The sequence below is a fragment of the Rhipicephalus microplus genome, unplaced genomic scaffold, assembly GCF_043290135.1.
Source record: "Rhipicephalus microplus isolate Deutch F79 unplaced genomic scaffold, USDA_Rmic scaffold_16, whole genome shotgun sequence".
NCBI lineage: Eukaryota > Metazoa > Arthropoda > Arachnida > Ixodida > Ixodidae > Rhipicephalus > Rhipicephalus microplus.
The window spans coordinates 1,092,538-1,164,626 of record NW_027464589.1 but is presented as its reverse complement, the minus strand read 5'-3'; positions in this window follow the sequence as shown (position 1 = coordinate 1,164,626).

Here is a 72,089-nt window from a genome sequence, read left to right as displayed (position 1 = left end):
TACTCATGTCTTGCAAACAAAGGGGGTTGAATTTTTTATTTTGAGTATCCAGGTAATGCTTGAAATGGTTGATGAGAGTGTTTTCGTGGCACCAGAATTCTCGTCTTTGATACTTGGCTCTGTATATCACTCAGAACGTGGACAAGGGGAAATAATTTTTCACACTCTTTTCTGTGTGCTTCTATCTGAACGATTAAAACGGCTTGTTTTATGCTTGCATGTACAGCATCATGCCGATTGGACAGCTATTTGCAACTGTACTCAAGTTTTGGAAATAAAAGGGGCTCAATTTTTTTTATTTTGAGGTGTCAGGTATTGCTTGAAAAGGTTGATGAGAGTGTTTTTGTGGCACAAGAGTTTTTGTGTGTGATACTTGGCTGTGTTTATCACTCGGAAGGTGGACAAGAGGAAATAGTTTGCCACACTTTGTTTTGTGTGCTTCTATCTCAATCTTGCCAAACGGCTTGTTGTAGGCTTGCATGTACAGCATCATGCCGATTGGACAGCTATTAGCAATGGTACCCATGTCCTGCAAACAAAATTGGCAAAATTTTTGTTTTGAGTTTCCGGGTATTGCTTGAAATGGTTTATTAGAGTGTTTTTGTGGCACAAGAAAGCTTGTCTGTAATACTTGGCTGAGTTTATCACTCAGAAGGTCGACAAGAGGAAATAGTTCTCCACGTTTTGTTTTGTGCGCTTTCATCTGAACCTTTAAAGACATCTTGTTGTATGCTTGCATGTACAGCATCATGCCGATTGGACAGCTATTTGCAACTGTACTCAAGTGTTGCAAAAAAGGGGCTCAATTTTTTGTTTTGAGTATCCAGGTATTGCTTGAAATGGTAGATAAGAGTGTTTTTGGGGCACAAGAATGCTTGTCTGTAATACTTGGCTGTGTTTATCAGTCAGAAGGTGGACAAGAGGAAATAGATCTTCACGCTTTGTTTTGTGTGCTTCCATCTTAACCTTCCAAAACATCATCTTGTATGCTTGCATGTACAGCATCATGATCATTTGACAACTATTTGCAATGGTACTCATGTCTTGCAAAAAAATGGGCTCAATTTTTTTATTTTGAGTATCCAGGTACTGCTTGAAATGGTTGATGAGAGTTTTATTGTGGCACGAGAATTCTTCTTTGTGATACTTGGCTGTGTTTATTACTCAGAAGGTGGACAAGAGGAAATAGTTTTCCACACTTTCTTTTGTGTGCTTCTATCTCAAGCTTTCAAAACGGCTTGTTGTATGCTTGCATGTACAGCATCATGCCGATTGGACAGCTATTTGCAACGGTACTCAAGTCTTGCAAATAAAAGGGGCTCAAAGTTTTATTTTGAGTTTCCAGGTGTTGCTTGAAACCGTTAATGAGAGTGCTTTTGTGGCACAAAAATGCTTGTCTGTGGTACTTGGCTGTGTTTATCACTCAGAAGGTGGACAAGAGGAAATAGTTTTCCACACATTCTTTCGTGTGCTTCTATCTCAAGCTTTCAAAACGGCTTGTTGTATGCTTGCATGTACAACATCATGCCGATTGGACAGCTATTTGCAACGGTACTCAAGTCTTGCAAATAAAAGGGGCTCAAAGTTTTATTTTGAGTTTCCAGGTGTTGCTTGAAACGGTTAATGAGAGTGCTTTTGTGGCACAAAAATGCTTGTCTGTGGTACTTGGCTGTGTTTATCACTCAGAAGGTGGACAAGAGGAAATAGTTTTCCACAGATTCTTTCGTGTGCTTCTATCTCAAGCTTTCAAAACGGCTTGTTGTATGCTTGCATGTACAACATCATGCCGATTGGACAGCTATTAGCAATGGTACTAATGTCTTATAAACAAAAGGGACTGAATTTTTTATTTTCAGTTTTCATGTATTGCTTCAAATGGCTGATGAGAGTGTTATTGTGGCACGAGAATTCTTGTATGTTATACTTGGCTGCGTTTATCACTCAGAAGGTGGAAAAAAGGAAATAATTTTCCACAACCTTTTTTGTGTGCTTCTATCTGAACCATTAAAACGGCTTGTTTATGCTTGCATGTACAGCATCATGCCGATTGGACAGCTATTTTCAATTGTACTCAAGTGTTGCAAATTAAAGAGGCTCAATTTTTATTGTTTTGAGTTTCCAGGTATTGCTTGAAATGGTTGATGAGAGTGTTCTTGTGGCTCAAGAATTCTCGTGGGTGATACTTGGCTGTGTTTATCACTCAGAAGGTAAACAAGAGGAAATAGTTCTCCACGCTTTGTTTTGTGCGCTTCCATCAGAACCTATAAAAACGGCTTGTTGTATGTATGCTTGCATGTACAGCATCATGCCGATTGGACAGCTATTTGCAACGGTGCTCATGTCTTGATAACCAAATAGGCTCAATTTTTTATTTTGAGTATCCAGGTATTGCTTGAACTGGTTGATGACAGTGTTATTGTAGCACGAGAATTCTTGTCTTTGATACTTGGCATTGTTTATCAATCAGAAGGTGTACAAGAGGAACTAATTCTCCACACTTTGATTTGTGCGCTTCCATCTGAACCTTTAAAAACGTCTTGTTGTATGCTTGCATTTACAGCATCATGCCCATTGGACAGCTATTAGCAATGGTACTCATGTCTTGCAAACAAAAGAGGCTCAATTTTTTTATTTTGAGTATCCAGGTATTGCTTGAAATGGTTGATGAGAGTGTTATTGTGGCACGAGGATACTTGTCTGTGATACTTGGCTGTGTTTACCACTCAGAAGGTGGACAAGAGGAAATTATTTGACACACTATGTTTTGTGTGCTTCTATCTGAACCTTTAAAAGCGGCTTGTTGTATGTTTCGATGCACAGCATCACGCCAATTGGACAGCTATTTGCAACGGTACTCAAGTCTTGCAAATAAAAGCGGCTCAATTTTTTATTTTCAGTTTCGAGGTATTGTTTAAAAAGGTTCATGAGAGTGTTTTTGTGGCACAAGAATGCTTGTCTGTGATACTTGGCTGTGTTTATCACTCGGAAGGTGGACAAGAGGAACTAATTCTTCGCGCTTTTATTTGTGCACTTCCATCTGAACCTTTCAAAAGGTCTTGTTGTATGCTTGCATGTACAGCATCATGCCGATTGGACATTTTTAGCAATGGTACTCATGTCTTGCAAACAAAAGAGGCACAATTTTTTATTTTGAGTATCCAGGTATTGCTTGAAATGGTTGATGAGAGTGTTATTGTGGCACGAGAATTCTGGTCTGTGATACTTGGCTGTGTTTATCACTCAGAAGGTGGACAAGAGGAAATAGTTCTCCACGCTTTGTTTTGGGCGCTTCCATCTGAACCTTTCAAAACGGCTTGTTGTATGCTTGCATGTACAGCATCATGCCGATTGGACAGCTATTAGCAATGGTACTAATGTCTTGCAAACAAAAGGGCGGAAGTTTTTATTTTCAGTTTCCATGTAGTGCTTGAATTGGTTCATGAGAGTGTTTTTCTGGCTCAAAATTGCTTGTCTGTGATTCTTGGCTTTGTTTATCACTGAGGAGGTGTACAGCAGGAAATAATTCTCCACACTTTGATTTGTGTGCTTCCGTCTGAACCTTTCAAAACGTCTTGTTGTTTGCTTGCATGTACAGCATCATGCCCATTGGACAGCTATTTTAAACGGTACTCATGTCTCGCAACAAAATATGCAGAATTTTTAATTTTGAGTTTCCGGGTATTGCTCTAAATGGTTGATGAGAGTAGTTTTGTGGCACCAAAAATCTTGTCTGTGATTCTTGGCTATGTTTATCACTCAAACGGTGGACAAGAGAAAATAATTTGCCACACTTTGTTTTCTGTGCTTCTATCTGAACCTTTAAAAACGGTTTGTTGTATGCTTCGATGTACAGCATCATGCCGATTGGACAGCTATTTGCAACGGTACTCAAGTCTTGCAAATAAAAGGGGCTCAATTTTTTATTTTCAGTTTCCCGGTATTTCTTGAACAGGTTGATGAGAGTGTTTTTGTGGCAAAAGAATTCTTGTCTGTGATACTTGGCTGTGTTTATCACTCAGAAGGTGGACAAGAGGAAATAGTTCTCCACGCTTTGTTTTGGGCGCTTCCATCTGAACCTTTCAAAACGGCTTGTTGTATGCTTGCATGTACAGCATCACGCCGATTGGACAGCTATTAGCAATGGTACTAATGTCTTGCAAATAAAAGGGCTGAAGTTTTTATTTTCAGTTTCAATGTATTGCTTGAATTGGTTCATGAGTGTTTTTCTGGCTCAAAATTGCTTGTCTGTTATTCTTGGCTTTGTTTATCACTGAGAAGGTGGACAGCAGGAAATAATTCTCCACACTTTGATTTGTGCGCTTCCATCTGAACCTTTCAAAACGTCTTGTTGTTTGCTTGCATGTACAGCATCATGCCCATTGGACAGCTATTTGAAACGGTACTCATGTCTCGCAACAAAATATGCAGAATTTTTTATTTTGAGTTTCCAGGTATTGCTATAAATGGTTGATGAGAGTAGTTTTGTGGCACCAAAAATCTTGTCTGTGATTCTTGGCTATGTTAATCACTCAAAAGGTGGACAAGAGAAAATAATTTGCCACACTTTGTTTTGTGTGCTTCTATCTGAACCTTTAAAAACAGTTTGTTGTATGCTTCGATGTACAGCATCAGGCCGATTGTACAGCTATTTGCAACGGTACTCAAGTCTTTCAAATAAAACGGGCTCAATTTTTTATTTTGTGTTTCCAGGTTTTGCTTGAAATGGCTGTTGAGAGTGTTTTTATGGCACCAAAATTCTTGTCTGTGATTTTCGGCTGTGTTTATCACTCAGAAGGTGGACAAGAGAAAATATTTTCCACACTTTGTTTTGTGTGCTTCTACCTGAACCTTTAAAAACGGCTTGTTTTACGCTTGCATGTACAGCATCATGCCGATTGGACAGCTATTTGCAACGGTACTCAAGTCTTCCAAATAAAAGGGGCTCAATTTTTTATTTTGAGTTTCCCGGTATTTCTTGAACTGGTTGATGAGAGTGTTTTTGTGGCAAAAGAATTCTTGTCTGTGATACTTGGCTGTGTTTATCACTCAGAAGGTAAACAAGAGGATATAGTTCTCCACGCTTTGTTTTGTGCGCTTCCATCAGAACCTATAAAAACGGCTTGTTGTATGTATGCTTGCATGTACAGCATCATGCCGATTGGACAGCTATTTGCAACGGTGCTCATGTCTTGATACCCAAATGGGCTCAATTTTTTTATTTTGAGTATCCAGGTATTGCTTGAACTGGTTGATGACAGTGTTATTGTAGCACGAGAATTCTTTTCTTTGATACTTAGCTTTGTTTATCAATCAGAAGGTGTACAAGAGGAAGTAATTCTCCACACTTTGATTTGTGCGCTTCCATCTGAACCTTTAAAAACGTCTTGTTGTATGCTTGCATTTACAGCATCATGCCCATTGGACAGCTATTAGCAATGGTACTCATGTCTTGCAAACAAAAGAGGCTCAATTTTTTTTATTTTGAGTATCCAGGTATGACTTGAAATGGTTGATGAGAGTGTTATTGTGGCACGAGGATACTTGTCTGTGATACTTGGCTGTGTTTACCACTCTGAAGGTGGACAAGAGGAAATTATTTGACACACTATGTTTTGTGTGCTTCTATCTGAACCTTTAAAAGCGGCTTGTTGTATGTTTCGATGCACAGCATCACGCCAATTGGACAGCTATTTGCAACGGTACTCAAGTCTTGCAAATAAAAGGGGCTCAATTTTTTATTTTGAGTTTCGAGGTATTGTTTAAAATGGTTCATGAGAGTGTTTTTGTGGCACAAGAATGCTTGTCTGTGATACTTGGCTGTGTTTATCACTCAGAAGGTGGACAAGAGGAAATAGTTCTCCACGCTTTGTTTTGGGCGCTTCCATCTGAACCTTTCAAAACGGCTTGTTGTATGCTTGCATGTACAGCATCATACCGATTGGACAGCTATTAGCAAAGGTACTAATGTCTTGCAAACAAAAGGGCTGAAGTTTTTATTTTCAGTTTCCATGTATTGCTTGAAATGGTTCATGAGAGTGTTTTTCTGGCTCAAAATTGCTTGTCTGTGATTCTTGGCTTTGTTTATCACTGAGAAGGTGGACAGCAGGAAATAATTCTCCACACTTTGATTTGTGCGCTTCCATCTGAACCTTTCAAAACGTCTTGTTGTTTGCTTGCATGTACAGCATCATGCCCATTGGACAGCTATTTGAAACGGTACTCATGTCTCGCAACAAAATATGCAGAATTTTTAATTTTGAGTTTCCGGGTATTGCTTGAAATGGTTGATGAGAGTAGTTTTGTGGCACCAATAATCTTGTCTGTGATTCTTGGCTGTGTTTCTCACTCGGAAGGTGGACAAGAGAAAATATTTTCCACACTTTGTTATGTGTGCTTTTATCTGAACCTTAAAAAACGGCTTGTTGTACGTTTGCATGTACAACATCATGCCGATTGGACAGCAATTTGTAACAGTACTCATGCCTTGCAAATAAAAGGGGCTCAATTTTTCATTTTGACTTTACATGTATTGCTTGAAATGGTTCATGAGAGAGTTTTTGTGGCTCAAAAAGGCTTGTCTGTGGTACTTGGCTGTGTTTATCACTCATAAGGTGGACAACAGGAAATAGTTCTTCACGCTTTGTTTTGTGCCCTTCCACCGCAAGCTTAGAAAACGTCTTGTTGTATGCTTGCATGTACAGCATCCTGCCCATTGGACAGCTATTTCCAATGGTACTCATGTCTTGCGAACGAATGGGGCTCAATTTTTTTTATTTTTAATTTCCAGGTATTGCTTGAAATGGATAATGAGAGTCTTTTTTATGGCCCAAGAATTTTTTTCTGTGATACTTGGCTGTTCTTATCACTCTGAAGGTCAGCAAGAGGAAATAATTTTCAACACTTTGTTTTGTGTGCTTCTATCTGAACCAATAAAATGGCTTCTTGTATGCTTGCATGTGCAGGATTATGCCGATTGGACAGCTATTTGCAACGGTACTCAAGTCTTGCAAATAAAAGGGGCTCAATTTTTCATTTTGAGTTTACATGTATTGCTTGAAACGGTTAATGAGAGTGCTTTTGTGGCACAAAAATGCTTGTCTGCGGTACTTGGCTGTGTTTATCACTCAGAAGGTGGACAAGAGGAAATAGTTTTCCACGCTTTCTTTTGTGTGCTTCTATCTGAACCTTTCAAAACATCTTGTTGTATGCTTGCATGTACAGGATCATGCCGATTGGACAGCTATTTGCAACAGTAATCAAGTCTTGCAAATAAAAGGGGCTCAAAGTTTTATGTTGAGTTTCCAGGTATTGCTTGAAATGGTTCATGAGAGTGCTTTTGTGGCACAAGAATGCTTGTCTGTGATACTTGGCTGTATTTATCACTCAGAAGGTGGACAAGAGGAAATTGTTCTCCACGCTTTGTTTTGTGCACTTCAATCTGAACCTTTCAAAACATCATCTTGTATGCTTGCATGTACAGCATCATGATCATTTGACAACTATTTGCAATGGTACTCATGTCTTGCAAACAAAAGGAGCTGAATGTTCCGTTTTGAGTTTCCTGGTATTGCTTCAAATGGCTGATGAGAGTGTTATTGTGGCACGAGAATTCTTGTATGTGATACTTGGCTGCGTTTATCACTCAGAAGGTGGACAAAAGGATATAATTTTCCACAACCTTTTTTGTGTGCTTCTATCTGAACCATTAAAACGGCTTGTTTTATGCTTGCATGTATAGCATCATGCCGATTGGACAGCTATTTGCAACTGTACTCAAGTGTTGCAAATTAAAGAGGCTCAATTTTTATTGTTTTGAGTTTCCAGGTATTGCTTGAAATGGTTGATGAGAGTGTTTTTGTGGCTCAAGAATTCTCGTGGGTGATACTTGGCTGTGTTTATCACTCAGAAGGTAAACAAGAGGAAATAGTTCTCCACGCTTTGTTTTGTGCGCTTCCATCAGAACCTATAAAAACGGCTTGTTGTATGTATGCTTGCATGTACAGCATCATGCCGATTGGACAGCTATTTGCAACGGTGCTCATGTCTTGATAACCAAATGGGCTCAATTTTTTATTTTGAGTATCCAGGTATTGCTTGAACTGGTTGATGACAGTGTTATTGTAGCACGAGAATTCTTGTCTTTGATACTTGGCTTTGTTTATCAATCAGAAGGTGTACAAGAGCAACTAATTCTCCACACTTTGATTTGTGCGCTTCCATCTGAACCTTTGAAAACGTCTTGTTGTATGCTTGCATTTACAGCATCATGCCCATTGGACAGCTATTAGCAATGGTACTCATGTCTTGCAAACAAAAGAGGCTCAATTTTTTTATTTTGAGTATCCAGGTATTGCTTGAAATGGTTGATGAGAGTGTTATTGTGGCACGAGAGTACTTGTCTGTGATACTTGGCTGTGTTTACCACTCAGAAGGTGGACAAGAGGAAATTATTTGACACACTATGTTTTGTGTGCTTCTATCTGAACCTTTAAAAGCGGCTTGTTGTATGTTTCGATGCACAGCATCACGCCAATTGGACAGCTATTTGCAATGGTACTCATGTCTTGCAAACAAAAGAGGCTCAATTTTTTATTTTGAGTATCCAGGTATTGCTTGAAATGGTTGATGAGAGTGTTATTGTGGCACGAGATTTCTGGTCTGTGATACTTGGCTGTGTTTATCACTCAGAAGGTGGACAAGAGAAAATATTTTCCACACTTTGTTATGTGTGCTTCCATCTGAAACTTTCAAAACATCTTGCTGTATGCTTGCATGTACAGTATCATGCCCATTGAAGAGCTATATGCAATGGTACTCATGTCTTGCAAACAAAAGGGGCTAAATTTTTCATTTCGAATTTCCAGGTATTGCTTGAAATGGTTGATGAGAGTGTTTTTGTGGCACAAGAATTCTTGTCTGTGATTCTTGGCTGTGTTCGTCATTCAGAAGGTGGACAAGAGGAAATAATTTGCCACACTTTGATATCTGCGCTTCCATCTGAACCATTAAAAACGGCTTGTTGTATGCTTCGGTGTACATCATCACGCCAATTGAACAGCTATTTGCAACGGTACTCAAGTCTTGCAAACAAAAGGGGCTCAAATTTTTATTTTGAGTTTCCAGGTATTGCTTGAAATGTTCGTGAGCGTGTTCTTGTGGCACAAGAATGCTTGTCTGTGATACTTGGCTGCGTTTATCACTCAAAAGGTGGACAACAGGAAATAGTTCTTCACGCTTTGTTTTGTGCGCTTCCATCTGAACATTACAAAACCTCTTGTTGTATGCTTGCATGTACAGCATCCTGCCCTTTGGACAGCTATTTACAATGGTACTCAAGTCTTGCAAACAAAACGGGCTCAGTTTTTCATTTTGAGTTTCCAGGTATTGCTTGAACTGGTTGATGAGAGTGTTTTTGTGGCAGAAGAATTCTTGTCTGTGATACTTGGCTGTGTTTATCTCTCAGAAGGTTGACAAGAGGAAATATTTTCCACACTTTGTTTTTGTGTGTTTCAACATGAACCATTAAAACGGCTTCTTGTATGCTTGCATGTACAGGATCTTGCCTATTGGACAGTTATTTGCAACAGTACTCAAGTCTTGCAAATAAAAGGGGCTGAAAGTTTCATTTTGAGGTTCCAGGTCATGTTTGAAATGGTTCATGAGAGTGTTTTTGTGGCACAAAAATGCTTGTCTGTGATACTTGGCTGTGTTTATCACTCACAAGGTGGACCAGAGGAAATTGTTCTCCACACTTTGAATTGTGTGCTTCCATCTGAACCTTTCAAAACGTCTTGTTGTATGCTTGCATGTACAGCATCATGCCCATGGGACAGCTATTTGCAATGGTACTCATGTCTTGCAAACAAAAGGGGCTCAATTTTTTGTTATGAGTTTCCATGAATTGCTTGATATGGTTCATGAGAGTGATTTTGTGTCACAAGAATGCTTGTCTGTGATACTTGGCTGTTTTTATCACTCAGAAGGTCGACAAGAGGAAATAATTTTCCACACTTTGTTTTGTGTGCTTCTATCTGAACCAATAAAACGGCTTCTTGTATGCTTGCATGTACAGGATCATGACGATTGGACCGCTATTTGCAAGGGTACTCAAGTCTTGCCAACAAAATGGGCTCTATTTTTCATTTTGAGTTTCTGGGGATTGCTTGAAATGGTTGATGAGAGTGTTTTTTGTTGCACAAAAATTCTTGTTTGTGTTCATCATTTAGAAGGTGGACAAAGGGAAATAGTTTTCCACACTTTGTTTTGTGCGCTTCCATCTGAACTTTTCAAAACGGCTTGTTGTATGCTTGCATGTACAGCATCATGCCCATTGAACAGATATTTGCAATGGTACTAATGTCTTGCAAACAAAAGGGGCTCTAGTTTTCATTTTGAGTTTCCGGGTATTGCTTGAACTGGTTGACGAGAGTGTTTATGTGGCAGAAGAATTCTTGTCAGTGATACTTGGCTGTGGTTATCTCTCAGAAGGTTGACAAGAGGAAATAATTTTCCACACTTTGTTTTGTGTGTTTCAACCTGAACCTATAAAATGGCTTCTTGTATGCTTGCATGTACAGGATCATGCCGATTGGACAGCTATTTGCAAAGGTACTCACGTCTTGCAAACAAAAGTGGCTCAATTTTTCATTTTGAGTTTCCAGGTATTGCTTGAAATGGTTCATGAGAGTGCTTTTGTGGCACAAGAATGCTTGTCTGTGATACTTGCCTGTAATTATCACTCAGAAGGTGGACAAGAGGAAATTGTTCTCCACGCTTTGTTTTGTGCGCTTCAACCTGAACCTTTCAAAACATCATCTTGTATGCTTGCATGTACAGCATTATGATCATTTGACAACTATTTGCAATGGTACTCATGTCTTGCAAACAAAAGGAGCTGAATGGTTCGTTTTGAGTTTCCTGGTATTGCTTCAAATGGCTGATGAGAGTGTTATTGTGGCACGAGAATTCTTGTATGTGATACTTGGCTGCGTTTATCACTCAGAAGGTGGACAAAAGGAAATAATTTTCCACAACCTTTTTTGTGTGCTTCTATCTGAACCATTAAAACGGCTTGTTTTATGCTTGCATGTACAGCATCATGCCGATTGGAAAGCTATTTGCAACTGTACTCAAGTGTTGCAAATTAAAGAGGCTCAATTTTTATTGTTTTGAGTTTTCAGGTATTGCTTGAAATGATTGATGAGAGTGTTTTTGTGGCTCAAGAATTCTCGTGGGTGATACTTGGCTGTGTTTATCACTCAGAAGGTAAACAAGAGGATATAGTTCTCCACGCTTTGTTTTGTGCGCTTCCATCAGAACCTATAAAAACGGCTTGTTGTATGTATGCTTGCATGTACAGCATCATGCCGATTGGACAGCTATTTGCAACGGTGCTCATGTCTTGATACCCAAATGGGCTCAATTTTTTTATTTTGAGTATCCAGGTATTGCTTGAACTGGTTGATGACAGTGTTATTGTAGCACGAGAATTCTTTTCTTTGATACTTAGCTTTGTTTATCAATCAGAAGGTGTACAAGAGGAAGTAATTCTCCACACTTTGATTTGTGCGCTTCCATCTGAACCTTTAAAAACGTCTTGTTGTATGCTTGCATTTACAGCATCATGCCCATTGGACAGCTATTAGCAATGGTACTCATGTCTTGCAAACAAAAGAGGCTCAATTTTTTTTATTTTGAGTATCCAGGTATGGCTTGAAATGGTTGATGAGAGTGTTATTGTGGCACGAGGATACTTGTCTGTGATACTTGGCTGTGTTTACCACTCAGAAGGTGGACAAGAGGAAATTATTTGACACACTATGTTTTGTGTGCTTCTATCTGAACCTTTAAAAGCGGCTTGTTGTATGTTTCGATGCACAGCATCACGCCAATTGGACAGCTATTTGCAACGGTACTCAAGTCTTGCAAATAAAAGGGGCTCAATTTTTTATTTTGAGTTTCGAGGTATTGTTTAAAATGGTTCATGAGAGTGTTTTGTGGCACAAGAATGCTTGTCTGTGATACTTGGCTGTGTTTATCACTCGGAAGGTGGACAAGAGGAACTAATTCTTCGCGCTTTGATTTGTGCACTTCCATCTGAACCTTTCAAAAGGTCTTGTTGTATGCATGCATGTACAGCATCATGCCGATTGGACAGTTTTTAGCAATGGTACTCATGTCTTGCAAACAAAAGAGGCTCAATTGTTTTATTTTGAGTATCCAGGTATTGCTTGAAATGGTTGATGAGAGTGTTATTGTGGCACGAGAATTCTGGTCTGTGATACTTGGCTGTGTTTACCACTCAGAAGGTGGACAAGAGGAAATTATTTGACACACTATGTTTTGTGTGCTTCTATCTGAACCTTTAAAAGCGGCTTGTTGTATGTTTCGATGCACAGCATCACGCCAATTGGACAGCTATTTGCAACGGTACTCAAGTCTTGCAAATAAAAGGGGCTCAATTTTTTATTTTGAGTTTCGAGGTATTGTTTAAAATGGTTCATGAGAGTGTTTTGTGGCACAAGAATGCTTGTCTGTGATACTTGGCTGTGTTTATCACTCAGAAGGTGGACAAGAGGAAATAGTTCTCCACGCTTTGTTTTGGGCGCTTCCATCTGAACCTTTCAAAACGGCTTGTTGTATGCTTGCATGTACAGCATCATGCCGATTGAACAGCTATTAGCAATGGTACTAATGTCTTGCAAACAAAAGGGCTGAACTTTTTATTTTCAGTTTCCATGTATTGCTTGAAATGGTTCATGAGAGTGTTTTTCTGGCTCAATATTGCTTGTCTGTGATTCTTGGCTTTGTTTATCACTGAGAAGGTGGACAGCAGGAAATAATTCTCCACACTTTGATTTGTGCGCTTCCATCTGAACCTTTCAAAACGTCTTGTTGTTTGCTTGCATGTACAGCATCATGCCCATTGGACAGCTATTTGAAACGGTACTCATGTCTCGCAACAAAATATGCAGAATTTTTAATTTTGAGTTTCCGGGTATTGCTTGAAATGGTTGATGAGAGTAGTTTTGTGGCACCAAAAATCTTGTCTGTGATTCTTGGCTGTGTTTGTCACTCGGAAGGTGGACAAGAGAAAATATTTTCCACACTTTGTTATGTGTGCTTCTATCTGAACCTTAAAAAACGGCTTGTTGTACGTTTGCATGTACAACATCATGCCGATTGGACAGCAATTTGTAACAGTACTCATGCCTTGCAAATAAAAGGGGCTCAATTTTTCATTTTGACTTTACATGTATTGCTTGAAATGGTTCATGAGAGTGTTTTTGTGGCTCAAAAAGGCTTGTCTGTGGTACTTGGCTGTGTTTATCACTCATAAGGTGGACAACAGGAAATAGTTCTTCACGCTTTGTTTTGTGCCCTTCCACCGCAAGCTTAGAAAACGTCTTGTTGTATGCTTGCATGTACAGCATCCTGCCCATTGGACAGCTATTTCCAATGGTACTCATGTCTTGCGAACGAATGGGGCTCAATTTTTTTTATTTTTAATTTCCAGGTATTGCTTGAAATGGATAATGAGAGTCTTTTTTATGGCCCAAGAATTTTTTTCTGTGATACTTGGCTGTTCTTATCACTCTGAAGGTCAGCAAGAGGAAATAATTTTCAACACTTTGTTTTGTGTGCTTCTATCTGAACCAATAAAATGGCTTCTTGTATGCTTGCATGTGCAGGATTATGCCGATTGGACAGCTATTTGCAACGGTACTCAAGTCTTGCAAATAAAAGGGGCTCAATTTTTCATTTTGAGTTTACATGTATTGCTTGAAACGGTTAATGAGAGTGCTTTTGTGGCACAAAAATGCTTGTCTGCGGTACTTGGCTGTGTTTATCACTCAGAAGGTGGACAAGAGGAAATAGTTTTCCACGCTTTGTTTTGTGCACTTCAATCTGAACCTTTCAAAACATCATCTTGTATGCTTGCATGTACAGCATCATGATCATTTGACAACTATTTGCAATGGTACTCATGTCTTGCAAACAAAAGGAGCTGAATGTTCCGTTTTGAGTTTCCTGGTATTGCTTCAAATGGCTGATGAGAGTGTTATTGTGGCACGAGAATTCTTGTATGTGATACTTGGCTGCGTTTATCACTCAGAAGGTGGACAAAAGGATATAATTTTCCACAACCTTTTTTGTGTGCTTCTATCTGAACCATTAAAACGGCTTGTTTTATGCTTGCATGTACAGCATCATGCCGATTGGACAGCTATTTGCAACTGTACTCAAGTGTTGCAAATTAAAGAGGCTCAATTTTTATTGTTTTGAGTTTCCAGGTATTGCTTGAAATGTTTGATGAGAGTGTTTTTGTGGCTCAAGAATTCTCGTGGGTGATACTTGGCTGTGTTTATCACTCAGAAGGTAAACAAGAGGAAATAGTTCTCCACGCTTTGTTTTGTGCGCTTCCATCAGAACCTATAAAAACGGCTTGTTGTATGTATGCTTGCATGTACAGCATCATGCCGATTGGACAGCTATTGCAACGGTGCTCATGTCTTGATAACCAAATGGGCTCAATTTATTATTTTGAGTATCCAGATATTGCTTGAACTGGTTGATGACAGTGTTATTGTAGCACGAGAATTCTTGTCTTTGATACTTGGCTTTGTTTATCAATCAGAAGGTGTACAAGAGCAACTAATTCTCCACACTTTGATTTGTGCGCTTCCATCTGAACCTTTGAAAACGTCTTGTTGTATGCTTGCATTTACAGCATCATGCCCATTGGACAGCTATTAGCAATGGTACTCATGTCTTGCAAACAAAAGAGGCTCAATTTTTTTATTTTGAGTATCCAGGTATTGCTTGAAATGGTTGATGAGAGTGTTATTGTGGCACGAGAGTACTTGTCTGTGATACTTGGCTGTGTTTACCACTCAGAAGGTGGACAAGAGGAAATTATTTGACACACTATGTTTTGTGTGCTTCTATCTGAACCTTTAAAAGCGGCTTGTTGTATGTTTCGATGCACAGCATCACGCCAATTGGACAGCTATTTGCAATGGTACTCATGTCTTGCAAACAAAAGAGGCTCAATTTTTTATTTTGAGTATCCAGGTATATCTTGAAATGGTTGATGAGAGTGTTATTGTGGCACGAGAATTCTGGTCTGTGATACTTGGCTGTGTTTATCACTCAGAAGGTGGACAAGAGGAAATAGTTCTCCACGCTTTGTTTTGGGCGCTTCCATCTTAACCTTTCAAAACGGCTTGTTGTATGCTTGCATGTACAGCATCATGCCGATTGGACAGCTATTAGCAATGGTACTAATGTCTTGCAAACAAAAGGGCTGAAGTTTTTATTTTCAGTTTCCATGTATTGCTTGAAATGGTTCATGAGAGTGTTTTTCTGGCTCAAAATTGCTTGTCTGTGATTCTTGGCTTTGTTTATCACTGAGAAGGTGGACAGCAGGAAATAATTCTCCACACTTTGATTTGTGTGCTTCCATCTGAACCTTTCAAAACGTCTTGTTGTTTGCTTGCATGTACAGCATCATGCCCATTGGACAGCTTTTTGAAACGGTGCTCATGTCTCGCAACAAAATATGCAGAATTTTTAATTTTGAGTTTCCGGGTATTGCTTGAAATGGTTGATGAGAGTAGTTTTGTGGCACCAAAAATCTTGTCTGTGATTCTTGGCTATGTTTATCACTCAAAAAGTGGACAAGAGAAAATAATTTGCCACACTTTGTTTTGTGTGCTTCTATCTGAACCTTTAAAAACGGTTTGTTGTATGCTTCGATGTACAGCATCACGCCGATTGTACGGCTATTTCCAACGGTACTCAAGTCTTGCAAATAAAAGGGGCTCAATTTTTTATTTTCAGTTTTCAGGTATTGCTTGAAATGGCTGATGAGAGTGTTTTTGTGGCACCGAAATTCTTGTCTGTGATTTTTGGCTGTGTTTATCACTCAGAAGGTGGACAAGAGAAAATATTTTCCACACTTTGTTATGTGTGCTTCCATCTGAAACTTTCAAAACATCTTGCTGTATGCTTGCATGTACAGTATCATGCCCATTGAAGAGCTATATGCAATGGTACTCATGTCTTGCAAGCAAAAGGGGCTAAATTTTTCATTTCGAATTTCCAGGTATTGCTTGAAATGGTTGATGAGAGTGTTTTTGTGGCACAAGAATTCTTGTCTGTGATTCTTGGCTGTGTTCGTCATTCAGAAGGTGGACAAGAGGAAATAATTTGCCACACTTTGATATCTGCGCTTCCATCTGAACCATTAAAAACGGCTTGTTGTATGCTTCGGTGTACATCATCACGCCAATTGAACAGCTATTTGCAACGGTACTCAAGTCTTGCAAACAAAAGGGGCTCAAATTTTTATTTTGAGTTTCCAGGTATTGCTTGAAATGTTCGTGAGCGTGTTCTTGTGGCACAAGAATGCTTGTCTGTGATACTTGGCTGCGTTTATCACTCAAAAGGTGGACAACAGGAAATAGTTCTTCACGCTTTGTTTTGTGCGCTTCCATCTGAACATTACAAAACCTCTTGTTGTATGCTTGCATGTACAGCATCCTGCCCTTTGGACAGCTATTTACAATGGTACTCAAGTCTTGCAAACAAAACGGGCTCAGTTTTTCATTTTGAGTTTCCAGGTATTGCTTGAACTGGTTGATGAGAGTGTTTTTGTGGCAGAAGAATTCTTGTCTGTGATACTTGGCTGTGTTTATCTCTCAGAAGGTTGACAAGAGGAAATATTTTCCACACTTTGTTTTTGTGTGTTTCAACATGAACCATTAAAACGGCTTCTTGTATGCTTGCATGTACAGGATCTTGCCTATTGGACAGTTATTCGCAACAGTACTCAAGTCTTGCAAATAAAAGGGGCTGAAAGTTTCATTTTGAGGTTCCAGGTCATGTTTGAAATGGTTCATGAGAGTGTTTTTGTGGCACAAAAATGCTTGTCTGTGATACTTGGCTGTGTTTATCACTCACAAGGTGGACCAGAGGAAATTGTTCTCCACACTTTGAATTGTGTGCTTCCATCTGAACCTTTCAAAACGTCTTGTTGTATGCTTGCATGTACAGCATCATGCCCATGGGACAGCTATTTGCAATGGTACTCATGTCTTGCAAACAAAAGGGGCTCAATTTTTTGTTATGAGTTTCCATGAATTGCTTGATATGGTTCATGAGAGTGATTTTGTGTCACAAGAATGCTTGTCTGTGATACTTGGCTGTTTTTATCACTCAGAAGGTCGACAAGAGGAAATAATTTTCCACACTTTGTTTTGTGTGCTTCTATCTGAACCAATAAAACGGCTTCTTGTATGCTTGCATGTACAGGATCATGACGATTGGACCGCTATTTGCAAGGGTACTCAAGTCTTGCCAACAAAATGGGCTCTATTTTTCATTTTGAGTTTCTGGGGATTGCTTGAAATGGTTGATGAGAGTGTTTTTTGTTGCACAAAAATTCTTGTTTGTGTTCATCATTTAGAAGGTGGACAAAGGGAAATAGTTTTCCACACTTTGTTTTGTGCGCTTCCATCTGAACTTTTCAAAACGGCTTGTTGTATGCTTGCATGTACAGCATCATGCCCATTGAACAGATATTTGCAATGGTACTAATGTCTTGCAAACAAAAGGGGCTCTATTTTTCATTTTGAGTTTCCGGGTATTGCTTGAACTGGTTGACGAGAGTGTTTATGTGGCAGAAGAATTCTTGTCAGTGATACTTGGCTGTGGTTATCTCTCAGAAGGTTGGCAAGAGGAAATAATTTTCCACACTTTGTTTTGTGTGTTTCAACCTGAACCTATAAAATGGCTTCTTGTATGCTTGCATGTACAGGATCATGCCGATTGGACAGCTATTTGCAAAGGTACTCACGTCTTGCAAACAAAAGTGGCTCAATTTTTCATTTTGAGTTTCCAGGTATTGCTTGAAATGGTTGATGAGAGTGTTTTTGTGGCACAAGAATTCTTGTCTGTGATACTTGGCTGTTTTTATCACCCAAAGGTTGACAAGAGGAAATAATTTTCCACAGTTCGTTTTTTGTGCTTCTATCTGAATTCTTAAAAACAGCTTGTAGTACGGATTCATGTACCGCATCATTCCAACTGAACAGCTAATGGTCGCGGTTCTTACTTCTTGCAAACAAGAGTGGCTCAAGTTGTTGTTTTGAGCTTCCACGCATTGCGTAAAATAGTTGACAAGAGTGTTTAGTGGCACAAACTTTCTTGTTCCTGATACGTGGCTGAGCTATCACAGAGAAGTTGCACACTAGCAAATAATTCTCCACGCTTTGCTTTGTGCACAAGATGTTCATGTGCTGTGACATGGGTGTCGTTACAAATGGCTGTCCAATGGTGATGATGCTGTACACGCAAGCGTGCAACAAGCCGTTTTCAAAGGTTTGCATGGAGGTGCACAAAAAAAAAGTGTGGAGAATTTTCGCTATTGTGTGCTTTCTCTGTGATAGCCCAGGCAAGTATCAGGAAGAAGAAAGCTTGTGCCACCAAACACACTGATAAACCATTTAAAGAAATGCATGGAAGCTTCAAACAACAACTTGAGCCACTCTTGTTTGCAAGACATGAGTTTTGTGACAATTAGCTGTTCAGTTCGAATGATGTGGCGCATCAATGTGCATTGTTAAAAATGTGTTATTTGAGTAATTGTGTGACACAAACTTGTGCATTTTCTGCTTGCCAATTTTGAGTTTTCATTAAAGGTCTAAAAAAAGTCATTTAAAGACATCTCTCTCATTTTATGGAGGGACGTAATTTTGCAGTGCCATGCAAGCATGGTTTAAAAAAACTGTGTACTGTAACTGCAGAGAGAATTCATTCCTCAAAGAATTCAAGAGAAGTGTCTAGTGTTAGCCTTCTTTATTTACTTTAAGGAGGTCTTACACTTATTAAACAAAACCAAGAAATACTTTCTGTCAAGCTTGAATTTCCGCAATATGATGGCAATCGAGTATTATAACTTGTGAATTCTTGTGCGTCGCTCCGACATCACTATGTTAATATTGATTAGCACTCATGAGAAACACTGGATCCTATGCCAGCTAGGAGTCATATAGAGAAGCATTCTGGGTTGTTTCTTGTTTAACTTACTATTAACAAGATTGTCAGTATCTATTACTCATTTTGTTTTGCACACCTATGCATGGGCTTCAGTAAGGGGAACAAGTGGAGTAGTTGTCCCCCTAAAGCCTCACTAGCACTTGCACCCACCCAAGCTACGGCAGTGCTTTCACCCTACACCAGCCATTTGCACCTCTCAAGAGAGAATCCTGCCGATGACCATGCACTTGTGGCACCGATAATACAGTTGTGTGTGAGAGCTGATCTCAAGGCGTGTGCTCCTGGGTCATGCGGCTTCGCTGTCTGCGTTGGAGGCGTAGCCGATAGATTGAAGACGAGGGAGTAAGCACGGAGTCTGTAGATATCAAGAGCGACTGCAGCCTCGTTTTCTTCCTCAGTCACTCAGCCCCCTCGCTTTCGTTCCTTATGGATGCAATTTGTGCGCATGCAGTGCGGTAGGCTTCGATTGTCGTAAAGTGGCTGTAGGCGTTCCGCTTAGTTCGCGGCTCCTTGAACGCACATAGTGATGTGCGTGAAGCTTGAGCACTGGCAGTTTTAGTGGAGACATGTAGCGAATAATGTTATGTTTCTACAACTGCGGAGTGCATGTGGCTGCAGTTAACAATGCTTCAACAAGAAGCTGCGCGTAGAATTTGTGTTAAGTAGTATCGTAATCTTCGTAGAATTTTTGGTTATTAAAAATGGAGCGTGACTGGGGAAAGTGCACTAGAAATTTTTGTGACTAATACGAGAGGGTCACGGGGTAAAGCATGTGCTATGACAAGAATCACTGACTTGCAGCTCTAGAAACATAAAAATTGTGATAGCCACGTAAAACTCCAGGTATTTGGATAAGTAAAGTTGCTCAGGGATGTGCAGGGCAGTCTCGTGCGTTAAGCTGTGTCACGTTTTAATTGTTATTTCTACTAGCAGCACTTTAAAGAAGCTCCACTTTATTCAAAACAGAGCTTTACGCATAATTTACAACTTAGCCAAAGATAATTCTTCTCCAAAGCTCAGCTGTTTTTACACTATTACCTACGCTAAATCCTGGCATATGCATATGCAAGATAAATAATATATTAATGCTTACAGATACAGTAAGGTCAGCTGAATACTCATCTATGTATTACTTACGGCTCGTGAAAAAATTCTAAACGACACCACACACTAATTACGGGGCCCAGACGAGAATATCTCTACCATTACCTTGTGTAATAAAAAAATAGTCAACACCTCGCTGATCTGCGCTTTATGCTTTCGTCGTTAATGTAGAATAACACAGATGAGTTTTATCTTTGATGTGTTTTTTTTCTGTTGGTCTCCTCAAAGTTGGGTGTACTGGTCGCGTTCTTTTGGCGATTATGTCTGCTTATGTACGCCAGTTAACGTATGCCGTCATGGCATGCTGCTGAACAATAATTAGCTGGGAAGCTTAGTGAAGTTCAAAAAAAGATTTTTCTTTCACATGCTCTCCGCTTTAGGTAGGTCCAGTTTGTTACTGCGTCGATGAGAATCAACGGGATTATCGCAGAATGCTTAACTGCCATTTGCATTTTTGCGCGACCGAATGTTTACGAGCCATAAGTCAACACCACCTGACAGCCGCACTACGGAAGCCAAAATACAATTTATGGTAGCGTGAAAAAAAATTTATTGAGACCAATCAAACTTACTGCATGCTTTTTTATGCGCGCAAAAAAAACGTGAGTTAATGAATTCGAAATTGTGTCAATGAGTTTTCTCTATCTAGCCAGCTTCGAGTTTTTTTTTTCATTGTAACTTCGGGAGAGTCGGTTAACGACAAGCGGCCGAAACAAGCCCATTTCGGAATAGTTCGTCGTCAATATGGCGCTTGCGGGTTGTGCGATGGCACGTCCTCCGTGTGCGACGGGGTTTGTTGCTTGTCTTGTGCTACCGCGTTTAAACGTTTCCTGTGTGCAGTCTCTATGAGCCCGTTCGATTCGCCTGCACCACGTGAACCAGTTCACGAGGTGCTGCACCTTGCCATTCGTTTCAGCGGTGTAGCAATGACAGCCTCTGAACCCTGCCATTTGTTTCGAAAGGTACAGAAGAGGTGTAGCACTGGTTCACGATTTTCTTGCACCTCCTACGCTGACGGTGCCGGCTTGGTGCAGCCGCGCGTGCAGCTGAACAGACAACGCAGCACTTAGGCGTAGGCGCCGTACCCGCCTCTACTAACGCGGTCTGCTTTGCCAAGGTGTTTGCGCCGCATAAACTGTCCACATGTGTAGTTTACCATCGTTTAGTGTTAGCAGAACGATGTAAATTAAGCGAAAAGAAATATTGATTGATATGTGGGGTTTAACGTCCCAAAACCACTATATGATTATGAGAGACGCCGTAGTGGAGGGCTCCGAAAATTTAGACCACCTGGGGTTCTCTAACGTGCACCCAAATCTGAGCACACGGGCCTACAACATTTCCGCCGCCATCGGAAATGCAGCCGCCGCAGCCGGGATTTGAACCCGCGCCCTGCGGGTCAGCAGCCGAGTACCTTAGCCACTAGACCACCGCGGCGGGGCAAGCGAAAAGAAATAAGGCCTGCACCTTGTCGGCACATCGTCATTCGTTTCGGGTGTCGTGCTGTGCCGGCACCGCTGAACTCACGCTGCACAATTTCTGAACATCAAGTGCACAGCCGTGAACCGGTTCTGACTGGTTCAGGTGAATCAAACGGACCTTATGCCTCTTCGAACTGTGCGGCAGGTGTGAAACAGATGTGGTTCAGTAAAACCATGAAGAGTCATTTGAAATGTCGGGTGCACCAAAAGTCACGTTCGTCGTTTGCGGAGGCGGTTACCGCGCCGTAGTGGACAACCTCGAAAAATGCTTCATTTCGCTGAGCGCTGCCGATATGGCGAAAAAGGCCTTTATCGGCAAAGTGAACTGGGTAAGGACATCAAGAAGAGCTACTATTACAGGGATGTCCACCTTCTTTCAGGTGAGTGTCATTTTATTTTTCATAACGTTTTCGCTGGCGTGCGTTAAGGCGAACAAAGGAAGGCGCAACGAAAACGTGTTTGAGTGCGTGTGTGTTTTATGTTTTATGTGCCACATTTTATCCGTGTATTGTGTATGATGGCATGCTCCACCTGATACCGCGCGCGCGTGTCCCATGGGATCTTTCGATCGCAATCATGACCGATCTGGATTAAAATGTATTATGTGCGGCTGCACAGTGACATAAGTTGTAGCTGGCACTGTTTATCGCGATCAAAAACCGATTCGGGTCGGCCTTGATGGCGCTGGAAATGTCTGGTGTGACACCGGTAGAGTTATTAATATATGAACAAATCGACGTCGCTATTTCTGATGGCCAACCTGCACTACAATGCATTTATTTATTGTTCGCATGTAATGGTCACACATTCTACGTTTTCATTTCTGTGTGGTTATTTATAGTAGCCTGCTCTCCAACTTTATGTGTTCTCTGATTAAACTATTTTTACTGACCTCTTGCAGATGGAGAAAAAACGACTCGCCATGCGACACAATCTGTTCTACCAGAGTCACTGTGAAAGGAACGTCAGAACTTGGAAAGTAAATGTGCTTTAATAGTAAAACTGATTTTACAACATGTACAAAATGCTAACTTCCAATGTCCCGGTTGAATTCACAAGCCACACGTTTATACAATAGTCGCTCATTCAAGTACATTTGCGCTAATTGGCTAGGCAAGGGTCACTCATTCTATGTTGCATTTTTTTTTCAAGTTCTGTTTGGTCGTGAAGTAGTAACCAGAGCGAAAATGAAGACTGCTTCATTTGAAACGTTTAGGAACATATACCAGCCACATCTGTACATATTTGCCATTTTGATTCAGACATTTGTCAGTGTGTAGCACTAACTCTATATATATTTATTCACAATACTGCAGCCTAGCAGAGCCCAAGCTGCAGTGGAAAACAAGAAAGGGAATGGTACAGAAATAATTAATAACAATACTGGCACCACACGCAAATACGTCACTTTTACCAGGATGGTTCTTACAAAGAAAAAGAACGGCACTAATAGTTAGCAACCACACTTTTGACTTAGTAATGTAAGAGTCTCAGTGATTCAGTATTTAGCACAACAAATGTCGATCAAGGGCTTCATCAGAACTGTCTGCCTTGCAACTTCCTTTACTCTTCGCCTAGAAGTTCAGTAAGCGAGTCTGCAGCAAGCAGCAGAGCGAAGAACAGGACTGGGTGGAAGCACAGGCCTCCTAGCCAGCATTTCATTTTAGCAAAATTATGGCAATCAGAGATAGCTAAGTTGAGTCTGTATGGTGTTGGGCGACTGAACTTCCTGCTGCTTCCTCTGTGGCCCCATGTTGTCTTGAAAAAAAAAGACAGCGTCTTATGACATCTCTCTTTGCTTATTATTAATTGCACTCTGTAGACATCTGAGAGTTAGACCTACAATACTGCAGTGAGGGTCATACCATGTCCCATTATTAAGTGAGGCATATACTTTCAAAGGCTCATGGGATGCACGCAGTCTGCACCAGATACCATTTCGATGGCTCTCCGTGAGGTGCATCACTCCTTGAGTATCGGCGTTTATCCGTGTCACTCGCTTTCTTCATGGTAACCCAACGCGTATGCTGCAAATTTCTAGCACACAATAGCACGGCCGCACCTACGACTGACCACAAAGGAGAAGCATGTGCTGTGATTGCCAAATAATATTTTCATTTGAAGTGGCAAACAACTGACTGTATGTGCTATCACAATTATGTGTTTTCTTTTAAGTGGCGTGGCCTTGGTTGTCACGTCTTTCAACTAAATTTACACTAGCATATTAATGCACATCACCAACTAATGTGCTTATGTTTAAGTGTTTGCTTCAGTGAGGGCGCTCAGCTGTTTTCGCATTTGCAATTGAAATACTCTGTCGCTGGCTCAAATTTTTGGATATATAGTATCTGGTATCAACGTTCACCATGTGCAATGAGTATCATATGTTACTAAAACTACGTGTTCAGCGGTGACGGCCTGGTAAAATGTTCAAATGTTCATGAATGGCATCGCCTTTTCTTTAGTAAATTCGAGCTTCTTAGGTGTTTCCGCATTGCATCGTTTTGGTGAACAAGCTGGTCTAGGCCTTGCTCACCTCACAGTCAGGCACCGTGTTTGTTAAGCCTTGTTACCTGTCCTGCTCGCATATGCACCAGATCAGGTATGAATATATTGACTACTATGAAATGAATGCTTGGAGGAACAGTTGAAATAACTAGCAACACGTTGTATATCTGTTCTATAAATAGAATAGTGGAGCGCCCTTTCTTGTCTACATAGCATTACTGATACATCAATTGTTCCAACTGGTGGTAAGTCGTCGCCTTCTTAACCACTACTAATTGTGTATACATCACTGCAATAGGTGCCGTGGATTCCACGGTGTCACCCTTGGCATGATATCGTGCGGCTGTTGGCTGCTCTGTCTTGCTATTTTCTGTATCAATCTTAGAGCTGGCTGCACGTTGCATAGCGGCCGTGCATTTTAAAGCAAATGTCGTATGCTTGTCGTAGCTGTGTAGATAGTGATTGTGGTTGTGATGATGAAAAGTACACATCCAAGCGACTTTTGTACTTCAGTCTTGGCGCCTTAGATTCTCTTTCGACGTGCCAATATGTTACTGGCACGTAGTCAACCTGCCATGAATCTTTGCTTGGAGCGCCTGTACATAAATACCGAATGTGTCAAACGAAACCATCCATGCAGAATTTTCGATAAATATTACACACCTTATTCTAGGCATCTAAAGGCTATACCACTCACCATGTTTTTTCACAAAATCCACTTCAATTTTCCATCTTTGTTCTAAGGAAATCTGAACATTTTTTCCCCTTTGGCGGTATTATCGACAGCTGCACAGCCGACTATTATTGTGCAAATGACTAGATATCAACACAATTGAAAGAAAAACCCGTCTACGTCTCCAAAAGCGCGGCCAGCGAAACAGCGTGCCACGGATATCTTGAACTAGGAGCCGATGCAGACGGAAAATCTCATGAGTCTTTATGGGCTTATGCCTCGCCTATTTTATCAAGGAAACACCACCATTTATCTCCCCAAATACAGCAGCCATGCACATTTTCTTGGAGAAGGTTCACTTGAATTTCTTTGAGCTCATCGGAATGCTTCCACTGTTTGTATTGCACCTTCATTTCTTCAGTTCTGGAGTACATCATGGTAGTGCTAGAGAAATGTCAAAATGGCACCCGTTTGTCATTTTGTTTTCATGACCAGTCGGCATTTTAGGAACTGAATTTGCACGCAGTTTGCAGCGCTGGGGTCTCTCTCTGTGTCCAACCATGGTATAGTATTTGTGCTGTATTGTGCTGACTGCAATATTTTGAGAAATGAAGTACTCAGTCCAAAAATTCTGAGCCAATAATTTTCCCCAATTATCAGAAGCGTTCTGTCAACAAAATCAGTGTTTTACACTTGCTTCATTCCCAGTCAGTCTGCATGGTAAATATTGTGCATCAAGCTTCTAATTTCCTACACAATTGCAGTGCCTTGCTGTCATGTATTGAAAGTAGTGCTATACACATTGCTCAATATTCGATGAATTTCAGCTGCACTGCACTGCTCAGCACCCCGAAATTGAATTCTAGCGCACACTTCACACTTATCCGAGGCATGCTTACATGGGTGCTTTGCGTCAAGAACTGAAAGCTGTGACCTCATAAGATAGACAGGCACACTAAAAGAAATCGTACAACACATACGCGCTGCATCATGAAATTTTAATTGCTTTTTATTCGGGGGCCATTTTGACTTTGAAAAATATAGGCATTGTATTTTATGAGCTAAAATGTATCTCTGGAGTGTCAACACACCAAAGCAAGCTTCTCAAGTTATACTCATACTGACTGTTTGTTTGTTACGTTCATGAAGCAGTTAATTTTTAATGAATTGCATACATTCATGTGGCTAAATCACTGTGTAACACAAGCCTGCAAATATGATGTGCAACTATTGCATAGCTATAAATTAAGCAGCACATGCAGCTGTTACGGTCAGCAACACAGCAGACAGTATGATATTCAAGTGAATATTCATGGCTACCTATGAAGTAATATATGACTTAGTAAGGTAGTTACTGCAACTCTAGTTTTGAGGTTCATGTTACGAGAAAGTAGAGACTTTGTAGTATGTTGTTTTTATCGAAAAATTCTCAGCAAGTGCTCCTGGAGAGTGAATGATAATTCGACAAGGTTTGAAGAGTAGGCCCTTGCTGAGTCATCAGTCAATATTTAACGTGGACGTGGAAGAATCACTGAGAATAAAAAAATGCACTTCTGTGCGTCTACTTAACCACTTTCTTAAATGCCCATGCATACACGGCTTTATGTCGCATTCACTCGGCAAATAGAAACAGTGAAAATGGTGGTAGAGGAGAAGAGGCTACTTATTTAGCACCTCTTCAAGAAAATAGAGAGGTGCTTGCTCTGTTAAGAGTGCTTACTCTGGATTTTATGGCATTTAGAGAATCTCTACTTAGTGGTAATATTTTGGCTTTATATATACACTTCCAAGAGCCCCCCCCCCCACACCTCCCAAAAAAAAGTCGCAGAAGGAAGCGATTCAAGAAAGAAAAAGAGCCCTGTAGAATGGCTCTGGCAATTAGAAGCTTCTTTGATTGAGCCTCCTCCAAAAAGAGAAGAAAATTTTTACGATGGAGCGAGTGGATTGAGCAACAATAGAGGCTTTGGAGGAAAGGAATGGCAGACTTCAGAACACCTCTCAGTCATAGGTCGGCAAACTCTCTCACAAGCCGAGTCACTCAAACTCAGATTGGGCCATAAATGATACTCTGAATGAGCCATATGTCCAAACACATTTTGCGATTGAGTGAGCTTCACATTTTCTTTGGTCGGCCTGTGCTTTCAACACACCTTTGACGATTTAAAGATAGAATTTTTGGTAAGCCCGTAGTTCGCGCTCTCTTCTATTTCATTCATCTATAGTTAACACTGGCCTATCTGCCCTATGTAGGTATGGCCGAAGCTAAAAGGAACATTTTACTTTACGCCTGTGTGGTAATTAAAAAAACTTTTGGTGTGTTTACGAAACAAATCCGAGTCCAGCTTCTTATCCCCTCTCATTGTTTTTCAGCATGACATTATATCTCGCCTGGTACATAGTCTATTGGTGGCCATAATGCATTGATGTTGTATCTAATCATCACTTTCTTTAGCCCCTGAGCTATGTTGTGAATGTAAGAACTACCCACGACACACCCGTTACATGCTACGCTTCTCGCTTATTATGTTCACAGAAGTGCAACATGAATCTCTACCAACAAGCTCAGCTGTCCGTCACTCTAAGTTGCAAATTTCTATAATGTAGCAAACATTCTTTTTTATGATTTCTTAATACCTATTATCTGTCACCCCTTAGGTTTCAGTCACATCCTCCAGGTCAGGCACCTTTGGCCCAAACACTGCAGCTGCTGTTACCACCACCACGGCCTATATTTCACTTCATTCATTGCTGCATCACAACCAGCATTACAACTTCTGAGCCGCTACTACAGTCCTTCCCAATGATGCCTCATCTTGACAGGGCTTCACATGCTTCGAAGCTATCAGGCAAGTGTGTAGTGTTAAGAAATTTAGCTTTCAATGGCATTGATGTTTTAAATGGACAGATTGATTGACAAGTCTACCAACTTCATGCTTCTTGAACAGGGTTGAAACTACGTGTGTCTGTCAGTGCAGGGGACCAAGTTTATGTGAATTTCAGAGTAGCTTATTTTTATTTTATTTTACAATACTGCAGGCCTCTTCTCGGGTCCATGCAGGAATGGGTTTAACTTGAGTACACAAAAATGTGAGGAAAACAAATAGAACTTATGTACAAAGCAAAAAAGAGCAAGAAATATGCACATTGTACAGTAAACAAGGTGTTCGTATAAGTTCTGAATTCTGTTCATGAATTTGACAGAAGAGCAGTTCACATTATCAGCGGGCAGCTTATTCCATTGCGAAATGGTGTGCAGAACTCAATATTATTTGGAAGGGTTATGTTATTAAATTTGTGTATGTAGGAAGCAGGGCAAGCAAAAATTAGAACAAAGTACTTTTTCCTTGTTTACTAGATATGAAAGCAGATTCTTTTTCCACAGTTTTCATGTACCGTGCAGTCCTGAGCAAGTGCTCCGACAATGGTGAAGGTGACGAGAATTGGAAGGGGGGGGGGGTTCTTGCTCGGTTTCGCATCAAAAATCAAGATTGTGGTGAAAAAGTTGCATGTGCTTTTAACGAAACTGATACACTTCAATAAATAAGCATAGATTCACTATGATTCTGCAACCTCGTTGCGCTTCTAAATAAATAAAGTGAAGGAAACTGCAGAAATGGCAGGAAGGCAGCGGGGGGGAAGTGCTTGCTCAGTGGTTCGTGCATATTTTAAATATCTTGAAAGAGAGAGGATGGAACTTTTTCAGGTGGGGGTGCTTGCTTGTGATATTACAGTATTATCCTCATCCTGCGTATTTTTTTAATCAACTGAAAAAAGCGACCTGAAAGCAAATGGCCACAGATGGTGTATTTGTATCTTATTTTCTTAGTAGATTGAAGAAAAGCATAAGTTTAGCATTTTTTAGGGAAAAGAAAAAGCTGTCCAACTAGTAATGTTTAAGCATTTACCGAAGTCAGACACCGTGAATTAGATAAGGTGGCATAGTAAAAAAAATAGGTCAGCACAGAAAAAAATGTGCTATTTCCATTGCATAAGTAAAACTCCATCTTCTTGAAATGTCATTTTTTGTTATGTCAGTATGATAATTTTAAAATGGCAAAAGATGTCATGCTGATTTTTTGCGCACATACTCAAGCAACACAAGGTGGTGTACTGAATTGAACTTGATCCTTTAGAATAACTTTTATTTGATCCAAAAGAAAGTGTGCAAAATGTTAAAAATCATTTACAGGAGCAAAAAATGCAATTTTGTTTATAAAATAAACCACACTTTGGTTCGGTCGATAGAACAGAAGGTTCTGAACAAATTAGTATAAACTTCTGGTTATCATTATTACATGCTCAGAAATGATTACAATAGGGTAAAAGATACGTGGAAGTCTGGGACTTGCAGGTCTTCTCTAAGCGACACAGTGCTCTGAAATAGGGCAGTGTTTACATGCACCCGCAGAGCTGTCTTATTCAATAATGGCAAAGTAGATACATGGCGCAGAAATGTTATTGTCGCTACCCCTTAATTGGAGGCAGTAACCGGGTAGACGCCAATGGCTGACTTAACAGCCTCCAAAATGCGCTGCCAAAGCTTGAACAGTTTAACATAAGGTCCTTTTAGCAGGGGTGCAACAGCTGCGTTAATTGCGCCAATTTGATGCAATTCCCAATTTTTGCACCGAGCTGCGCCAAACCCGTGAAATTGTTAAAATTGCACCACGCTGCGCCAAAATGCCCAGTCAGCCTCAATTTTAGGGGCGAAGCTCTTTATGGCGTGGCTTGTGTGTCCCTCGTAGTACGTAACCACCACTGGCACATACTCGAAATAGGTATAACATTTGACCTCCAAGGTGGTGCCGGTGAGAGATTTCTTTTGTGCGTTATTTAACAATAAAAAATAGTGCTCAATGTACATGGAAATGGCTGCTAATGGGGAATGAGAGACAGGAGCATTCGGCTTTTATTCAACGCGCACGCTGCGATCCCCATTAGCAGCCATTGGCATGTACATTGAGCTCTATCGGACAAGAAAGCGTTGCTACATTATACTCGCTGGGTGTAACCTCCTTAGTTTTAGAAAGGTTTAGCGAGCGTTGAGCCGCAGGGCCATGAATACAATGAACTAGTATATACCATGAATGAATTCGAGGTGGTTAAAGGGGAGAAGCAGATGCGAAGCGCAAGCCGTAAGAAATTAAAAGCTGAATCCTCCTGTCTCTCATTTCACATTAGCAGCCACTGGCATGTACATTGAGCACTATCTGACAGGAAAAGGTTGCTACGTTATACTCGCTGGGCGTAACCTCCTTGGTTTTAGAAAGGTTTAGCAAGCATTGAGCCGCAGTGCCATGAATACAGTGAACTAGTATATACCATGAACTCAAGGTGGTTGAAGGTGGGAAGTAGACCCGAAGCGCAAGCCGTAAGAAAGTGTGCGTGTGCCACTTCTCGTTTAGTCTTTCGAATGTCCACTGAATGGCAGTGCTTCTATATGGAGAATATATGATAAAAAGATGCGAGATGGTGGGACTGGGAGTGTTGAATAGATGGACGAACGGACACACAGACAGATGCATGGATGGATGCATGAACGAACGCAGGGACGGGCGCACGAACAGACGCATGGACGGTCACACATACAGACGCATGGACGGCCGAATGCTTCGTCCCACTCTCCATCATTATCTCCCTGGATATGCTGCCATTTTTTTTTCAGGTGTACTAATTGCGGTGAGCAATGCAGGCCATGTCGGCCCCCTGCAGCTTTGCGCCATCAGTCAAAGCGCGCAGACCCGAAATAAAGTGCCTAGAATATACCTAAAATAATCTAGCCACCCACCCTATGCTCGTGAGACGTGATCGACCAGAAAAAGTAAGAACACTGCATGCCCATCAGTCCGCTTACCACAACAGATACGTATCGGCGGGACGACAGAACTTTAAAACAAAAATTTGTTGATGTAGCCACCAACCCTTCGCGGAAAATGTAAGTTATCTTGCCAGAAACGCGGCTATGGCTTATTAAGGCTCGAACACGCTCGACGTGCTGCAAATTCCGACGTTGATTACCTCAGCACTGGCACATAACAAATTTTGGCTGGAAGCTGCGTCGTCCTTGCCACGGTCTTGGCGATAGATATCTGGTACCGTCGCCGGGGCAACGGGCGTGCGCCGTTGTTACCTTATCTGGTCAAACTCGTCTTGCAACTGAATGCAGGAACAGCATTCGTAACTACGGAAGCGAAAAAACAAGGACAGAAAAGAGCGCTTCCGTAGTTACGAAGTAACTACTTCTAGGTTGCGCTGTTTCTGCATTCAGTTATGTCCTACCAACTTGCCCAAGCTTCCATGCTTCACATCGTCTTGCAAGGTAGTCGAAGCGGCACATAGCCCCGTGGTGAAAAGGGTGGGTGGGAGGGGGGCGGTGAGTGGTTAGAAAATTTGTTGACTTTGGTTCTAAAGCTGCTTGAGTCACCTTTGCCGCATTAGACCGGTGCCCGCGAAAAAGCGGGTTGAGATTTACAAAAGGCTGTTCGCGATACTGGGACACTTCACATTTTTCTCAGTTACTCATGCGTTTGTACACCGTTCAATTCTGAGTACCAGTATAATTACTGATGTATAAATAAGCTACTGGCAATCATTTGAAGCAGTGTGTGACATTTATGCTTCTCTACAGAAATAAACTAAATTGTGCACCAATTTTCTTTGCCACCCCTACTTCTCGTTTTTACGAATCTTCCAAATTTAAAGCTCACAATATCGGCAGATTGATATCGAAATTCTCAGAGTTTGTCAATTGATTTAACAGGTGCAGTAAATGCTAATATTTACTTTATCATTGGCTCCTTAGCAAGGTGGTTCAAAATACTACCTTCATTGAAATAGTAGTGAATAGTATGCTCACATTACATAATTAGGTTTATGTTGAATTGTTTATACATGTTTTTTTCCCTAAATGTAAGCCTTCTTTTTTATAGTTCTCCAAATTCGTTATGTCATGATAAAAATGCAAATTCTTTTTTTCCATAACCAGCTCCGAATTTGGAATTTAGTGCTCCAAAAGTAGCAGTTTGCTGCTCCTAAAATTGCTCGAAATGGTGTTTCGGCTGTTGCACCTCTGTTTTAGCACACCAGCAAATGCCGGTTGGGGTCCAAAGATAAAGTCTGAGCTGAGAGTTTTGTTACAAGCACGAAGCAGTGAAGGAAATACGAGCAAATGAGAATGCTATACAAAGATTAGCACCTAACTCTTCAGATTCAATTTCACAAAACGAAACACTGCTTAAAGTCAATGTCAGTGCTGCTGAGAGTGAGTGGGTTTTCGTGCTGTCTGTAGTCTCAACGAATAGAAAGTGCTGAGAGCACACCTTGTAAACAAGCCGTGTAGTGATATTTATCCAGATAGCACGCACCAGCACTCGTAACTGCGCCATTATGTTCAATGGTAGCAGCTGTTGAAAGTGTCCATATAATTGCCATTGCAACATTTTATTCTAAATGAACGGCTAGTTAAATCACTGGACAACTCAAATGGGTTTAACAATGATGGTGAAACAATCAAGTATTGCTCATCACAAGCATGAAATTCAGGCACTCCAGAATATTCAATCCTCCAAGCAATGATTTCATCACCAGCTCGACTAGTCCCTCCATGTAGACTGCAGTATTGACCAGGGGCTCCCCTGCTGCAGTCGGTGAATACTTGTTACTCCTCAGTGTCACTGTGTGAGACTCTCTTTCGAAACACCTCCTCAGTGACTGCACAGCATCATCTATAAAGTCTTCATCATAGACTTACTGACTGAAGCCATAATAAGGTCTATTAGGAGATGTTTGGTATGCAAAACATCACACTGCATTGCTTCAGATTTTTTCTGGTCAGTGTTTTTCTCGGCAGCAATGTAAGATGATTGATGGTACTACTTAATATTGTAACACTTCTCTGGACAATCATAGAACTCTTCTATAACATAACACATTGCCTCACCAACTGAACCACTTCTGCATTTACCCTGTCTCTGCGTGCTTATATTGAGCAGCACCCTGCATAGGTTAAAAAAAATCTGCGAATCATTCACACTCACTCATGAAATATATTTTTTCTCAGGCCTTACTAGTAGACTCAGACTCGCGGTTCAATGCAAGTCTGACAAGTCTGGTGAGTCGACTTTCGAGTCCGTTAAAATATGATGATCTTTTCCACACATAGTTTCAATGCTCCTTAATAGCAATATGTTGCATAATTGGTGCTCCAGTTGATGATCTTTTCCACACATGGTTTCAATGCTCCTTAACAGCAATGTGTTGCATAATTGGTGCTCCAGTTACAACCTTTCAATCTCAGACCTTTATATAGTGACTGCAACCCAGTATGGTCTTCTCTATTCAAAGAGATGGCGCCTCAGATATTTTAAGGGAATGTCCCGGGATGAAATTCATAGGGGGGCATGTTAAGGAAACTTGACTCCACCCCCCCCCCTCCTTGTAGTTTTGGCCTCTCAGCTTCTCAGCTCTAAATATTGAGTCTGTGCACAAATGCTTGTGCATTGAGATATGTGTGAGCTGTGAAAGTTGTGAGCTCAAGGCGCGATTTCATGTGGAGGGAGGCCGCTACACTGCCACGAGACACTGCAAGGTGCCAGCTGGAGCAACTATTATGCAACATATTGCTTTTATGGAGCATTGAAACTATAAGTGAAAACATAATTATATTGCTACGATACTGAAGGGGCGCGTGGAAGAAGAGGAGAACGAGGTTGGCACGAGCGGTGATCGGCCAGGTCCCTGGACTCTCGCATTCATCATCTCCTGTAAATAAAGGCATCTCACCCTAACAAGATTGGTGGAATGTGCTGGGTACAGCGGAGCGATCCCAGGCGAACGATCACGGAAGCGCTACCTCAAGAACTATGCCAAAGCCGCTGACTGGCTGGTCTACCACCGCTCTCTATGGATCCCATTGCTAACGGCGACACCACGCACTCTTCGTCTAGCGCTACGTGGCCCTGACACATAGTAGCACGAAGCTTCTCTGGGAGGGTCGGAGAAGACGTCGACGAATAGCTGAAACACTTCAACCGTGTGAGTAAATACAATTGTTGGGATGCGGCCTCCCGCTTGTCCAACGTCGGATTGTTTCTTCAAGGGACGGCGTCAGTGTGGTTTGAAAACCACGAAAAAACGATAGTGACCTGGGAAGCATTTGAGAAAGAAATAGCCAGCTGCTTCGGGGACCCATTGATGAAGAAGAAGCGCGCTGAGCAAACTTTGATGCAGCGTGCTGAAGTCCCCGGTGAAACATGCACAAAGTACATTGAAGAGATTCTGAAATTGTGCAAGTCTGTACACTCACGCATGAAAGAAGATGACAAGGTAGGACATCTCCTCAGAGGGGTTGCTGAGGATGTCTACAAGTTCCTCATCGGCAAGGACACCTTGGCATCTGTAGCAGACGTAATACAACACTGCTGCACGCTTGAGACCCTGAAGGCTAGGCGCATCACTCTCAAATTTGGTAGACTTGCCAACGTCACTACCGTTACAAGTGTCGACATCCTTCCAACATCCTCCTGTGATCTTGCCTCAATGATCAGACAAATCGTACGCGAAGAACTTTGACGACGTGATGCTGTCGACCCGCCGAGAGCACCTGCTATGAACACCTCCCCGCCATACACCGCAATGTGTGCTGCCGTTGAAGCCATGCTATATGGTGTGCCCCAATCAAGAGCACCAGAGCCCTCAACCAACAATTTACATCATTGCTGTGGTTTCCAGAACGCCTCTTGCCAACCACCTACATTGGTGTCTTCGTGAGACGATCATGGGCACTTGGTGCCTAGTGGAAGGTTTGGCGACGTGCATGAGGCCCGTGTGTGCTTTAACTGCGGTTTTTGTGGACATGTGGCTCGATTCTGTGGTCAAAGGCGTCGCCCTCAGCAGCGCTACTACTAGGGATCATCAGCTTTTTCTAGACAAAACCGCTGGCGTGGTAGTATGCGTTCAATGCGGGACGCGTACGTTGGGGACGGCTTCCAACAAACGACCCACAGTGTACACATGTAGGAAGCAATTTCCACCGAAATTCACGCAACGACTCGCCTTCCTCCGTGCGAAGCTTGACGCCCCCCACGACACGCCGGTTCCATTCCCCATCTCCTGGTTGACGCGTCATCTTCCCGCCTTCGGGAATCTAGGTGGTGCGGCCATTAAAGGTGAGGTCGCCGAATATTAGTTACTACATCCGCCTATGCCCCCACCCGTTTTTATGACGCAAAACAGGGTGCCTGTACTTATTGATGGACTTCCTACGATGGCTTTGATAGATACTGGAGCAGCTGTTTCAGTTATGAGTCTTAACTTCAAATTGCGGCTAGGACATAATGTGATATTTCGCTGGGACAGTTGTGCATCATTTCGTGCAGTGAGCGGGGAGACACTGTGCCTGATCGGTGTGTGTGTTGTTAGTGTCACTTTGGGTGACAAGGTCTTCGAGGCTGAATTCGCTGTCCTGACCAGCTCCACCCATGACATCATCTTGGAGATTGATTTTCTACGCGAGTGCGGGGCTACTGTAGATGGCAGTGCTGGAAAGATTATGCTATCGGCATTTACTGACGATCCTAGGTGCTGTCAAGAATCTATCACCGTCATTGAGGATGTTGTCTTGCCGCCCAACTTGATGAAGACCGTACGCGTTGACGCCTCTGCCTCGGACGCCGGAAAGTTTGATGTTCTTGTGGAGCCCATTCCTCTCGATTGCGCCAAGAAAAATGTGCTTGTTCCACATTGTGTTCTGTCGATCAGTGATAGGCGATCGGCCTTATGGGTGTCGAAGTATTCAAATGAACCTGTTATATGCTACCCTGCGGAATGTGACTTACCCTCTTCGAACAAAATGCGACCAGTTTTATAGCATCTTTAAGTGACGAGAGAGTAGATCCGATTCGTGCAACGTACCATATATAAGCCAACTTTCTGAGTATGGTAAACAAGTCGCTATCATCAGAAAAACGTCAAGCTTTGGTCGAAGTCCTTGCGAAGCGCGCTACTATATTTGACTTTGAGCAGAATAAAGAGCAAATAAGTGTACCCGAGTCGCGTATTCGCCATGAGATTGACACAGAATCTGTTCACCCTATCCGGCAGAAACCATACCATGTCTAATCTGCGGAGCGCAAGGTCATTACTCAACAGGTATAAGAGATGTTAAAGAAAAGGGTCATCCAAGAGTCGTGTAGCCCTTAGCTGCCCCTGTGATTCTTGTCCGAAAGAACTATGGTACATGGTGATTCTGCGTGGATTACAGACGGCTCAACTCTGTTACTAAAAAGGATGTCTACCGGCATCCCAGGATTGATGATGTCATCGATTGTTTTCATTTGGCATCGTACTTCTCCGTGAATTTGAGATCTGGTTATTAGCAAATCCCCATGCACCCGAATGACAAAGAGAAAACGGCCTTCATAACCCCAGATGGTCTATATGAATTCAATGTAATGCTATTTGGCCTATGCAACGCTCCAGCCACGTTTGAGCGCTTCATGGACTCTGTGTTACGTGGACTAAAGTAGGAAGTTTGTCTCTGCTACCTGGATGACACTATATTTTTGGCCGTACATTGGATGAACACAACCATCGTCTAGACATTGTCCTCACCTGCCTCGAGAGAGCTAAGCTCACCCTGAACTCTAAGAAGTGTCACTTTGGCAGCCACGAGACACTCGTTCTTGGTCACCTGGTGGACAAGCATGGTGTTCGACCCGACCCTCAGAAAGTCGCTGCAGTCAGCAGCTTCAAACAACCCCAGTCGGTACGAGAGTTGCGAAGCTTTTTGGCCTATGCTCGTACTTCCGTCGCTTCGTGCCCAGGTTCGCCGACCTTGCTTACTCTTTGACGTCCCTACTCAACAAGAACGCATCTTTTCGGTGGTCAGCGGAATGCGAGTCGTCTTTTTTGCAACTGAAGTTTGTTCTTACGTCAGGACCCGTACTTCGCCACTATGACCCATCTGCTGCCACAGAAGTTCAGACCAACACCAGTGGTGTAGGTATTGGCGCCGTCTTGGTCCAACGCCATGGAGTTGCTGAACACGTCGTTGCCTGTGCCAGTCGCTGTTTAAGTAAACCGGAGCGAAACTATACTTTCACAGAGCAGGAATGTCTCTCGGTCATATTCGCCGCACACAAGTTTCGCTCTTATATCTATGGACGTCGATTCTCGATTGTCACGGACCACCATTCTTTATGTTGGCTCACCGGACTACAGAACCCATCTGGTCGTCTTGCTCGTTGGGCGTTACGATTGCAAGAACACGACTTTGAAGTGTGTTACAAGAGCGGTCGTCGTCATGCCGACGCTGATTGCCTTTCACGACTTCCCCTTCTGACAACCAAGTGTGACGCTGATAACTTTGATGAATATTTGGCTGTAGTGGATACTCCGTTTCTTGACCTAACAACTTTTCAAGCAGAGCAACGCAATTATATCAGTCTCGCTTTTTTCTTTATTTCCGGAATGAACGGTCAACGTGGTTTCGTCGTAAAGGATGACGTTCCTTACAAGAAGAATTATTCCGGCGTAGGCCCTCGCCTACTTCTAGTTATGCCTACAAGCCTACGACAACACGTACTTCGAGCAATGCACGATGACCCAACATCAGCCCATATAGGTTTTTCTAGGACATTATTGCACGCAAGAACGCTTTTTCTGGCTTAAGGTGCGTAAAAGTGTGACTGCATACATTGCGAGCTGTGAGCAATGTCAACGCCACAAGCGTCCTCCGCCAGCCGGACTACTTCATCCCATAGCACCCCCGAGTTCACCATTTGACGTCGTAGGTGTCGACCTACTTTGCCTTTTTCTGCGATCAACGAACGGCAACCGATGGATTATTGTAGCCGTTGACTATCTCACACGTTACGCCAAAACTTCGGCGATTCCTGCGGCAACGGCCACTCAAGTTTCACAGTTCATGCTGTCACACGTTATATTACGCCGTAGATCCCCCCGTGTCATTATCAGTGATCGCGGGGAGCAATTTCTTGCCGATGTAGTTGAAGACCTCCTTCGTCTTGCCATTTCGGGCCATTTTTCGTCACACTACCCCGTATCACCCGCAGGCTAATGGTTTGACGGAACGAACTAATAGGACTCTCGTCAACATGATTTTTATGTAAGTTGATTGTGGACACAAAACATGGGTCGCGATTTTGCCATTTATAACTTTCGCCTACAACACTGCACAGTACGAAACAACGAGATACAGTCGATTTCATCTGCTCTACGCACGCGAACCCCGCACAGCTCTTGACACTATCCTTCCTTTTCCCGAGACTGATCAACCTACTCACGCCGAAACCATTTGCTGCGCAGAAGAGGCCCGGCGCATCGCCTGTCTTTGAACTTTCGTCTCCCAAAAACGCTCGAAGAACCGTTTCGACAGAAGTCACCGGCACGTATTGTTTGATAAAGGGGATTTGGTGTGGCTTTGGACGCCGATTCGCAAGCGCGTCCTCTGCCAAATGTTTCCGGCCAACTACACCGGTCCGTTTGTTATCCTGGAGTGTCTCAGCGATGTCACGTACGTGATATCTCAGCTGTTGTCAACTGGCTGCTGCTCAAGCAACACCAACGTCGTTCATGTTACCCGTCTAAAATGCTATCATCATCGCAACGAAGCCTTACTCGCCCGGTGGGCATCGTCTGCAAAGGGGGAATTGCTACGATACTGAGGGGGCGCGTGGAAGAAGAGGAGGACAAGGTTGGCACGAGCGGTGATCGGTCAGATCCTTGGACTCTCGCATTCATCATCTCCTGTAAATAAAGGCATCTTAACGTAGCAATATTTGAACGGACTTATAACGTGACTCACCAGACCTGGTCATTGGTCACTAACAGCACAAAAACCGCTTCACTCTTGGGAGCACTCATAATTGCTTTAACCAGCGTTTTGTTTTGTTGAGTTAAGTGAGATTGAATCCAAAAGAGGTAACTGCTAATCTCGATTCTCAATTGCTATTATTCTAGAACAAGGGTGACAATAGTTGCCATTTGCACCCCGGTTCGAGGAATATTGACATTACTCATCCATGCATAGGCAAACAAAGACAAAGCCTTGACATGAATAAGTTTCCTGCATGCTTTTCTCATAGCATTGTAGCGGCTTCCTCATAACATTGTGTCCCGATTTCTCTTTTTTTGGAGAGAGGGGGGCTTTTGCACTTGCATTTGGTGTGAAGCATGCTGGCTATTGCGTGGTGCCTTCTGTCAGAGGAGGGTGCAGGAGCATGCATGCTTCAGAGAAACAGCTGTTGATAGCTAGTGTAGCTGCAAAGGGCTCTTTAGGGACCGTACTTGGGGGCTTCTTTTTTATTGCTGTTTAAGTGCTCATTTGTGTCACCTGTGGTTGCATGCTTGTGGGGAATCACCTTATTTGATGGCTGACTTAACTATCAAACTTTTTGCTTATCGGGGGGCAGCACACAGTGGGGGGACTGCCGCTTACAGTTCTCGCCCTCATAAATAACAAAGTAGGCAGCTGTGCTTTTTTGAAAATTTTGTTTGCTGTTTATGCAGTAATACTCATCTCTACCAGTTCCACGACATTCCTCATACAGCCTGAATACGCCACTTGCACTTCTGCTGCTTGCACTTATCTTTTTTGTATCCATGTACTGTATTTGCTCACATGGTAATTGCATTTTCTTCATTTTTGGATAATTTACTGATTTAAAGGTGTGGTTTGTACAGTGGGTAATGTTTTGGAACAGGTTGACTAAATTTGAAGCTGGAAGTTGGAATTGTGATGACTACGTTTTGCCATAACAAAACCATATCAAATTCAAGAGTTCCTACCTTCGTGTTACAGGCACATGTTCGCATTGCCTTGTAATGAAGAAGCCCTGAAAACCTTTTCCAAGTAATCATCAAATGTCTTCATTAGAGAAACTTAATTCATCCCAAATCGACTGTTGGGAAAAAATTTGCCATCTGCGAAGTACTACCAGAGCTACCGGAATTTGTCACATGCTTTACGTGCTTTCTTTCACCTTTTGTTCGAGTGAGCTCTCTCAAAGCCAAGCAGGAGGGGATGACGGGGGGGCAAAAAGCTATGCCCATTTATCAACGTGCGTCCTTAACTTGATCTCTTTTATTCCCCCCCCCCCTTTTTTCGGACATGGAGCTTCTTCTCAGTGTAATCACGAACAAGAGCACGGGCATGTGGCAGCCTCCGGTTGCAGTTGTACACATTGCACTCGAAGCGCAGTCAGTTGAATTTGAAGCGTAATTTTTGAGGGGAAACAGTGTTTTTCAGGTTACTGATAATAAAATAATGAATAACAGGCTGCGTGTAGCCCTATTATGTCTGTCTGACATGCTCTCAGGTGCCTCGACTACCCTCGCAGCAGTTTATGACCATGCTCGAAAAGGGTTGCTGGGCCACTTAAATTGCTTCGTTGAGAGAGTTGTGTATACTATACTGAATTTGTGAAAGAAATGCCCATTTTAGCATGCCTAATTCCTGTAAACTGCTATCTGCTACACTTTATAGGAACACTTTAAAACAATTTAAGTGATGACCGTACGTGATCCAGGCCCTTAAATTGCTGGACAATAAATGTTACTGTCAAGGCACTCGAAGAACAGGAGGAAAAGGTCTCTCTGGTGCAAGTGTGCCCTTAATTGGCTATGCTTAATATGCTTTTGCCTGCTTAAACATAATCAAAGTGCTTGAAGAACAAGAAGAATAATTCTCTATGGCACGAGTTTGCGATAAAATGCTCAAGTATTTCTGGTTTTCCCACTTCTCTTGAACTTTATTGTTACAGTATAGGTGCCAAAGTGAATTCTAATATTGAGGTGTGAGTGCGAATTGAATATTTTTCTGAAATTTCTCTAATACGTCTAGATTTTTTTCAAATACTTCATGTGAAATTCTAAAAAAAGTTGGAGAGGATTCTAATGTTTATTCTTATGAGATGAAAGTCTTCCTTTTGGAAAAATTGATAAGTGTTGGTAGGGTAGCGTTTCGTAGTTGCCTTAAAAAGAATAAGGCAATGCACAATTGAATTTATATATGCACGAATGTATTTATGTGCATGATTTCATGCATCCAAAGGGTAGATCAAATTTCAGGTCAAAAACCACTATAAATAAGCCCTTGCCTCTGCCACACCTATCATTTCCTTGTTAGAACCAGCCTTTTCTAGAGTCAGTACATTTGCCACTGTAGCAGAGCCATAAAGGCAGCTTTCACGCAATACGAGTGTGATGAGGTGAAACATAATAAACATTTGGAGGGTCCCTTTCAGTCAGACATTGACCGTATTTTTTGACTCTGGTAAGTTATAATAGTTCAAATAGCAAAATTTGCAATAGAAATTGAATCGAATAGCAAACATTATTCAAAAGATATTCGAAAGTATGAATACTTGCGTACTCCTACTTATTGTTTACTTCACATTTTTACCCGATTTTTTGTTCTCAGTAGAAACCTTATGTTCCCTTCTAAATGCTGTGCTAAGGCCACAGATCACAACTCATGCACGTGCCTAAAGCCCCACGCATATTCTTCTCTGAGACCTTCTATTTACCTGTTTGAATTCAAAATTGTGGAACCTCTTGGATCAATTTTCACTATTGAAACTTTATTCTTTGAAGTATTTATGCTAGTAACTTTTAAGTGTTAAAGCAACAATTTGAGAGTGCGTGTAACGATGTTAACTCCCACACACAAGAAAAAAGGATCACAGAGACATTTTTCCAATGCAGATTCATCTGAGAGGCAGAAGAAGGAGCAGCAGGCTTGGCTTCAGCCGTGATGCAAGGAGGCCACAAAGCTCCTGTGGAGTGTCCTTAAGCTTCAGAATAACAGCCTCATAGTAGCCCCGCGTTGGAGTATTTGCGCATCAAGAGGACAAACAGGTGCCCTTGAACGGGGCCCTGACAGTGAGAAATTTGGAGGTTGTGGCTAGTGATTATTTCTTAAAGAGGTACTGACGTAAATTTTTGTTTTGCAATAATAACATTGTTGACAGCCTATTAGTCACAGTGTGGCGGATTTGTAGCTGCCGCATGAAGCAGATGGACAATTTCTGTCTGTTTATTACAGACTAGTTTTATCTTGGCACAGCTCTGAGAACACGAGCCGCGGAATGCAACAAATGCCAGCTAGCGTGCTAAATGGTACACATAAAACGGGGCTTCTTGGTGTAAGTAGCAGTTGCACAGTAGGTCTATCAATCGTGAAAGTGGGCAGTGACAACCGACACAGTAATCAAGGCGCTGGGGCAAACAGCTCCCACTCGGCGCTTCTGGCTTAAGAGATGGCCCACCATGGCGTATTGTTCTTCTTTGTCCTTACACACAGAACACTGACGCACTTCCGTGCTTCCTGCGTTATGTGCTCACATTCTTTTGCTGCTGAATATGCAGCACAATGTCGTTGTCATCAAGTTGATCGTTCTCGTTCGGGTGCAAAGATTTTCTTGAGGCATCCTTATGTTCCACATGTTTACATTAGGCATGGAAACAGCAGTCACTTAATAGTAGCCTGCTAGCACTAGTGTCGCCAAAAGGCAACAACGACTATGATGTCAATAATGTAGCTGTGCCAACTCTGAGCTTGGCAACAATGGTGGCACCTGAAAGTTGGGACTCAGCTTCAGGTCACTTTCAGTGATTCAATGATGCGAGATGCGGCATATAGCACTGGTTCAGGCATGCAAACATTAATATTCATATAATTGGCCGTCTGAGCTATAATTGTTCATCCAATTTGTAGATATACGCATGTTCAAGGGAATCAATGTCGCAGGCTATATTAGCCACAAAACTTTGTGTCAGTACTCTTTATGGTATTTTGTTTTATGCTTCAACTTACAGTTAAAGAAATAAGTAAAGTATTTAGTAAGTGCTGCATGTAATTGCCCATTACTGTGCAAATGGCAGCCAACAGATATGCATGCACCTAGCAGGCTGAGAAAGATAAAAACACTTACTTGCAAAATGTTTAATCATATGATTAAATTCGAGGATGCAAAAATATTTGTCTTGTTTTTCTCAAATGTCCCGACACTACACTACATACAACACTTCCACCCGTTTAGTCTACCGCACTTTCGAAGCACCATTAAATTGCCCACTGTGGTACATTCATATTTTTTACACTTAATAAACTGGCATAGCCTTATTACCATGCTTAGGCAAACATTGCTTATGACCCTTACTACTTGCCCAAAGTAATTGGGGTTGTTCTGCAGAAGGACTTGTTTTGGGACTAGTTTATGCTTGCTTAAATATATATGGAGTGTGGTTTTGTGTGACCGTTTTCTCTTTTTTACACTATGTTTTATGATTTTCAGCTGGAACCGGAGAATTCATCGGACCCCTATCACCTATATTACCCACAAACCCGATAACTCCTGTATGGCCCATATACCCCATATGCCCCATAAGCCCTGTATCCCCCATATAGCCCGTAATACCTGTATCACCTGTATCCAATAACATCGTATGATACGGGTCCTATCTGTATAGGATTTTTCATTAGAGAACTGACATGCGTGACAACATTCTTCTTGCCTGCCACGATGAGTTAAAATCTGGTCCCTTAGGTTCCTCTCGAACTCTCGCTCTCGAGTTCGACAAGCATACTACTGGCCTAAAATTTCTGCATCATTCTAGCGATACATGAAAAACTGCTGGGAATGTCAACGCCACAAATTCCCGCAACTAAAGCCCGCGGGGCTTCTTCAACCAATAGAACCACCCAGAGTGCCATTTGATCAAATAGGAATGGATTTACTGGGGCCCTTTCCGCTATCATCTGCCGGCAACAAGTGGATCGTAGTAGCCACCGAATATTTGACGAAGTACACCGAAACAAAGGCACTACAACGCGGTACGGCTTCCGGCGTCACCCAATTCTTTATGGACAAGATCGTTCTTCGACATGGCGCCCCGTCGTGCGTAATCACAGACAGAGGAACAGCATTCACGGCCCAGCTCATTCAGGACGTGTTCAAGCTCAGCTGCACGAGCCAACCCAAGACCACGGCGTATCATCCGCAGAGCAACGGCTTGACAGAGCGACTCAACAAGACCATCGCTGACACGTTATCGATGTACGTAGATGTCCAGCATAAGAGCTGGTACCTGGTACTACTGTACGTCACATTGGCGTACACTACTGCCGTCCAGGAAACTACGCGATTCACGCCTTTCCGTCTTGCATATAGACGTGAGGTTCAGACCATGCTAGATGCGATGCTACCACACAATTGCGATGCTTTGATCACTTCTGAGGCTGTGCAGCTTACCCAGTACGCCGAAGAAGCACGCCAGTTAGCACGCCTACACATTTCGCACCAGCAGAGTACAGAAGCATGCCGCTACAACGCTCGCCATCGACGTTGAATACTATCCAGGCGATCAAGTTTGGGTGTGGACTCCAGTCTCATGCCAGGGATTGTTAGAAAAACTGCTGAATCGTTACTTCGGACCATACAAAGTCTTGCGACGCGTGAGTGATACGAGCTTCGAGGTAGTCCCTGACGGCGCCTTCTCGCCACGACGGTGAAGGCACTTCTCGTAGATTGTCCACGTGGTGCGCCTGAAGCCGTACTTCACGTGGTAGTGCGACTGCGCATGAACCATATCACTGTTTTTGTGTATGCACGTATTTTCTGTTGGTTCGCCCCGACTTTGCCTTTGTACTTTCGAGCATCAGAGTCATGTCTTTTTTTCCTCAGAGGGGGAATAATGAAACATGGCCGCTAGTTACGGCGAGTGTAAGCCATGGCTGTCCGTGAGAATGGAAGATGATGTTCTGGGGCAGCGCATGCTCTGGCTAGTTGTTTATTATTGAAGCAGCCATCTTGCCAGTTTTCGGTGCGTCTCCCCGCCAGCTCAATCATTCCTATTTGAAGACCTGTAGGCTATGATAGAAACAAGCAGACACCTCTGGGCATGCGTATGCGTGTATCTGCAGTGATGACATTAGCTGCACGAGCGCAATGAACCCATGCAGAGACGCTTGCAAAACTACGACAGTTCCGTTGCGAGCTGTTCGCCCACATGGGCACGTTCGAGACCAATTTTTAAAGCGAACAAATGCGATACGCTCTGGGTTTATGTTTGCGGTTACACCACAAGATACCAGGTGTGCATCTGTTAATTCGTGTTCGAGGAAACCTGAATGGACCTGAGACGTTAAAGTGGCCGTTTTTCTGCCACACTGCGCACGTCGTGTTGTCTGGTTATTTTATCTGCCGTGTGTTTACTGGTTAAGTGGGTCGTCTTGGCTCATGGTGGCAATTTATTCGGCAATATAAAATTTCTATGCGTATTTATTTAGCAAAATACTTTTCGCATGTTTTTTTAAAGAACAACTCAAGCAATAAGCAGTTGCAAGTGAGCACCAGTCCTGTCGACGTCTTTTTTTTTCTTTTTTTTTGTGTGGTCGTCATTTTGGCGCGGGACTAAATATTTCTGAATATCTTCGCTTTATCACGCAACATTTTCCTCCTTAAATTTCTGGGGTCAATTCTTTCTGAATTGTCGACATTGATGCCATGCCCAATCACAATGACATTACTTTTTCCGGCCGTGGTGTAGTACCACCACGAATCAAATAGTATTCGTACCTCAGACTGTCATTTCAATATAGTGGCATTAACATCTCCAGGCTTCTTAGTCTGCTTGCACTCCTTATTTTGCCATATTTTGGTAAAAAGTGTTCGTATGCTTTGTATAACTTCCTTAAGAAAGTTTCTGTATACTCTATAAAGCTTTCCGTATTTTCTGTAAGTAGTTTTTCGTTAATACGACATGACTTCCGTATCCTTCCATATCTTTCATAAGGATTTTGCCACCCACCATAATTTTTGTATACTTCCCTATTTTCCTTAAAAAGTTTTCCGCATATGCCATACAACTTCCATATACTACCATATAGCTTTATATATTTCCGTATAATTTATAAGGAAATCGTATATAGTCCATATTTTTTCCGTAAGATTTCATACGGAGCGTTTCAGTAGGGACGTCACCCTTATTTCATGACGGAAGGACGCCGCACACGCTGAAACGCGCATGCGTCAAAGCAATGCAGCGCTGCACGCGCCTGTGAATATGTCGCAGAACCGGCGCCTGGTATGACAACGCCAGCGTGACTGGATGAAATGAACGCCGGCAAGCACGTGCCCACGTCATGTCGATGTGTATTGGCGCCTTGACCGTGGCATGTAGTCTCATGTTCTCACATGACACGTATCTCATGATTATCATGTTTGCACCAGTCACATAGCTTTTTCTAAATTGGCGTCACGTAATACCAAATTTGGCATATATGAAGCTGTGCCGCATGCAGTTATTTTTACATGACAGACATGTGTGAGTATAGTGTTTGAATGTGTCATTTACCTATGTCGTCCGTTCGCGTCACGTATTACCGAGTATGGTAAATGTGAAGCTAGCGAAACGGCCGTGAGTGCACCATAAGTGTAGCATGAAGTGATGTTACAAGACATTCATCTCATGTTTATCGTGTTTGCACCAGTATCATACATTCGTCATCCATTCACGTCCCGTAATGCCAAATTTGGTGAAAGTGAAGCTAGCGAAACGGCCACCATCGCATCATGAGCGTGGCACTAATCATGTTATCACATCGCTACAGAAAAAACCTATATAATTCCATACAGGATCTGTATGCTTCAATAGAGGGGTTACAGGAGCTAATACAGGAGCTGTACAGGAACCAAATGGGGGTAGATGGGTCTTATAGAGGAGCTATATGGTGGTATGTAGGAGCTGAATGGGACCTGGGCAGGACATATAGGGGTATGCACGAGCTATACAGGCATTATGGGTTTGGTATGTAGGACTCTCATCTAGCACAATATAGGAGCTAATGGGGCTGAATGGGGGCCATACATAGGACTTGATAGAGCTCAATGTAAACCTTGATAGTCAATGTAGTACATCAGTAAACTTATTAGACCAAATACCTAGGCATGCTTAACATTTTTGTTTTTTTTTGTGTTGAAAGGTCTAAAATACTAAGTTTTTCAGCTCCATTAGTTGGCTGTAGACAACCTCAAGAAATAACCAATTTTAACTAGTTCATATCATGAGATGCAAATATGTGCAAAAGTATAATAGATAAGTATATCAGATAATTACCAAAGTACTTTATTTCATTTCATCACCTTAGTTGTACACGTGTTATATTTGCACAAATATTGCTAATGAATTTATGAAAAAAAACAATATTTTAAATGTTGTATTTGTGCAATGAATATTCTTTCTATGAGAAATCTCTAACAGAAAATAGTGAGTGAGTAAATTTCTACTATATGAATATACACAAGAAGATAAAAGACAATTATACCCTTATATTCAGGAGAGATAGACCAAGCCTCGCTCACGTGCTCTGTCATTGCACCAAGGCAAAAAGCACAAGGGGCCATGCAGGACTGCCAAGGAAGAGTGCGAATAAGCTCTACAAAGCTTGGACCTCGAGGAAAAAGTGCACACGACACAGTCGAGAGGCAAGGCATCTCTGTTATGACATAGCAATTGCGCTCTCTGGTCTAAACACACCTAATGAAAGATATCGATGAAGTCATTAATCTGTAAAAGTACAAAATAATTACATACAAACACATTAAAAAGGTTTTGCAATACTGGTATTGTTGAAAAAAAACTACATCCAATATTCAGATCAATTTTCCATGCACTGCTCAAAACAGTCGATCTCAGAGTTTGGTTGGCTTTGCACAAGCTTGCTCACTTGTGAACGGTACTTGACTGTGTTTATTCCTTTGAATCGGAATAAGAGCAAATAATTATCGAAATTTTGTTTGGTGTGCTTTCATCTGAGCCTTTGAAAACAGCTTATTGTACGTCTGCATGAAAGTATCTTCACCACTGGCCAAATAAGTATTTCTAACGCTACTCCTGTCTTACAACAAAATTGATTCAAATATTCAATTTAACTTTCAACACATCACTTTAAATAGTTGAATAAGTGTTTGGGTGGCACAAGCTTGCTTGGTCGTGAAATGTACTTGGCTGTGTTTATTGCTCAAAAGCTAAATAGGAGCAAATAGTTCTCAAGATTTTGTTTCGTGTGCTTTCATCATAACCTTTGAAAACATCTTGTTGTACGCATTAATATATCACATCATTCCAACTCAACAGCTAATGGTCACGATACTCATGTCTTGCAAACAAGAGTTGCTCAAGTTGTTGTTTTGAGCTTCCATGCATTACTTGAAAAGGTTGGCAAGAGTGTTGAGTGGCACAAGTTTTCCTCTTCCTAATAATTGGCTGGGCTATCACAAAGAAGGTGTACATTAGCAAATATTTCTCCACGATTTGTTTTGTGTGCTTCCAACTGAACCTTTCAAAACGGCTTGTTGTAGGCTTGCATGTACAGCATCATGCCCATTGGACAGCTATTCCCAATGGTACTCATGTCTTGCAAACAAAAGGGGCTCAATTTTTCATTTTGAGTTTCGAGGTATTGCTTGAAATGGTTGATGAGAGTGTTGTTGCGGCACAAGAATTCTTGTCTGTGATACTTGGCTGTGTTTATCACTTAGAAGGTGGACCAGAGGAAATAATTCTCCACGCTTTCTTTCGTGCGCTTCCATCTGAACCTTTCAAAACGTCTTGTTATATGCGTGCATGTACAGCATCATGCCCATTGGACAGCTATTCGCAATGGTACTCATGTCTTGCAAACAAAAGGGGCTCAATTTTTCATTTTGAGTTTCCAGGTATTGCTTCAAATGGATGACGAGAATGTTTTTGTGGCACAAGAATTCTTGGCTGTGATTTTTGGCTGTGTTTATCACTCAGAAGGTGGACAAGAGGAAATAACTCTCCACGCTTTCCTTTGTGCGCTTCCATTTGAACCTTTCAAAATGGCTTGTTGTATGCTTGCATGTACAGCATAACGCCGATTGGACAGCTATTAGCAATGGTACTCATGCCTTGCAAACAAAAGGGGCTTAATTTTTCCTTTTGAGTTTCCACTTATTGCTTTAAATGGTTGATTAGAATGTTATTGTGGCACAAGAATTCTTGTCTGTGATACTTGGCAGTGTTTATCACTCAGAAGGTGGACAAGAGGAAATAACTCTCCACGCTTTCCTTTGTGCGCTTCCATCTGAACCTTTCAAAATGGCTTGTTGTATGCTTGCATGTACAGCATAACGCCGATTGGACAGCTATTAGCAATGGTACTCATGCCTTGCAAACAAAAGGGGCTCAATTTTTCCTTTTGAGTTTCCACTTATTGCTTTAAATGGTTGATGAGAATGTTATTGTGGCACAAGAATTCTTGTCTGTGATACTTGGCAGTGTTTATCACTCAGAAGGTGGACAAGAGGAAATAATTCTCCACGCTTTGTTTTGTGCGCTTCTATTTGAACCTTTCAAAACGGCTTGTTGTATGCTTGCATGTACAGCATCATGCTGATTGGACAGCTATTTGCAACGGTACTCATGTCTTGCAAACAAAAGGGGCTCAATTTTTCATATTGGGTCTTTAGGTATTGCTTGAAATGGTTTATGAGAGTGTTTTTGTGGCACAAGAATGGTTGTCTGTGGTACTTGGCAGTGTTTATCACTCAGAAGGTGGACAAGAGGAAATAATTCTTCACCCTTTGTTTTGTGCGCTTCTATCTGAACCTCTCAAAACGGCTTGTTGTATGCTTGCATGTACAGCATCATGCCGATTGGACAGCTATTTGCAACGGTACTCATGTCTTGCAAACAAAAGGGGCTCAATTTTTCATTTTGAGTTTCCACGTATTGCTTTAAATGGTTGATGAGAATGTCATTGTGGCACAAGTATTCTTGTCTGTGATACTTGGCTGTGTTTATCACTGAGAAGGTGGACAAGAGGAAATATTTTTCCACACTTTGTTTTGTGTGCTTCTATCTGAACCCTTGAAAACAGCTTGTTGTACGGATTCATGTGCCGAATCATTCCCACTGAACAGCTAATGGTCACGGTACTTACGTCTTGCAAACAAGAGTGACTGAAGTTGTTGTTTTGAGCTTCCACTCATTGCTTAAAATAGTTCGCAAGACTGTTTAGTGGCACAAACTTTTTTGTTCCTGATACGTGGCTGTGCTATCACAGAGAAGGTGCACAATAGCAAATAATGCTTCACGCTTTGCTTTGTGCACAAGATGCTCATGTGCTGTGACATGAGTATCGTTACAAATAGCTATCCAATGGGGATGATGCTGTACACGAAAGCGTACAACAAGCCGTATTCAATGGTTCAGATGGAAGTGCACAAAACAAAGCATGGAGAATTATTTGCTATTGGGCACCTTCTCTGAGATAGCCCAGCCAAGTATCAGGAAGAAGAAAGCTTGTGCCACCAAACACACTCATAAATCATTTAAAGCAATGCATGGAAGCTCAAAACAACAACTTGAGCCACTCATGTTTGCAAGTCAAGAGTATTGTGACCACTAGCTGTTCAGTTTGAATGATGTGGTGCATGAATGTGCATTGTTTGAAATGTGTTTTCTGAGTAATTGTGTGACACAAACTTGTGCATTTTCTGCTTGCCCATTTTGAGTTTTCATTAAAGGCCTAGAAAACGTCATTTGAAGACATCTCTCTCATTTTATTGAGGGACGTAGTCTTGCAGTGCCATACAAGCAGGGTTTAAAAAAAAACGTTGGTGTAGTGTAACTGCAGAGAGAATTCATTCTTCAAAGAATTGAAGAGAAGTGTCTAGTGTTAGCCCTCTTTATTTACTTTAAGGAAGTCTTACACATATATAGGAAAACCAAAAAAAAACTTTCTGTCAAGCTTGTATTTCCGTATTATGATGGCAATCGAGCCTTATAACTTGTGAATTCTTGTGCGTCGCTTCGACTTCAGCATGTTATATTGATTAGCACTCGGGAGAAACACTGGATCCTACGCCAGCTAGGAGTCACATAGAGAAGCATACTGGGTTGTGCCCTGTTTAACTTATTATTAACAAGATTGTCAGTATCTAATACTCCTTTGTTTTGCACACCTATGCATGGGCTTCAGTAAGGGGAACAAGTGGAGTAGTTGTCCCCCTAAAGCCTCACTAGCACTTGCACCCACCCAAGCTACGGCAGTGCTTTCACCCTACACCAGCCATTTGCACCTCTCAAGAGAGAATCCTGCCAGTGACCATGCACTTATGGCGCCGATCATACAGTTGTGTGCAAGAGCTGATTTCAAGGCGTGTGCTCCTGGGTCTTGCGGCTTCGCGGTCTGCGTTGGAGGCGTAACCGATAGATCGAAGACGAGATAGTAAGCGCGAAGTCTGTAGATATCAAAAGCGACTGCAGCCTCGTTTTCTTCCTCAGTCACGCAGGCTGTCTCCCTACCCTTCACTTTCTTTGCTTATGGGTGAAGTTTGTGCGCATGCAGTGCGGCAGGCTTCGATTGTCGTAAAGTGGTTGTAGGCGTTCCACTTAGTTCGCGGCTCCTTGAACGCACATAGTGTTGTGCGTGAAGCTTGAGCACTGGCAGTTTTAGTGGCAACATGTAGCGAAATAATGTTATGTTTCTACAACTGCAGAGTGCATGTGGCTTCAGTTAGCATTGCTTCAACAAGAAGCTGCGCGTAGAATTTGCGTTAAGTAATGTCGTAATCTTCGTAGAATTTTCGGTTAGTAAAAATAGAGCGTGACTGGAAAAAGTGCACTAGAAATTGTTGTGGGTAATACGAGAGGGATCATTTCTTGGCCACGGGGTAAAGCATGTGCTATGACAGGAACCACTGACTTGCATCTCTAGAAACATAAAAATTGTGCCAGCCATGTAAAACTCTAGGTGTTTGGTTACCATAAATGTTTCTGAGGGATGTGCAGGCCAGTCTCGTGCGTTAAGCTGTCTCGCGTTTTAATTGTTCTTCCTACTAGCAGCACTTTAAAGAAGCTCCACGTTATTCAAAACAGAGCTTTACGCATAATTTACAACATAGCCAAAGATAATTCTTCTCCACAGCTCAGCTGTTTTTATACTATTACTTACGCTGAATTCTGGCATATGCATGTACAAGGTAAAGAATATATAATGCTTACAGATACAGTAAGGTCAGCTGAATACTCATCTATGTAACACTTACGGCTCGTGAAAAATTTCTAAACACAACACACTAATTACGCGGCCTAGACGAGAATATCTCTACCATTACCCTGTGTGTTGAACAAAAAATAGTCAACATCTCGCAGATCTGCGCTTTATGCTTTCTTTGTTAATCTAGAATAACACGGATGAATTTTATCTTTGATGTGTTTTTTTTCTGTTGGTCTCCTCGAAGCTGGGTGTACTGGTCGCGTTCATTTGGCGATTATGTATGCTTATGTACGCCAGTTAACGTATGCCGTCACGGCATGCTGCTGAACAATTATCCGCTGGGAAGCTTAGTGAAGTTCAAAAAAGCTTTTTCTTTCACATGCTCTCCGCTTTAGGGAGGTCCAGTTTGTTACTGCGTCGATGAGAACCAACGGGATCATTGCGGAATGCTTAACTGCCATTTGCATTTTTGCGCGACCGGATGTTTACGAGCCATAAGTCAACACCAGCTGACAGCCGCACTACGGAAGCCAAAATACAAATTTTTGGTTGCGTAAAAAAAAACTAACGAGACTAATCAAACTTACTGCATGCTTTTTTATGCGCGCGAAAAAACGTGAATTTATGAATTTGAAATTGTGCCAACGAGTTTTCTCTTTCTCGCCAGCTTCGAGTTTTTTTTTCATTGTAACTTCAGGAGAGTCGGTTAACAACAAGCGGCCAAGACAAGCCCATTTCGGAGTCATTCGTCGTCAATATGGCGCTTGCAAGTTGTGCGAAGGGGTTTGTTGCTTGTCTTGTGCTACTTGGTTTAAACGTTTCCTGTGTGCAGCCTCTATGCCTCATCGAACTGTGCGGCAGGTGTGAAACAGATGTGGTTCAGTAAAACCGTGAAGAGTCATTTGAATTGCGGAGTGCACCAAAAGTCACGTTCGTCGTTTGCGAAGACGGTTACCCCGCCGCTGTGGACAACCTCGAGAAATGCTTCATTTCGCTGAGCGTTGCCGATATGGCAAAAAAGGCCTTTATCGACAAAGTGAGCCGGGTAAGGACATCAAGAAGAGCTGCTATTACAGGGATGTCCACCTTCTTTGAGGTGAGTGTCATTATATTTCCCATGACGTTTTCGCTAGCGTGCGTTTAGGCGAACAAAGGAAGGCACAACGAAAACATGTTTGAGTGCGTGTGTGTTTTATTTTTTATGTGGCACATTTTATCCGTGTGTTGTGTACGTTGGCATGCTGTACTTGATACCGCACGCTCGTGTCTCATGGGATCTTTCGATCGCAATCATGACCGATCTGGATTAAAATGTATTATGTGCGGCTGCACCGTGGCATAAATTGTAGCTGGCACTGTTGATCGTGATCAAAAACCACATTCGGGTCGGCCCTGATTTCGCTGGAAACGTCCGGTGTGACACCGGTAGAGTTATTAATATATGAACAAGTCGACGTCGCTATTCCTGATGGCCAACCTGCACTACATTGCATTTATTTATTGTTCGCATGTAATAGTCACACATTCTACGTTTTAATTTCTGTGTGGTTATTTATAGTAGCCTGCTCTCCAACTTTATGTGTTCTCTGATTAAAGTATTTTTACTCACCTCGTGCAGATGGAGGAAAAAACGACTCGCCGTGCAACACAATCGTTTCTACCGGAGTGACTGTGAAAGGAACGTCAGAAGTTGGAAGGTAAATGTTGTTTAATAGTAAAACTGATTTTAACAACATATACAAATTGCTAACTTCCAATGTCCTGGTTGCTTTCACAAGCCGCACGTCTATGCAATAGTCGTTCATTCAAGTACATTTGTGCTAATTGGCTAGGCAAGGGTCGCTCATTCTATGTTGCATTTTTTTCAAGTTCTGTTGGGTCGTGAAGTAGTAACCAGAGCGAAATGAAGACTGCTTCATTTGAAACGTTTAGGTACATATACCAGCTACATCTGTACATATTTGCCATTTTGATTCAGACATTTGTCAGTGCGTAGCACCAACTCATTAATTTATTTATTCACAATAATGCAGCCTAGCATAGCCCAAGCTGCAGAGGAGTTACAAGAAAGGAGAATGGTACAGAAATAATTAATAACAATACTGGCACCACACGTAAATAGGTTAGTTTTGCCAGGATGATTCTTACAAAGAAAAAGAACAGCACTAATACTTAGCAACCACACTTTTGACTTCGTAATAAAGAGTCTCAGTGATTTAGTATTCAGCCCAACAAATGTTGATCAAGGGCTTCATCAGAACTGTCTGCCTTGCAACTTCCTTTACTCTCCGCCTAGAAGTTCAGTATGCGAGTCTGCATTAAGCAGCAGAGCGAAGAACAGGACTGGGTGGAAGCACAGGCCTCCTAGCCAGCATTTCATGTTAGCAAAATTATGGCAATCAGAGATAGCTAAGTTAGGTCTGTATGGTGTTGGGCGACTGAACTTCCCGCTGCTTCCTCTGTGGCCCCATGTTGTCATGAAACAAAAAAAACAGTGTCACTTATGACATCTCTCTTTGCTTATTCTTAATTGCGCTCTGTAGACATTTGAGAGTTAGACCTACAATACTGCAGTGAGGGTCAATAAACTTGCAAAGGCTCATGGGATGCATGCCGTCTGCACCAGCTACCATTTCAATGGCTCTCCGTGTGCTGCATCACTCCTTGAGTATTGGCGTTTATCCGTGTCCCTCGCTTTCTTCATGGTAACCCAACGCATATGCTGCAAATTTCTAGCACACAATAGCACGGCTGCACCTATGACTGACCACAAAAGAGAAGCATGTGCTGTGATTGCCAAATAATATATTCATTTGAAGTGGCAAACAACCGACTGTATGTGCTATCACAATTATGTGTTTTCTTTTAAGTGGCGTGGCCTTGGTTGTCACGTATTTGAACTAATTTTACACTTGCTATTAATGCACATCACCGACTAATGTGCTTATTTTTACGTGTTTGCTTCAGTTAGGGTGCTCAGCTGTTTTTGCATTTGCAATTGAAACACTCTGTCGCTGTCTCCGATTGTTGGATATATAGTATCTTGTATCAACGTTCATCATGTGCAATGAGTATCATATGTTACTAAAACTACGTGTTCAGCGGTGACAGCCTGGTAAAATGTTCAAGTGTGCATGAATGACAGCATTTTTTATTTAGTAAAGTCGAGCTTCTTAGGCGTTTCGGCATTGCATCGTTTTGGTGTACAAGCTGGTATAGGCGATGCTCACCTCATAGTCAGGCACCGTGTTTGTTAAGCCTTGTTAACTGTCCTGCTCAATGTGCACAAGATCAGTTATGAATAAATTGACTACTACAGAATGAATCCTTGGAGGAACAGTTGAAATCACTAGCAACACATTGTATACCTGTTCTATAAATAGAATAGTGGAGCGCCCTTTCTTGTCTACATAGCATAACTGACACATCATTTTTTCCAACTGGTGCGAAGTCGTCGCCTTCTTAACCACTACTAATTGTGTATACACCACTGCAATTGGTGCCGTGGATTCCACGGTGTCACCCCTGTTATGATATCGTGTGGCTGTTGCCTGCTCTGTCTTGCTATTTTCTGTATCATGCTCGGAGCTGGCTGCACGTTGCATAGCGGCCGTGCATTTTAAAGCAAATGTCGTATGCTTGTCGTAGCTGTGTAGATAGTGATTGTGGTTGTGATGATGAAAAGTACACATCCAAGCGACTTTTGTACTTCAGTCTTGGCGCCTTAGATTCTCTTTCGACGTGCCAATATGTTGATGGCACGTAGTCAACCTGCCATGGATCTTTTCTTGGAGCGCCTGTACATAAATACCGAATGTGTCAAACGAAACCATCCATGCAGGATTGTCGATAAATATTACTCACCTTACGCTAGGCATCCAAGGGCTATACCACTCACCATATCTCTCCACAAAATCCACTTCAATTTTATATCTTTGTTCCAAGAAAATCTGAAAATTTTTTTTCCGTTTGGCACTATTTTCGAAATCTGCACAGCCGACTATGATAGTGCAAATGACTAGATTGCAACACAATTGAAAAAAAAAGCCCTGTCTACGTCTCCAAAAGCGCGGCCAGCGAAACAGCGTGCCACGGATATCTTTAACTAGGAGCCGATGCAGATGGCAAATCTCATGAGCCTTTGTGGGTTTATGCCTCACCTGTTTTATCAAGGAAACACCACCATTTATCTCCCCAAACACAGCAACCATGAACTTCTTCTTGAAGAAGGTTCACTTGAATTTCTTTGCGCTCATCGGAATGCTTCCACTGTTTGTATTGCACCTTCAGTTCTGGAGTACATCATGGTAGTGCCAGAGAAATGTCAAAATGGCACCCGTTTATTGTTTTGTTTTCATGACCAGTCAGCATTTTAGGAACTGACTGCACGCAGTTTGCAGCACTAGAGTCTCACTCTGTGTCCAACCATGGTATACCATCTGTGCTGTATTGAGCTGACTGCAATATTTTGGGAAATGAATTACTCAGTCCAAAAATTCTGACCCAATGATTTTGCCGAATTATCTGATCCATTGGGTCAACAAGATCATTGTTTTACACTTGCTTCATTCCCAGTCAGGGTGCATTGTAAATATTGTGCATCGTGCTTCTAATTTCCTACACTATTGTAGTGCCCTGCTGTTATGTATTGAAAGTGGTGCTGTACACATTGCTCAATATTCGATGAATTTCAGCTGCACTGCACTGCTCAGCACCCTGAAATGGAATTCTAGCTCACACTTCACACTTATCCGAGGCATGCTTACATAGGTGCTTTGCGTCAAGAACTGAAAGCTGTGACCTCATAGATAGACAGGCACACTAAAGAATTCGTACAACACATATGCGTTGCATCATGAAATTTTAATTGCTTTTTATTCGGGGGCCATTTTGACTTTGAAAAATATAGGCATTGTATTTTATGAGCTAAAATGTATCTCTGGAGTGTCAACACGGCAAAGCAAGCTTCTCAAGTTATACTTATACTGACTCTTTGTTTGTTACGTTCATGAAGCAGTTAATTTTTAATGAATTGCATACATTCATGTGGCTAAATCACTGTGTAAACACAAGCCTGCAAATATGATGTGCAACTATTGCATAGCTATAAATTAAGGAGCACATGCAGCTGTTACGGTCAGCAACACAGCAGACAGTATGATATTCAAGTGAATATTCATGGCTACCTATGAAGTAATATATGACTTAGTAAGGTAGTTACTGCCACTCTAGTTTTGAGGTACGTGTTACTGGAAAGTACAGACTTCGTAGTATGTTGTGTTTATCGAAAAATTCTCAGCAAGTGGTCCTGGAGAGTGAATGATAATTCGACAAGGTTTGAAGAGTAGGCCCTTGCTCAGTCATCGGTCAATATTTAACATGGAAGTGGAAGAATCACTGAGAATAAAAAATGCACATCTGTGCATCTACTTAAGCACTTTCTTGAATGCCGATGCATACACGGCTTTATTTCGCATTCACTCGGCAAATAGATACATTGAAGATAGTGGTAGAGGAGAAGAGGCTACTTACTTACCACCTCTTGAAGAAAGTAGGGAGGTGCTTGCCCTGGTAGGAGTGCTTACTCTGGATTTTATGGCATTTAGACCATCTCTACTGAGTGGTAATATTTTGGCTTTATATATACACTCCCAAGACCACCCCACCCCACCCCTCCAAAAAAAAAGTCGCAGAAGGCAGCGATTCAAGAAAGAAAAAGAGCCCTGTAAGATGGCTCTGGCAATTAGAAGCTTGTTTGATTGAGCCTCCTCCAGAAAATAATTACAATGGAACGAGTGGATTCAGCAACAAATAGAGGCTTTGGAGGAAAGGAATGGCAGACTTCAGAATCCCTTTCCGCCATAGGTCGGCAAACTCCCTCACAAGCCGAGTCACTCAAACTCGGGTTGGGCCATAAATGAGAATCTGAATGAGCCATATGTGCAAATACATTTTGTGATTGGGTGAGCTTCACATTTTTTTTGGTCGGCCTATGCTTTCAATAAACCTTCGACAATTTAAAGATAGAATTTTTGGTGAGCCTGTAGTTCGCGCTCTCTTCTTTTTCCTTCATCGATAGTTAACACTGGCCCATCTGCCCTATGTAGGTATGGCCGAAGCTAAAAGGAACATTTTACTTTACACCTGTATGGTAATCAACAAAATTTTTGGTGTGTTTACGAAACAAATGTGAGTCCAGCTTCTTGTCCACTGTCATTGTTTTTCAGCATGACATTATATCTCGCCGAGTACCTAGTCTATTGGTGGCCATAATGCATTGATGTTGTGTCTATTCATCACTTTCTTTAGCCCCTGAGCTATGTTGTGAATGTAAGGACTACCCACGACACACCCGTTACGTGCTACGCTTCTCGCTTATTATGTTCACAGAAGTCCACCATAAATTTCTACCAACAAGCTCAGCTGTCCATCACTCTAAGTTGCAAATTTCTATAATGTAGTGAACATTCTTTTTCATGATTTCTTAATACCTATTATCTGTCACCCCTTAGGTTTCAGTCATAACCTCCAGGTCAGGCTCCTTCGGCACAAACACTGCAGCTGCTGTTACCACCACCACGGCCTATATTTCACTTCAGCCATTGCTGCATCACAACCAGTATTACACTTTCTGACCCACTACCACAGTCCTTCCCAATGATGCCTCACCTTGACAGGGCTTCACATGCTTTTAAAGGAAGCTATCAGGCAAGTGTGTACTTTTAAGAAATTTAGCTTTCAATAGCATTGATGTTTTCAATGGGCAGATTAATTGACAAGTCTGCCAACTTCATGCTTCTTGAACAGGGTTGAACCTACGTGTGTCTGTCAGTGTAGGGAACCAAGTTTATGTGAATTTCAAAGTAGCTTACTTCTATTTTATTTTACAATACTGCAGGCCTCTTCTCAGGCCCATGCAGGAATGGGTTGAACTTGAATACACAAAAATGTGAGGAAAATAAATAGACCTTATGTACAAAGCAAGTAAGAGCAATAATTATGCACATTGTACAGTAAGCAAGGTGTTCATATAAGTTCTGAAATCTGTTCATAAATTTGACAGAAGAGGAGTTCACAATATCAGCGGGCAGCATATTCCATTGCGAATTGGTGTGCAGAATTGAGTAATATTTGTATGGGTTATGTTATTAATTCTGTGTATGAAGAAAGCAAGGCAAGCAAAAATTAGAAGAAAGTACTTTTTCATTGTTTGCTAGATATCAAAGCAGATTCTTTTCCCACAATTTTCGTGTACCGTGCAATCCTGAGCAAGTGCTTCCACTATGGTGAAGGTGACGAGAATCGGAGGGGGAGGGGGGGTTCTTGCTCGGTCTTGCATCAAAAATCAAGATTGTGGTGAAAAAGTCGCATGTGCTTCCAACGAAACTGATACACTTTAATAAATATGCATGAATTCAATATGATTCTGCAACCTCGTTCCGCTTCTAAATAAATAAAGTGAAGGAAACTGCAGAAATGGCAGGAAGGCGGGGGAGGGTGGGGGGGGGGGAGTGCTTGCTCAGTTGTTCATGCATGTTTTAAATATCTTGAAAGAGAGAGGATGGAACTCGCTTGGGTGGGGGCGCTTGCTTGAGATATTACAGTATTGTCCTCATCCTGCGTATCTTTTTTTAATCAACTGAAAAAAGCGACCTGAAAGTAAATGTCCCTTTTGTAGCTTTTGTAGTATTTGTAGCTTATTTTCTTTGTATATTGACGAAAAGCATGAAGTTTAGCATTTTCTAGCGAAAAGAAAAAGCTGTCCAACTAGTAATGTTTACGCATTTACCGAACTCCGACACAGTGAAATAGATAAGGTGGCACAGTAAAAAAAAAATAGGTCAGCACAGAAAAAACTGCAATTTTCATTGCATAAGTAGAGCTCCATCTTCTCGAAATGCCATTTTTCGTTATGTCAGTATCATAATTTTGAAATGGCAAAAGATGTCATGCTGATTGTTTGTGCACATACTAAAGCAACACATGGTGGTGTACTGAACTGAACTTGATCTTTTAGAATTACTTTCATTTGATCTAAAAGAAAGTGTGCAAAGTGTCTAAAATCATGTACAGGAGCAAAAAATGCAATTTTTAAATAAAATAAACCATTCTTTGGTTCGGTCAATAGAGGACAAGGCTCTGAACAAGTTAGTATAAACTTCTGGTTGCTACCATTATTACATGCTTAAAAATGATTACAATAGGTTAACAATTACGTGGAAGTCTGGGACTTGCCGGTCTTCTCTAACCGACACAGTGCTCTGAAATAAGGCAGTGTTTACATACACCCGCAGAGCTGTCTTATTCAGTAATGGCAAAGTAGATACATGGTGCAGAAAAGTTATTGTTGCTACTCCTTCATTGGAGGCAATAACCGGGTAGACTCCAATGGCTGACTTAACAGCCCCCAAAATGCACTGCTAAAGCTTGAACAGTTTAACATCAGGTCCTTTTAGCAGGGGTGCAACAGCTGCGCCAATCGCGCCCATTTGATACAATTCCCGATTGTTGCACCGAGCTGCGCCAAACCCGTGAAATTGTTAAAATTGCACCACGCTGCGCTAAAATGCCCAGCCAGCCTCAATTTTTTTAGAGGCGAAGCTCCTTAGGGCGTGGGCTGTGCGTCCCCTGTAGCCTGTATGTAGCCACCTCTAGTTTAGTTCTTGCAGTGTTCACTAGATGGCGGTACCGTCCCCTCTATGTAACCACCTCTAGTTTAGTTCTTGCAGTGTTCACTAGATGGCGGTACCGTCTCCTGTATGTAGCCACCTCTCGTTTAGTTCTTGAAGTGTTTACTAGATGGTGGTACTTGTAGCTGATGATGAAAAGATGCAAGATGTTATAAACTAGAAAGCGGTACTTGTAGTTGATGAAAGACGCGAGATCCTATAAAATAGAAATGATGTCAAATATAGCGCGTGTCATTGATTTCAGGCAATCGTTCAATTTTGTGCGGCGACGTACGCTAGGGGGAGCAATGTAATAAAATCGAGTGGGCAAAATGTACAGAGGATTCATGGTTTACCAGGTTTACCTCCGGAGCTTCGCCCACTCATCATCATTCACTTCGTGGATATGGCGGAATTTTTTCAGGTGTACTAATTGTGGTGAGCAGTGCAGGCCATGTCGGCCACCTGCAGTTGCGCCATCAGTCAAAGCGCGCAGACCCGAAGTAAAGTGCCTAGAATATACCTAAAATAATCTAGCCACCCACTCTATGCTCGTGAGACGTGATCGACCAGATAAAGTAACAACACTGCATGCCTATCGGTCCGCTGACCACAACAGATACGTATCGGCGGGACGGCGGAACTTTAAAACAAAAATGTGTTGGTGTAGCCACCAATCTTTCGCGGAAAATGTAAGTTCTCTTGCCAGAAACGCGGCTATGGCTTATTAAGGCTCGAACAAGTTCGACGTGCTGCAAATGCAGGCGTTGATTACCTTAGCAGTGGCACATAACAAATTTTGGCTGGAAGCTGAGTCCTTGCCACGGTCTTGGCGATAGACATCTAGCACCGTCGCCGGGGCAACGGGCGTGCACCGTTGTTACTTTATCTGGTCAAACTCATCTTGCAAGGTAGCCGAAGCGGCACATAGCCGCATGCTGAAAAGTGTGGGTTGGAAGGGGGTGGTGAGTGGTTAGCAAATTTGTTGACATTGGTTCTAAAGCTGCTTGAGTCACCTTTGCCACGCTAGACCGGTGCCCGCGAAAAAGCGTGTTGAGATTTACAAGGGGCTGTTCGCGATACTGGGACACCTCACATTTTGCTAAGTTACTCTGGCGTTTGTACACCGTTAAATTCTGAGTACCAGTATAATTACCGACGTATAAGTAAGCTACTGGCAATCATTTGAAGCAGTGTGTGACATTTATGCTTCTCTACAGAAATAAACTAAATTTCGCGCCAATTTTTTTTCACCAGCTCTAGTTCTCGTTTTTACTAATCTTCCAAATTTCAAGCTCACAATATCGGCAGATTGATATTGAAATTCTCAGAGTTTGTCAATTGATTTAACAGGTGCAGTAAACACTAATATGGACTTTATCATTGGTTCCTTAGAGAGGTGGTTCAAAATACTACCTTCATTGAAATAGTAGTAAATACTACGCTCACACTGCATAACTTAGGTTATGTTGAATTGTTTATACATGTTTTTTCTCTAATTGTAAGCCGCCTTTTTATAGTGCTCCAAATTCGCTATGTCATGATAAAAATTCATGTTCTTTTTTTCCATAACCAGCTCCGAACTTGGAATTTAGTGCTCCAAAAGTAACATTTTGCTGCTCCAAAAATTGCTCCAAACGGTACTTTGGCTGTTGCACCCCTGTTTTAGCACGCCAGCAAATGCCGGTTGGGGTGCAAAGATAAATTCTGAGCTCAGAGTTTTGTTACAAGCATGAAGCAATGAAGGAATTAGGAGCAAATGGGAATGCTATAGAAAGATTACCACTTAACTCTTCAAATTCAATTTTACAAAACGAAACACTGGTTAAAGTCAATGTCAGTGCTGCTGAGAGTGAGTGGGTTTTTGTGCTGTCGGTAGTCTCAACGAATAGAAAGTGCTGAGAGCACACCACGTAAACAAGCCGTGTAGTGATATTTATCCAAATAGCACGCACCAGCACTCGTAACTGCGCCCTTATGTTCAATGGTAGCAGCTGTTGAAAGTGTCCATATAATTGCCATTGCAATATTTTATTCTAAATGAATGGCTAGTTAAATCACTGTACAACTCAAATGAGTTTAACAATGATTGTGAAACAATCAAGTATTGCTCATCACAAGCATGAAACTCAGGCACTCCAGAATATTCAATGCTTCAAGCAATGATTTCGTCACCAGCCCGACTAGTCCCTCCATGTAGACTGCAGTATTGACCACGGGCTCCCCTGCTGCAGTCGGTGAATACTTGTTACTCCTCAGTGTCACTGTGTGAGACTCTTTCAAAACACCTAGTCAGTGACTGCACAGCATCATCTATAAAATCTTTATCATAGACTGACTGACTGATGCCCTAATAAGGTGCTATTAGAAGCTGTTTGATATGCAAAACATCACACTGCATTGTTTCAAATTTTTTCTGGCCAGTGTTTTTCTCGGCAGTGATGTAAGATGATCGATGGTACTACTTAATATTGTAACACTTCTCTGGACAACCGAAGAAATCTTCTATATCATAACACATTGCCTTACCAACTGAACCACTTCTGCATTTACCCTGTCTCTGCGTGCTTATATCGAGCAGCACCCTGCATAGGTCAAAAAGAAATCTGCGAATCATTCACACTCACTCATAAAATATATTTTTTCCTTAGGCCTTACTAATAGACTCAGACTCACGGCTCAATGCAAGTCTGACAAGTCTGGTGAGTCGACTTCCGAGTCCGTTAAAATATGATGATCTTTTCCACACATGGTTTCAATGCTCCTTAATAGCAATATGTTGTATAATTGGTGCTCGAGTTGATGATCTTTTCCACACATGATTTCAATGCTCCTTAACAGCAATGTGTTGCATAATTGGTGCTCCAGTTAACCCCTTTTAATCTAAGACCTTTATATAGTGACTGCAACCCAGTGAGGTAATCTCTATTCAAAGAGATGGCACCTCAGATACTTTATGAGAATGTCCCAGGAAGAAATTCACAGGAGGGCATGTCAAGGAACTTCGACTCCCCCACCCCTCTTTGTAGTTCTGGCCTCTCAGCTATAAATATTGAGTCGGTGCACAAATGCTTGTGCATTGACATATGTGTGAGCTGTGAAAATTGAGAGCTCAAGGCGCAAATCCATGTGGAGGGAGGCCGCTACACTGCCACGAGACACTGCAAGGTGCCAGCTGAAGCACCTATTATGCAATATGTTGCTTTTATGGAGCACTGAAACTATAGGTGAAAAAGATAATCACATTTTAACGGACTCGTAAGTTGACTCACCAGACTTCGTCATTAGTCACTAACAACACAAAAACCCTTCACTCTTGGGAGCACTCACAATTGCTTTAACCAGCGTTTTGTTTTGTAGAGTTAAGTGAGATTGCATCCAAAAGAGGTAACTGCTAATATCGATTCTCAATTGCTATAATTCTTGAACAAGGGTGCCAATAGTTGCCATTTGCACCCTGGTTCGAGGAATATTGCCATGACTCATCCATGCATAGCAAAACAAAGGCAAAGCCTTGAAATGAATAAGTTTCTTGCATGCTTTTCTCATAGCACTGTAGTGGCTTCCACATGACATTGTGTCCTGAGTTCTGATTTTTTCAGGGGGATTTTGCACCAGCATTTGGTGTGAAGCATGCTGGCTATTGCGCGGTGCCTTCTTTCAGAGGAGGGTGCAGGAGCATGCATGCTTCAGATAAACAGCTATTGATAGCTCGTGTAGCTGCAAAGGGCTCATTAGGGGCTGTGCTTGGGTGCTTCTTTTTTAATGCTGTTTAAGTGCTCATTTGTGTCAGCTGTGGTTGCATGCTTGTGTGGAATCACCTTATTTTATGGCTGAATTAATTATAAATTTTTTTTTGCTTTTCGGGGGGCAGCACACAGTGGGGGGACTGCCACTTACAGTTCTCGCCCTCATGAATAACAAAGTAGGCAGCTGTGCTTTTTTGAAATTTTTTTTTTTTGCTGTTGATGCAGTAATACTCATCTCTACCAGTTCCACGACATTCCTCATACAGCCTGAATACGCCACTTGCACTTCTGCTGCTTGCACTTATCTTTTTTGTATCCATGTACTGTATTTGCTCACATGGTAATTGCATTTTCTTCATTTTTGGATAATTTACTGATTTAAAGGTGTGCTTTGTACAGTGGGTAAAGTTTTGGAACAGGTTGACTAAATTTAAAACTGGAAGCTGGAATTGTGATGACTATGTTGTGCCATAACAAAACCATATCAGGTTGAAGAGTTCCTACCTGCATGTTACAGGCACATGTTCGCATTGGCTTGTAATGAAGAAGCCCTGAAAAGTCTTTCCAAGTAATCATCAAATGTCTTCATTAGAGAAACTTATTCATCCCAAATCGACTGTTGGAAAAAATTTTGCAATCAACGAAGTACTAGTGGAGCTTCAGGAATTCGTCACAAGCTTTACGTACTTTCTTTTACCTTTCGTTCGAGTGAGCTCACTCAAAGCCACGCAGGAGGGGATGACTGGGCGACAAGAAGCTATGCCTATTTGTCAACGTTCGTTCTGAACTTGAGCTATTTTATTTTTATTCCCCCCCCCCTTTTTTCTTCAAACATGGGGCTTCTTCTCAGTGTAATCATGAACAGGTGCACGGGCATGTGGCAGCCTCCGGTTTCGGTTGTACACATTGCACTTCAAGCGCAGTCAGTTGAATTTGGAGCCTTATTTGTTCAGGGGAAACAGCGTTTTTCAGGTGACTGATAATAAATTATGAATAACAGGCTGCGTGTTGCCCTATTATGTCTGTCTCACATGCTCTCAGGTGCCTCGACTACCCTCGGCAGTATTTTCTGACCATGCTCGAAAAGGGTTGCTAGGCCACTTAAATTGCTTCATGGAGATTGTTGGGTAAACTATACTGAATTTGTGAAAGAAATGCCCATTTTAGCATGCCTAATTCCTGTATATCTGCCATCTGCTACACTTTATAAGAACAATTTGAAAACGATTTAAGTGATGACAGTAGATGATCGAGGCCCCTAAATTGCTGGACTATAAATGTTACTGTCAAGGCATTTGAAAAACAGGAGGAAAAGCTCTCTCTGGTGCAAGTGTGCCCTAAATTGGCTATGCTTTATATGGTTTTGCCTGCTTCAACATCATCAAAGTGCTTGAAGAACAAGAAGAATAATTCTCTGTGGCACGAGTGTGCGATAAAATGCTCAACTATTTCTGGTTTTCCCACTTCTCTTGAACTTTATTGTTATAGTATGTGTGCCAAAGGGAATTCTAATATTGAAGTGTGTGTGCAAATTGAATATTTTTCTGAAATTTCTCGAATACTTCTGAAATTTTTTTCAAATACTTCATGTGAAATTCTAGAAAAAAGTTGGAGAGGCTTCCAAAGTTTATTCTTATGAGATGAAAGTCTTCCTTTCGGCAAAATTGATAAGTGTTGTTAAGGTGGCGCTTTGCAGTTGCCTTATAAAGAATAAGTCAATGCACAATTGAATTTATGTATGCACGAATGTGTTTATATGCACGATTTCATGCAGCCGAAGAGTTGATCAAATTTCAGGTTAAAAACCACTATAAATAAGCCCTTGCCTCTGCCACACCCATAATCTCCTTGTTAGGATCAACCTTTTCTAGAGTCAGTACATTTGTGACCGTAGCAGAGCCAGAAAGGCAGCTTTCACGCAATACGAGTGAGATGAGGTGAAACATATTAAAAATTTGGAGGGTCCCTTTCAGTCAGACATTGACCCTATTTTGTCTCTGGTAAGTTATAATAGTTCAAATAGCAAAACTTGCAGCACGAATTGAATCGAATAGCAAACATTACTCAAAAGATATTCAAAAATATGAATATTTGTGTACCCCTACTTATTGTTTAATTCACATTTTTCACCCCATTTTTCTTTCTCAGTAGAAAAGACATGTGCCCTTCTAAATGCTGTGCTAAGGCCACAGATCACAAGTCATGCACGTGCCTAGAGCTCCACGCATATTCTTTTGTGAGACCTTCTATTTACCTGTTTGAATTCGAAATTGTGGAACCTATTGGATCAATTGTCACTATTGAAACTTTGTTCTTTGAAGTAGTTGTGCTAGTAAGTCTTAAGTGTTAAAGCAATAATTTGAGAGTGAGTGTAATGATGTTACCTCCCACACAAGAAAAAATGATCACAAAGACATTTTTCCCCTGCAGGTTCATTTGAGAGGCAGAAGAAGGAGCAGTTGGCTTGGCTGCGGTCGTGATGCAAGGAGGCCACAAAGCTCCTGTGGAGTGTCCTTCAGCTTCAGAACAAGAGCCTCATAGTAGCCCCGTGTTGGAGTATTTGTGCATCAAGAGGACAAACAGGTGCCCCTGAACGGGGCCCTGACAGTGAGAAATTTGGAGGTTGTGGCTAGTGATTATTGCTTAAAGAGGTACTGACGCAAATTTTTGTCTTGCACTATTAACATTGTTGACAGCCTATTAGTCACAGTGTGGCGGATTGCTTGCTGCAGCATGGGACAGATGGACAATTGCTGTCTGTTTATTACAGACTAGTTTTATCTTGGCACAGCTCCGAGAACACGAGCCACGGAATGCAACAAATATATGTCAGCTAGTGCGCTAAATGGTACACATAAATGGCGCTTCCAGGTGTAAGCACTTGCACAGCAGGTCTATCAATAGTGAAAGTGGGCGGTGACAACCGACACAGTAATCAAGCCGCTGGGGCAAACAGCTCCCGCTCGGTGCTCCTGGCTTAAGAGATGGTCCACCATGGCGTATTGTTCTTCTTCCTCCTTACACACAGAACACTGACGCACTTCCGTGCTGCCTGCGTTATGTGCTCACATTCTTTTGCTGCTGCATATGCAGCACAATGTCGTTGTCGTCAAGTTGATCGTTCTCGTTTGGGTGCAAAGATTTTCTTGGGGCATCCTCACGTTCCACATGTTTACATTAGGCATGGACACAGCAGTCACTGAATAGTAGCCTGCTAGCACAAGTGTTGCCAAAAGGCAACAACGACTATGATGTCAATAATGTAGCTGTGCCAACTCTGAGCTCGGCAACAATGGTGGCACCTGAAAGTTGGGACTCAGCTTCAGGTCACTTTCAGTGATTCAATGATGCGAGATGCGGCATATAGCACTGGTTCAGGCACGCAAACATTATTATTCATATAATCGGCCGTCTGAGCTATAATTGTTCATCCAATTTGTAGATATACGCATGTTCAAGGGAATCGATGTTGCAGGCTATATTAGCCACAAAAGTTTGTGTCAGTACTCTTTATGGTATTTTGTTTTATGTTTTAACTTACACTTAAACAAATAAGTAAAGTATTTAGTAAGTGCTACATGTAATTGCCCATTACTGTGCAAATGGCAGCCAACAGATATGCATGCACCTAGCAGGCTGAGAAAGATAAAAACACTTACTTGCAAAATGTTTAATCATATGATTAAATTCGAGGATGCAAAAATATTTGTCTTGTTTTTCTCAAATGTCCCGACACTACACTACATACAACACTTCCACCCCTTTAATTAACTGCACTTTCGAAGCACCATTAAATTGCCCGTTGTGGCATATTCATATTTTTTACACTTTATAAACTGGCATAGCCTTATTACCATGCTTAGGCAAACATTACTTATGACCCTTACTACTTGCCCAAAGTAACTGGGGTTGTTCTGCTGAAGGACTTGTTTTTGGGCTAGTTTATACTTGCTTAAAATTATATGGTGTGCGGTTTTGTGTGACTGTTCTCTCTTTTTTGCACTATATTATGATTTTCAGCGGGACCGGGGAATTCCTCGGACCCCTATCACCTATATTACCCACAAACCCTACAACTCCTGTATGGCCCATATACCCCATATGCCCCATAAGCCCTGTATCCCCCATATGGCCCGTAATCCCTGTATCCCCCATATGGCCGGTAATCCCTGTATCACCTGTATCCAATAACATCGTATGATACGGGTCCTATCTGTACAGGATTTTTCAGTAGGAATGACACGCATCTCATGATTATCATGTTTGCACCAGTCACATACCTTCGTCATCCGTTCGCATACTGTAATACTAAATTTGGAATATGGGACGCTAGCGAAGGGGCCACAAACGCATCATAAGCATTGTAGTCATGTGGTTACATTGCATGTCATGATATTCATGTTGGGGTCTGTCGCTTGCATTCGCCATGCAATCATGCCATACCGTACCAGTTTCGAAACATGCCACGTGAACGAAACTGCCGCAAGAGCCTCAGGACCATGGGTGGGCTCTGTGGCTGTGCCATCGCACGGTGCACTAACCCTTTCGTCTTCGCAATGCAGGCGCTTGCCCATATTATCGCCCAGTTGCTGGTTCCTGCTCTGCTGGCTGCCTCATCGAATGTTCCAATGTGCCGAGAGCAACCCGGCACCGGGAACGACATCGTCCTTCTCATGCGTGCCGCAAACGCATCCAGCTGTCCTGTTGCGCCGACAAAAATCACGGGACTACCGACGTCATCATCGTATCACTGCCGTCATCAACCAGTTCAACCACAACAGCTATAAATTGTCAGCAACCACCCGTCAAGCTTTGTGGGCACTGTGTCTGTGCCATCGCACAGTCCTCTAACCCTTTCATCTGCGCAATCCAGGCGCTCGCCCTATTATCGCCCAGTTGCTGGTTCCTGCTCTGCTGGCAGCTTCATCGAATGTTCCAACGTGCCGAGAGTGACTCGGCACCGGGAACGACACCGTCCTTTTCATGCGTGCCACAAACGCATCCGGCTGTCCTGTTACGCCGACAGCAAATCACGGGACTACCGACGTCATCATCGTATCACCGCCGTCATCAACTAGTTGAACGAAAACAGCTATAAATTGTCAGCAACCACCCGTCATGCTTTGTTGGCTCTGTGGCTGTGCCATCGCCTGGTCCACTAACCCTTTCGTCTTCGCAATGCAGGTTAGTGTAACATACGAACTCTTCACTGAAAAAAATGGCAATTATTTTTTGTACAGCTACCGAGCCCACATTGCCATTGCCGTTCATTTTGTGAATGTCGCTCATGCTCTCCTACTTCTGCCGGGGGACGTGGAATTCATCCTGGCCCAAACTCTCTCCCTAAGGACCCTCTACCTAAAGGCCCTCTCCCAGCAAGGCTTATTCTTTCCGAGTCGCAAAAGTTATCTACAGGTCAGTCTACACTGCTCGCGGAAGTGCAGGGACTTAAATCTGCGCTACTGACAACAAACAACGCCATGGCCGATCTAATTGAACGTATTTCGGAGCTTGAAGTTCACTACCAAGGTCTTGTGACAGTTAAGAAAGATGTAGAAACAATTCATGGTAACACCGCAATAATGGCCTGTCAAATCTGCGACATGCACTCTAAGCCGAAATTCGATAAAGTTGGACTAACTGCAGTCGTTAAACCAACGGACGAACGGTTCATCCAACAGCAACCATAGGCGTGACAGTGCGTGTCGTGTGGAAACGCCCGGCAATGAAGGGACCAACGGGGAGGCAACTGCGCCGCGATCGCCTCCTGTCGATGCTGCGCTGCAATGCTTGGCGTGGTCGGCGATCATGAAAACAAGTTATATATGCTATACGCCACTGTAAAAGCAATGCACTATGAAATGAATAGAATATGTTATGAGAGGCAAGTAGTACAAAACGCAGTCAGTGCACACAGGAAGTGCCTTCGCGTTTCAACAATGCCGGCACGGGTGGGCCTAAACCAAGTGAAAATTGCCGAACAAGGGCAATGCGTATAACTCGCTTTAATGTGCTGAATTAGTTCGAACTACGATGAACACTGACAACGCTAATAAAGGTAAGCTGTTCATCAGTGGTCGTGTACCCACACAGTGACCACAACGTCAAAGCGATATATAGAAAAAGTAGGCTTCGTGCGTCATCGGTATGAAGCTGGCTGCCGGTGTGAGTGCATTGCCGGCAAAAGCGAAGAAAACGTCACGTAGAAATTTACAGAAAATGTAGCTCAAACTAAGGTCTTTTTTTTCATGCGACAATCGTTATCAAAAATCTAGCGTGTAAGCGATCGCGGATACGACTAATCATGCGGCCGGTGGTACCCAGGGAGCGACTTACCAGCACGATGAAAGAACCGTGCCTGCGGCCGGTCTCGTCGCCGTAAGTATACAGATATCTACATCACTCAGTAAGGCACAGCGAACATGGGACACTTACCTATTGTTCATTTGTGTCTATAAAATAACGACCACGAAAATTCAACGTGAGCCGCATGTTGCGATCGCCGCTGGTCGTTTAGCCGTACTCGTCGTAAGCCTAGCGATGCCGTCGGCAAGCTGACATGGTATGACATCGGCGAGGCGCCTGGCTGCTTCGCCGGCTTTCCCGCATAAGCGCCGCTGCTACGTTTGTGTTTGTGGACTCGTGCACCAGCACTGCGAACCCTGGTTCGGCCGACATGATCGAATGCCAGCTGATAATTAGTATTCTCAGGCTAGAGGCATGTTGAAGATTAGATGGATTCATTTTAAAATATCGGGGCGCATCGGTGCTACGAATCGGCCCATGTAACTTTTTGCCTTGCGGTGTCCATGTTTATTGTTTTTTAAGCCGAGAAAAAGTCGCCCACTGACACTAGATGTGAGGTCAAAATACTGTGCTATATATACCCGATAGCGTGTTCTCTGTAGCATAGCATGGGCAGTCAGTGTTTGCGGTGTTTTACGTTGCAATACTAGTGCGTATGTATGTGTGTGTGTGTATGTGTGTGTGTGTGTGTGTGTGTGTTGCATGAATAATATACTATGTTCTTCAGTGCTGATTAAATTGGAATGAACATAAAATAATACTCCACAAATGCAGTGTCTGCATTTTTTTTGCTATTGGTCCAGATAGTTCAACTGTTAGTCACACTGGAGCATTCTATTGAGACCAACATTTAAACTAAGTGGATTAAGTGCTTGGGGTAACATTTGATCCCTTGTAGTTACTCCCGCAGTTCGTCGAAAATTGGTTCAAAATCTGTGCCAGCGCATTTAGTCCCCTAAAGGACTGATGGCATACCCAAATTTAATCCTTTTCGGCTTAGAGTGTGGAGGCGCGGGTTGACGCCGCCGAAAATTGTTCCAGAAGAAATAACGTCATCTTTTACGGCCTCTCTGATCAGAACCCGCCCGAAAAGTTTGCAGACTCCGAAAAAATACTTAACTACTGTCGCGACCACTTAAACTTAACTATTGACCCTAAACATATTGAACGCGCTCACCGCCTTTGTCGGCACCGGCATGATCACAAGTGGCCTATAATAGCCAAATTCACTTTTTTTAAAACCAATAAGGAAATACTCACGAATGGGCGCAAACGAAAAGGTAAAAATTACAGTATTGTGGAAGATTTTTCCAAATCTGTTCGAAAAGCCCGAAAGCACCGTGTTGAATTTGCACATACGAAATCTGAACCCTTCTCCATGCGGTAGAAGACTTTGTTTTTTGGTAAAAAAAGATACGTTTTAGACAAAAATTCTGTAACTGTAAAAAAAATTACCTAGAAATCGCCCCGTCGTCAAAAAACAAA